At 42.9% G+C, this 66540-nt stretch overlaps 1 long non-coding RNA gene across 1 annotated transcript; it reads left to right on the top strand.

Annotated features, from left to right (window-relative positions):
* The first annotated feature begins 9819 nt into the window (after nt 1–9819).
* On the top strand, nt 9820–38208 carry LOC116092324. Its single transcript, XR_004119206.1, has 4 exons — nt 9820–9909; nt 24947–25043; nt 37538–37714; nt 38130–38208. It is a non-coding gene; the product is annotated as an uncharacterized LOC116092324 (long non-coding RNA).
* The last annotated feature ends 28332 nt before the right edge of the window (nt 38209–66540 follow it).

Here is a 66540-nt window from a genome sequence, read left to right as displayed (position 1 = left end):
CTCCTCCTCCTCCTCCTCCTTCTTCTTCTTCTTCTTCTTCTTCTTCTTCTTCTTCTTCTTCTTCTTCACACAAACAGCAAAAATGGACACAATATAAACAATATTAACATTGACAATCAAAGAAAAAAGTTACCGATTTGTGAAGGGGGCATGGGAGGGGTTAGAGGACTGGTGTCTGGAAAGGCTTGAAGGAGGAAAGGGAAGGGGAAAGTGACATAATTCTGTTTTAGCTAAAACAAATAAAAAAGAAAAACAAAACAAATAAAAAAAACCCAAACACAGTCTGGAGTTTGGTTCCTGGAGCACCAACACCAGCCCTTTCACTCCTCAGGTTTTGGTCTTGGGCAAGTGGCTTCATGCCCATTGGTTATAAAATACAAATCTATAGCATATGCTCATCTGAGGGCTGGTAGGGTTGAGCTGATCTATGTGAGGCCCTTACCACAGTTCCTAGAATAGCAAAGATGGTGCAAAATTCTCAGTAGAACCAAAATTACTTCCACTCATTTCCAATCAGAGTTGTTGTTGTTGTTTGTTTGTTTTTTGGACTGGCAGGGTAGACTGGAGCAAGGATTACCTAGTACTGACCATGCCTTTCCCTTACCAACCTGCTTTATGCATTGCCAGTGCTGACTATTAGGCTGTGTTCGGTGAAGTCTGTGGATCTCATGGCAGCTCTTGGATCTTGGGACCAGATGACACTAAGCAGGGTGTCCATCCAAACCAACTGTGGTGTTGGGGGAATGGATCCTGGCTTTCCAAGGCCAGGTGGAATCTACAGGGCTGGCTCCATCACCCAGACAGCTTTTGGTTATGAACAGGCATTCAAGAACTTAGAAAGTGAATTAATTTCATCTTTTAAGTCTAAGACTTCTTTAGCCTTAGTACAAATATAATGTCTAAGACAGAGATGTGAAAATGTGAGTAGATTTTAAACATTATTTTAGAAGTTACCTACATATTGTTGATATATAATAATATGTAATGATTATTAATTACTATTAATAATTAACAATAATACTTAGTAGTAGTAGCTGAAGAACTTTGGAGATTAGGAAAGAGGACTGTTAATTTGAATATTCAGGTTGACTTAATGACTATCTTGTATTTCTCCATACAGACAGAGCTTTGTCTCTGCTCCACTCTGTGAGAGCAGAGCCACACAGCCAGTCCTGGCTTTGGCCCTTGGTAGCACCGGCCAGAAATCAGAAAGTATAAGTGTTGGGATGGAAGGGAATGAATCTTTTTTTTCCTCTCCCTGCCCTCTCTTCCACTGAGGGGTTTAGGTCCCCTGGAGCTGTCTTTTCAGCTATGGCTCTCTTGGCTTAGCAACAACTCTGCTCCTTGACCTTCAGCTCCAAGGGAGCAGACACCTTTCTGCTGGAATTAGTTCTGGAGTGCTCAGTCATTCCTTGAGAGTTCCTTTCGTCATCCCTGCAAATGATTCCTTTGAAAAGATCTCCTCAACAGGGACTCACCATCTGCTTCCTGCTGGGACCTTGACTGATGCTTTGGTCAAAATAAGCCCCATCATGGGAGGCACTGAAAGAGGCAAAGAAGATAAGGAAGATAATTCTATCTGCACTCTGCAGCCTTCTGCTTGCCAAACACGGTGGGAAGCAGTTGGAAGGGATTCAGTGAGTGCTCTGTGTGTCAGTGGACTACACAAGCTCCATAAATAACTCTGCTCTCAACAAGGCAGCATGACAGGGTCCTTATAGCAACTTTGTTACTTTAGCATAAGTTCAAACAAGAGGAACTGAATTTCAGAAAGGTTTTGTTACTTTCCCAAGGTCTCCAGCATGCAGTTCCAGAACTGGGGTTGAACTCTGACTTCCTCTAAAGCCCATACCCTGTTCACCGTGACAACAGTTGCTTAGGACCCCTCTGCAATCAGAAGCTGTGTGAATTCCTGTGGTGGAAGGGTCTTATTTGTGTCAGTGGTGGGAAAGCACGGATAGGAAGCCTGACTGTTTCACGAGAGAAGGTGGTAGAGGCAAACTGCTTAATCACTGAGGGAGGGAGGAGGGCTTCATGGTCCTGGCACTGGCAGAGGAGACGGGCTCCCATAAGAAGGCTGAGCATGAGGAATTCGGATTCTTAGCTCTCCTCCTCCCCAGTTCTGCAACAAGTGGACTTGGACAGCTGCTAGAGACACCATTTTGTTTAGTCAGCTTCCTGCTGTGGAACTCAAGGTTTGCAGGCGCTGAGGTTTTTTTAAGGTACGTCTTTCTGAGGAGGCACACCAGTGTCCCTGACAGCTTGAGATGCCATCGAGAGATAGGTGGCTACCTCTGGACACAGAAAGAGCCTAACCTCAGAAATTCAAATGACAAAATTGTGAACAAGTGAAACTTGGGTTTCTGGAAACTTTGGACGAGTTTGATGAAACTCACTCATCTATGTCTAGTGTCTGTCTAGTGTACAGCCAAGTTAACTGTATCAGTCACTACAACAGCAAAACTCATTTTCTTTACTTTTTAAAAAGTAGACTTATTTGGCTACAACGATGCACTTTAGAAATACACGGTGGGGGAAAAAAGACACATTTCTTAGTGTTTATAAATTTTTGGCATGTTTATCTTTGACATTCACACACAATAAAACAGCATTCCTAGGAATTGTCAGAAATTCAAAAGTATGAATATTTTAAACATACTTTTCCTGGTCCTCATACTCAGTTATTTGGCTCTCTCAGAATCATGTCCAAAGGATGAATTATGCTAAGTTTAGCAATACGGATGAAGGAAGAATTGTCCTTTTCGATGGAATTAAAACACAGTGTGATTTTGTTTCTGTTCTATAGACCTCTCCCCTTCTTGCAGGGAACAAAGCAACTTATCTTTAACTGTCATTCCATCCTCATGTCTGACCCACAATGCAGGATTTTCCATAGCCCAGATTGAGAGTTGATGATAGAAGTGAGACGCTATTGCCGGGAAATCTTATTTGTAGAGAAATCTCTTGAGAAGCTCTTCTCCATCCCCGCCCTACCCTGGTATCTCTCCCATTATGATTGGCCCAACATCTCTAAAATTCAGTCCAAAAAAATGGGTGAGTCTGTCCCCCAAAGGCCTTATAACTTTAAATGAAGTTAGGTCTAGAGCCGAGTGTCTGTCTCCCATGCCGCCATCTGGTAGGGATGCATGGGGTCCCATGAATAAAGCACCTGCAGAGTGTCAGAAGTGCTGGGACACTCACTCTGACATCACCTGGCACACACAAAAAGCTGGACTCCCTAAAGCTGTGAGCGCAGTTTCCAGGGCGGAAAGAGGTAGACTGTTTGTGTGTGTTCTGTCCAAAAAATGGCTGATCCACGCCTGACCCTAGAGAGACTTCTTGGTGTTGGGGGAGGTGATGTCATTCTGCTTCCTGCAGCTGCTTGCTATAGCCCGCCAAGGAGTTGCTCTCCTCCAAAATCCCAGAGAGGAGCGGCAGCTGAAAGCCAGTGTGTGTGGGCTTCATGACCGCAGTAGCACTTGCACTTAATGGTAGCCAGAGAGAAGCCACGAGGAAAGCAGCAGATGAGTTAATATCAGTGGCCAGGACGTTGGACAACCCTGGAGCACAGTTCCATCTCTCCCCTCCACACTAGGCTAATGCTGAAGTGGCTCTTGAATCTGATTGGTCCATATATTTCTGTTGCGGATAGCCCTGGGGCTGCTTGTATTTTGATGCTAATTCCGCTGTGTGCTTATCAATTGAATTGTGCTGTCTTTGCCTGAGCTTATTTGGATTGGAGATTTACCGCAACATAGATTCTTTGAGTGTTCTCGGCAAATGTCAAAAGTTGGGAATACTACTATTGGGTTAGTTTTGAAAATAGTGTGTGTGTGTGTGTGTGTGTGTGTGTGTGTGTGTATGCGCATGCATGTTCACACATGAGTAGGAGCCTGTGTCTGTCTGCTTATGTGAGGAGGAGGCTGATGGCAGAGACTGGGTACCCTCCTGAAGCTCCACTTTATGCTTTGAGGCAGAGTCTTTCACTTGACCCCACATCTCCACCAAGTTAGATAGACAAACTAGCCAGCTTCCTCCAGGGACCCCCTTTCTCAGCCTCCAAAGTGCCCTGCCATGCCCACCTGACATTTGGTTCTGTGGTGGTATCCCTAGTTTTGGTCCTTGCAACTGAGATGTCTCCCTAACCCCAGTTTGGGAATTTCTGCTGTTTCTAGAATGACTTTGTTAGAAGCAGGGCTTTTTTCTCTCAACTGGCTGGTTACAGAAACCCAAACCCAAGCAAAAATGTGTTCAAACATGTGGAATAGCACCCGAAAAAAACAAAACAAAACAAAACAGAACACCAACACTTTCTGAGATATGAACCATGCATTAGCATACAAAGAGACTTAGAAGCCCAGTACTCTTCATTTCAATCTAGTGCTTAGTGAGTGAATTTGACCGAGTCTAACACTCTGCTGCATTTCTTAGAGTCCAGTGCTCTTGTGCTCATCACTAGCATGTTCTGTTGAAGCTGGGAGGACAAAGTCACACATCACCTTTCCTGTCGAAAGCCCTTTTCTCATTTTCCTTAATTTGCCATTCATTAAGCAGGTAGTAATTGAAGCTATAAATCCACCCACTTACTTATTTCTACCTTGTAATGAAACTGTGTAACTGTCTCCTGCAGTGGCCAGCTGTGGCAGAAGCCTGACAGTAGTGAAGTGTATTGTCATCTTTTAGAGACTCACAGTCCTGTTGACAGTTTGAGGCAAATGGTAGATAACTCAGTGCAAGGGGCAGAACCCGAGTCACATGATTGAGACACAGGAGTACAGGGATAGGGAAGGGAAATATAACGGATGTAAGGAGGATCGGGCCAAAGGCAGTGGTGGATTTCCAGGAACCAAATAACTTAAGGGTTGGACAGACAGGCAGGGTCTGGGAGGGGAAGGGAAGTAGAGTGTAGAGGAAAATCTCCTCGGCTCTAGAGCAGGCTCTTCTCTGACACTCACTGCGCTCAGGGTATTTTTCTCTTGGGCAGAGATGGTACAGGTGGCATCAGTGCTTTGTGTGTGTGTGTGTGTGCATGAATAAAGGATACTTTGGAGAAAAATTTAGCTTATTAACTGTAAAAAGAAGTGTCTTTTGTTTGAGAGGATGGCCTTGGGAGGCAAGTGGCCTGGTGCCTAGAGGGTGGGCTGTAAAACAGGCCCTGGTTAGATCCTGGCTGTTTTACACCAGGAACCTCACCACTGTGCCATTAAAGAAGACTCACTCTTTTATTTTCTCTCTTCTGCTTTTTTTTTCTTTAAAAAGTAAAATGTTTAAATAAAGTTGTCAGTGAATCAGAAGAGGCAGGATACGTTACAATGAACTGAATATGAAATTGGCACCAAATTTGGCCTTTGGGAACACATAAAAAAGCACACATTACTATCTGTGCTGGAGCACAGCATAGAAGCTGACCCATGGGCTGGCAGGAGAGGCTACCAAGGGGCAGTTGGTCTGTGGAGTTAAGGAGCTCTTGTTCCTTGTAGTAGAGACTTACTTGTTACAGAGAATACCTGACTCCAGCAACGAAAGGGAGGAAGGCCTTATTTTGGCTCATGGTTTGGGAGTGTTACTGTCCAGTCCAGGTCAGAGAAGGAATGGTGGCAGGTGGCTCCACAGTAGGGGTAGCACGTGGCTGAGACTCTCCATCTTTTTACATCACAACAGAACAGGGAGCAGAGGCAAGACATGAAGTGGGGTCAGGCGACTAACCTGGAGGCCAACCACACAGCAAACCATCACCACCTTCAGTTAAGACCCCAGCTCAGAGAGGTTTGAGGAATGGTGGGTTCTTACAGATGAAGCAGCAGACGTCTCTCCTGTACACAGAGAGGGCTCAGCTGCCCTCAGCTCCCTCTGGAGGAAGGTGGCTCAGCCCTGGACTATCTGCTCGATAACCTTTTAGTCTCAATCCCTTCTCAGGAGGAGTTTCCCAGAAGATAAGAGAATTCTTTCCTACTTTCTCCTCAACACATACTTCCCCTGTATCCTTGGCAACATCACAGGCATGTTGAGCACATTATTTCATTCATCGGCAGAAAAACCCAGCACAATTGGCATCATCACGTCCTGTACTTTGGGCTGAGGAAGCTGAATTCCGAGACGCTGGAAGTGGGATTGTCAGTCTCAACATCTAGGCCTGTCTGATACTAAATCTTGTCTTTTCACGGCACCTGAAATGTAGACTATCCTGATAAATCATGTGTTGAGCTCACTGTGAAGCTGGCTTTGAAAGCCAGATTGCCCATCCCTCCCATTTCAGACTCAAGCTCGTTGGTGTCAGTGACCTTCAAGGCCCCTATCTGGGAATGGACTGTCTCCATGACTCTGTGACTAGGGGTGGGAGGGAGAGCAAATCAGTTCCAAAATAATGCTCCAAAATCAGCCCATCATGTCCTTGAGAACAGTCCTCGGGCAAACTGCGTCCAACAGCGCTCACTATTACCCATCTCGTGATATAAAGAGTAGCCGGAACCACAGCGACTGCCTCAACTTCCCCAGCCTGTGTTTGCTGGTTGTTGTGAGTGCCCTAGTTGATGATGTCGCCTCTTGTTGTTGCTATCTGTCCTTTCACTTGGAAGCCTCACCTGAGGGGACACCCTGCGCTGCCCTAAACTCTCCACTTTGATTTTCAGCAGTCTGCTTTAAAGGGGCTTCCAATCTCTGCTGGTTGTTTTGGGTGCCAGGTTTAGGGGTGTTTACTACCTACCAGTCCATCTATCTGCTATGTGCTAGTCATCCTTTGACTTTGGTTTAACACTAAAACCCTTCAAAACCAAAAAGTATGGCCACTGTAGATCATTACCGGATTGCACAGAACGACGACGTACTTCTCTGATGTCTCATGTTTCTATCGCCAGGCTCTAAGTGAAGTGCTTAGAAGGAACAGAGGCACAGAGCGAGCTACCTACCAATACTCACGCTAGACACACATAAGCCAGGAAATACTGAGAAGAACACCTGGGCAGAATGTGGGCTTTCCTATTGGTGTGTGCGTGTTGCTCTCTTTAAGCAATTAATTCAGCAGCCAGCCCCCAATTTGTCTGCCTCGGGCAGGTAAAGTTTATATTGAAAACGTTTTAGGTCTTCTTTTGTTTTCTATATGTGTATCATATACTGATTTTGACCATTGTACTGTAGAGAACAAGATTCATCCCCTCACCCCACCTTGTAAAGGCAAAATTTGAATTTATAACTCAGGCCGGGCTAGAGTATCACCATGTAGCCCAGGTTGGCCTTGAAAGTGAAACTATCCTCTTTCCTCAGTCTCTCAAGGATTGTGCGTTCAGGTGCCAGCACTGTGCCTGCCTGAGAATAATAGCTCTTAAAATAAGTATTCTTAGGGCTATGCACAGACTTTATATGATCCTGATGAAAACTGTATGCCAGCTCTCCAGTCAAAAGCACGTATTCTGTATGGTTTTTAACCGTGTAGAACTTAAAGTAAGAGTACTCCAAGGCTGTTTGGGAAGGTTCAGAATTCTTTACTGCAGCCTTCTGAGGTACTGAGAAAGCTGATAAAGGAAACCAAGCTTGTCAGAGGAGCCCAGGCCAGGCTCTTAGTTCTTGATTCAAGCAGGAGAAGGGTGCTCGATCATCGGTTTAGGATTTCTGTGTGAAGTGCTAAGTAGCCCTTCCCTTTGCACACTACACATGCATGCATGCTTGTGTGTGACTGCCTCTGCCTCTATAGCTTTAACGGTTACTCAGTCTCTGGTCAGGATTCTGTTCTTAGTAAGAGGCTTCGGTCACCCTCGAGTTTGCAGCTTTTCCAGTTTTCTTACAGCTAGGATAAGACAGGCCACCTGTGTCCTTGGTCTGATTCGTGGCTGCAACATTTTTCAGTATTTCAAAGCAAGTTGTTCTGTGTTAACCAGAAGCTATGAAAACTAAGAAAATGTCTGGCGTTCACCTCTGAGCACGGATGCGTCAGGACTACTGTGAATCTTCCTGGCTCTGTGCAGTGTGTGGATGGCCTGTAAACTCCTTGGCTGAACTTCCTTGAACCATGGCATGAAACAAAGTTGCTGTTACCTTGCATGAAATTCCAGATAAATGCTATTTTTTTTTCCATTTAGTGTCTCCAATAATTTGGAAAGACACTGCTAGAATCTTTTACTAAATAAAGCATTGCAACACGAGGGATTAAGTAATTTAGCCAATCTCATACCATAGGGAGGGCCAGGCTTCAGGAGTTTCCAGCCCAAAGCTCCTGTGATGTCCCATGTGGCTCATGCTGTCACATGGCACATGGGAGCCACCGGGAAAGCTAGGCTACCAAGGCCCTTTGCACAGACTCCCATCATTTCCTCATCATGCCACTGACTGGCTGTGTGACCCTGAGGAGGCTCCACAGCTTTTCTGTGTGTTTCTCCTTCAAGTTGAGGCTGGAGTCAGTAATCATTTTCCAGTGCAATTGTGAGAACTGATAAATATATAGAAAATTCTCAGAATAGTAGCAGATGGATAATAAGCCCTGCAGAATACCAGCTGTCACTCAGGACCTGAAGCCCCTGCCCACTTCTTCTGACCTCTTCTTACCTTCCTGCTGCTTCTGCGTCTGCTCTGGTGTTTTGGGGATAAGAGAGTGAGGGGAATGTTATTCAACCAACTTGCCAGGGAGACTGTGACCTAAACAGAGTCAGAGCCTTGGACTTTTGCATGCAGGATTTAAACAAAACAAAAAACAACAACAATAAAAATACTTTTGTGGTAAAGGGTTTTTCCTGTTCATGCTTAATTCTGAAAAATTAAAGCAGTGTAATTGTCATACTCTTTTTCATTCTTGCCTGCTGATCACAGGGACTGATAACTGCCAGGTGCATTAAAGGCCAATCATTTATTCATTGTTTATTTATGTTGTGGTCCTGGGAATCGAACCCAGGACCTTGCTCACCCACCAGGCTATGTGGCTAGTCCCTGTTTATTCTTAGTATCTTTTGTTCTAAGAGGTTGCACCCAGGGCCTTCCCACTGCCCTAAGTCTTCAGTCCTCTTCTATTTTTGATTTTCAAGTTGCACGTGCTGGCCTCAAACTTACTCTGTAGCCCAGGTTAGAGTTGAACTTAGTATCCTCCTGCCTTAGTCACTCACATAGTCACAAGGTTGGGATTGTGGCCACCAGATCCACCCCCTTACTTATAAGACTCGATCTTGACAATCCCTGGCAAAATTTCTTCTTGTCTTTGTTGCTGAGCTGTCCGAGGATGAAGACACATTATCATATCTGCCTGGTCAGAGCCTGGCAAAGATGGATGTTATGGATGAATGAACTAAGCCCCATTCAGAGCCTCCCAGATGTGGCTGTCCTTATAAGATAAGCTGCTCAGGATAGGGTCATGGGGGGAGGCTCTGCGTTTTATTGGACCCCGGTTTTCTCAATAAAGTAAGAATTTTGACAATGACAGGAAATCAATAATATCTATTCTTAGTGATTTCTTAGCTTAGGGCTAACAAATTAAAAAACAAAGTCTGTTGGGTTAGTCTGGGGAAGGTGTCCAATTTACCTCTCACCCTGGTGCAGCAGCTTGCCAGATGGGCTCTGGAGCTCTTTGAGCCTAGAACCACAGTTTATCTGGCATGACTCTGTGACCTAACCCCCTGGCTGGATTCCACTCTATCCTGTTACATCATTGTGACTAATTTTTTCTTGAAAATATGTTTTTTGCTTCAAGCATGTGCTGACTGGCTTGGGCTTGCAAGCGCTGTCCTGGATTGAGGTAGTGATGTTGGGGTCCTATCTAAATAGCTAGGGAGATATTTAGTTGGGGCTTCTTTGAGGAAGGAATGGCTCAGTGTTCTAAACAGAACATTCTGTTCTTAAATAGAAATTCCACACAGAGCCGATCTCAGCAAGAACCATATGACGACAGGAGTCGGATTCTCATACCGTGTAATTTTGCTGGAATTCACCACGGTTCGTGTAGTAACTTAACGCTGACCTTATGTTTCTTTCCATGATGACAGCCTACAGTCTCCTGTTCAGATGCTGGCAGGAGAAGCAAGTTGGCTGAACAGTATAGGATGGAAGTTTGTAAATGGAAGGAAAGCCCAGCCAAGATCGGAGAAACCCAGAAAGTGCTTTCAGAGTGGAATGTCAAATGTTCCCAAATCAGGGTAGACTGAGCTCACAAAGGTTGTCTAGAGAGCACCAATTTGTACCAAAAATCAACAGCTGCCATCTAGCTGTGTGAGACAGAGAGAGGCCACACATGCTCTACCATTGTGTTCCATCCCTGTGCTGAGTGAGGTTGCTCACAATTACATCCCTAGGCCTATGCACTAGCTGATGCACCTTCACATCACTGAACGGAGATCCATGGACCACCACACAGCCTAGATCAGGTCTCCAACTCCCACCCCAGCAGCGCTGGGATGCTTCCTGGCTTCGCCAGCTTCACTCTGACAGCAGTGGCCATATCACCTAGGAGCTTGAGAAAGAAGCCGATTCTCAGTTCTAACAAAGATTTATCTGTCTTCTGAGAGAGAGGGACAACCATCTACTCTAACACAGCATTCTTTTTTTGTCCAAGATTCCCATGCAGGCTAATTATTCCAGAATCATGAATCTAGACCCGCAGCTATCCTGCAGATCAAATATTTATGTTACAACTTTTAACAGTAGCAAAATTACAGTTATGAAGTATTAGTGAAATATTTTATGGCTGGGGGTCACCACAACATGAGGGAACTGTATTGAAGGGTTGAAGCATTGGGAGGTTGAAAAACACAGCTCTAGATTGTCTCTTTCTAACTCAAAGCTGTCAATCAGCTCCCTAGTATATTCACCTGGTAGCACTTGACTTTCTAGGACAACTAAGCCAATTGATTCTAAGAAGGGCATTTTGAAAGTTTTCCAGGTGAGTCTGCAGCTTGAGCTGATTGCCATTGTGACCCCATCATCAGAGCTTCAGTGAGCTACTGTTCAGTCTAGACACACATTCTAACTTATGACTTTAGAATCTGCGATGGTTTCTACTTTTCCACAGCCTAAGACCAAACAATTCTCTAACGTGTCCTCAAGTGCAGATCAGGAGAGAAAACACCCGTATCTGGCATCTGCTTTATTCAGGAGCCCATCCCTTCAGTTCCACTCGGGATTCAGCTCAGCTTGACTGTAGGGAGCTTGTCATGATCTCTTCTTTTTCATTAGCAAGCCCCATTGACCTCTTTGGTTTTTCCAGGACCCCAATCTTTGGAGCCAGCTACGTGGATTTAGGTGGGCAGCCAGGTCCAGCTGGTGTCAGTGCTGATTATGAGCCCCAAGGCTTGAGCTAGGCAGGGGCAAGAGGAGAGTGGACAGGAGGAGGATTTGAACACAGTGTAGGTAGGGTATACTTCTTCCATTGGACACATACCAGTAAGTTTCAAAGAAGTTGACAGGCAGCTTTGCTAGGGACAAAAGAGGGCAGAAAAGTCTCCAGCCTGTTTCCTATGTTAGGTTGTTAGACTGTGAATTAGCTGTCCTCTGCCCAGTGGTCAGCCCTGAAAACATACATACAGGCAGCATCATACCCACCAAGTGGGTTATCTTTAGGTGTGTATGTATGTGTGTGTGCCTATGTATATAAGCGTACAATAACAATTAGTGAAAAAGGGGGCCATGGATTTGAAGGAAGCCAAGGAAGGGTGTTTGGCATATGGGAGGGTTTAGAGGGAGGAAAGGGAAAGGAGAAATATTGTAATTATTTCATAATCTCAAAAATAAAAAAAATGAAGAAATGACCTTGACTTAAAGAAATCAACAATAAGCCGGGCGTGGTGGCGCACGCCTTTAATCCCAGCACTTGGTGGGCAGAGGCAGGCGGATTTCTGAGTTTGAGGCCAGCCTGGTCTACAGGGTGAGCTCCAGGACAGCCAGGGCTATACAGAGAAACCCTGTCTCGAAAAACCAAAAAAAAAAAAAAAAAAAAAAAAAAAAAAAAAAAAAAAAGAAATCAGCAATGAAAACAAACTACCCCCACAACAAAGAAATCTTTGTGTTCTCTTTGTTTCAAAGTAAAATCTCATTCTTAAAAGCCACCTAGCTTAACATAACGTCCAGTTCAGCCATTTCCTTACAGAAGTCATTTAAGTTGGGGATTGGGGCTCAGGGGAGTGGAGGGAGAGGAGACAACTAAAAACTGAGTAAGTGTGGAAAACCATGGTAGACCTGTTACTTTGTATGCTAGGTGAAAAGCAAATGAAGAAAAGCCATGCAGATGCCTTCTGCATCATGATGAACCATATTCCATAAAACTATAATCAAAAATAAATCCCTCCTTAAAATAGTTCTTGTCACCAGGCATAGTGTCTCTTGCCTTCAACCCTAGTGTGCCAGACGCAGAGGCAGGCTGATCTCTGTGAGTCCCAGGACAGCTTAGTGTACATAGTTCCAGCCAGCTGAGCTATGCAGTGGCAATTTACTACAGAAAAAGAAAGAGAAATTAAACAAATAGAAATGTTGCAGCAGGTAAAAAGCCCACATAGCTTTAGTTCTTAATCAGTTACAAGTTACTGTGATGAAACACCCCAACAAGAGCTACTTAAGCAAGGGAGGCTTATGTTGGCTCACAGCTCTGGGGCACAGTCTATCAGGGTGTGGTAGTCATGAGCGCAGGATCCTGACGCAGCTGGTCATATTACATCTACTGCAAAGAAACAGGGGGAGATGGGTGTTAGTGTTTAATGCACCTTCTCCTTCTTATTCCATTCAAGGCCCCAGCCCAGACGATGGAGGGTGCTACTCAGTTAGGGTGTGTCTTCACAGTTTAGTTACTCCAATGTAGATGATTCCTCACAGGGGTGCCCAGAGAATTGTCCTATGTGATTCTAGGTCCCATCAAGTTGACAATCAATGCTGACACCCCATAAGTATGGACACTACAGAGGGACGAAGACACACATTTTTGTTTTAAAAACTGTCCATTCATTTTCTAATATGCTAACGTTGTCCCTCTTGTTAATATCCAAAGAATTGGGATAGACCAGATGAAATGGAGGCTGGGTGCATTTGGGGAAGAAACTCTTTGGTTTTGTGGGACTATGATCTTTGTATAAAGCTTGGCTCTTTTCCTAGCTCTGCCCTATCTTCTATCCATGGGAGACATTTTTTATGGCTTCTTGGCTGCAGAACACACACACACACACCCATACCCCCCCCCACACACACACTCCAAGCCTCCTAGGCATGAATATCTGCAGACTTTGCTAAGGTAGCTGCAGCCTAGGCCTGCTGAGGGGTGTGGGGAATGTCAGACCCACTTCTTAGCTGGTTCTCAGTTTATTTCCACAACCACAGTGAGCCCTGGAAACCTCGATTGAAGGATCAGATGGCTGAATTAGATATGCTCATGTTTACGTATAAGGTACAGACTCTGCAAAGTCACTCCTGCTTGCTGTAGAGCGTTGAGATTCTAGAACACTCCACCAAAGCTTGAAGACCAGCTCTTCTCGACCACCTGCTCACAAGTCTTGTCAACTACCTGATAGCATTACCCTGAACAAGGAAAGTATGTCCTCAGTTGAGGAGGGACAATTTTGAGGCAGAAGAGTTAGGATGTGTTCATTCAGAAGAAATCAGGAACACAAAAGCTGCTGATGGAAAAGGGGCTCTAGTGCAGCATCTCCAGAGCTCAGCTGTACATACTAGCTCAAGTATGCTCCCCTTTTCCTGCCCATCAGACAGCCAAATTGGAGGTCCCTTGTTTTCTTCCTCAAATGGAATTCCTGGACCAATACTCCATTGCTTTATTTCAGAATGTCATCATCTCTTGGTTATTCCGGTCTTTGGACTCCTTATCCAATAATGATGGGTTCTTGCTGGCTCCCACATGGTCGGTGGTGGCTTCCTACTAAGGACTCCTGAAGCTCTTGCCAGGACTATTCTCTGACACATTCTGAGACTGGAAATATTAGGCCCTCAGGGTCTTCAACATGTAACCCTCTGTCAGCTTTATCTCAAGTTTTGACACACACCCTCTTCCTGATGGGATCTGGGGACGGAAAAGTATCTCAAGGGGTTATCCCAGTCTACCTGCAGTATACAAGCTGGACAGTGCTGGAGATGTCTGACAGCATCAGATTTTAAAAAAGAAACATCTGCAGCTTGTCCCGGATGCTGTCAATCCATGGCTATTACCCAGTTTGAAGCATCTATCTGAGTCGAATCCCTCTAGGTGAAAGGTGAGTGTCTGTTTCTGTGTTTAGGGAGAGTGCTTGGAAGTTGCCTTTGTTTTATTTTTCCGTGTTATTTGAAGCAGACACAAGGACCACTCAGGGAAGGTGGGAGTCAGAGAATGGGTTTTATATTTAGTTGATTTTTGTGGGGGGAGTAATACCTTTCAGAATCTGTGATTGAAAACAGCATGGCACTCACAGCCTCTGCTTTGGAAGGACCCGCTGATTCACGGCAGAACATATTATGGATGCTTTCCTTGAGTACACATTAGCTTAGTAAGGGGGATCAGGTCTCAGCCTTCTGTGGGTACCTGTTACCACTTTCCGAACACTCTGTGCCCATCTACAGGTTTAGAAGATAGGGGAAAATTCAGGCTAGGTGGAGGTAGGGCACCAGGTCTTGGCTACACCGCCACGTTCCGCGTTGGTGTCAGGAGCCTGTAGCAACAGTGGCATGATGACAACAGCCATCTTCCCGAGTCACTTGCCAACTTATAAAAACTCTACTTCAAGTCCCCCCCAGTCATTCCCTTTCTTGTGTTACTGGAATCTTTATTCATTTAAATCATGCACAACAGACATTAGTAGCCCTGCATGGGTTTTGTCTCTTGCTTCTGAGCTGTGCTGTGACCAGTAGCTCATGGATACCTATGGGTGCCCATCAATCCAGGCAAGCCAGACAGTGGCCCCCTGGTATGGCATCCTGGCAGCAGTAGAGGAAAACCGTTCTTGCTCGGTGATGTTCTACTGTGGTGATGTTGCCTGGTGGTCAGCCCTGGGCAATTTTCCATCATCTTCAGCCACAGCCTCATCTTCTCCAGGGGAATCTCCACCATGGAGGAAGTCAGGCTTGTTCCTCAAGTTCTCTTTAGACCTAGACGACTCTTCATAGTTGTCTTTTATTCCCATGTAGCAATAATTCCTTGCGGATATTTAAGAAGTGCTTGCAGTAAACCTTTGCTCATACTGTTGTATCATTTCTGTCTCCTGATGGCACTCTGATTTCTGCTTCCTTTTATGCATATCATCTTTTTATATCTTAACAGTGTAGGTGTTACCACTAGCGCCACTTAACAGATGAATAAACTGAGGCTGAAGTTGTAGACAGCTCTGGGATTTAAATCTGAGTTCTGATTTCTTGGTGAAATTAGCAAATATCTTTGAGTTGGGCTGGCTGTTTTCTTAGCTACCTTGGTTTCTTTTCTTTCTGTTTTAATATTTTTGTTTTGTTTTGTGGAAAATATCTAAAATTAAAATATCAGCTTCATAGACAAAAATATCCTAAAAGCAAGATGGTTAACGTTACTATTTAAGGTGTGTGGTAGGGAGGGCAAAGTTAGTCCTGGTGAAGGCTACTGCCTTCATGCGAACTGCCTGTTGTCTGCTGTCTTCCTGCTGATGCATTATAGATCTTAGGATCCCCACTTTCTTTTTTTCCTGGTAGTAGAATCCACTGCCAACCCTTTACTTTTTATGTTTAAATTTAAAAATTTCCCACAAAAGATATGCTTCAGGGAGCGGGATCACATGAGTGTATATAAGATGTGTATGACTCCTGGGCTGACTTAAGAGAAAGTAGTTCTTTTAAGTCAGCTTTCCCAGCTGAAACCAAATGTCAGAACATTTTGACATGAAAAAGTCAAACTGATTCAGTGGAACCTTGTATTTCTTCTGATAAAGAAGGAAATTCAGGTTGTCAGGGAGCAGGATGAGCAACTTGAACCCTCTTTCATTCAGTCCCCTGGTCATTCTGTCCACATGCTGAATGAGCGTCTTAGGGCCATTAAGAGGGTAGAGCCAAACACTCCAGTCCCCTTCGGGGATGTCCAGACCCCTGGCTACCGCATCTGTGGTCAACAAACGATATCCCTGAATCCGTGCTGCAGAAGTGAAAGATCATGGCGGCTCATCTACTTTGCCTTTGCCTTCCATGGATGACCAACATTCTCTTTATGTATAAAATGGGAGGTTTTGTTTCCAGATAGTTCCAGAACCTCTGAGGAAGGAGCTGCAAATGGTATATATATAAGGATGTTCAAGAATTTGAATGAAGACATTTATGTGGGCATGGTGGCATGTGCCTCAGATACTCAGTAGGCTGAGGCAACAGGAATGTTTGAACCATCGCCACCCAACAGTCCGCCTGGCTTATATATCTTCATTCGCTTTCCCTAGTCCTAATGAGTGTGAAGTTTCTGGACTCTCTCTGACAACCACCAAATGTTGCTCAGTTTACAGTCAAGTCTGTGGATCTCAGAATCTGAAAGTGCTGGGTGTGTCTTTCTATGGCGATGGTAGAAATAGGCTTTCCCTCTTGTTATGTGTTCTCCATCACACAGGATCCTGGGTAACAATCTCTGGAGATTGGCACCTTTTCAATTACACCTCAGCCTGACATTGGCCTTCATGATGTTGACCTAGAGCAGCCAGGAGCCCCAGCCTCACATTACCCTGTAATATCCTGACTGTGGGAGGCATGAGGCTTTCTGGTTTTACAACTTGGCTTCCTCATGGTTAACAGTTACGGTGATAAGTCCTGTCTTTGAAAGTTGTTTCGAGCAGCGAGAAGACCAGAGCAAGCCTACCCAGCACAATTTCCCATTCTTGGGACCCTCCCCCCCTTTTTGGGTTATATGAGATTTCCCTTGAAGAATGAATGCCAGTATAGGGCCTTGAAAACATTATTTTCCATTGAAAAGAATCTGGCTTGCTGCTTGTGAAAACCTGTATCTGTACTTGGGTGATGAAGGGCCCCCTGTGTAGAGAACAGCAACTTAACCTGGGTTGGAAAGAGATTAAAATCTAATTGAAGAATATACCCTAGTAAACAAGCAACCAAGGCTTGGCCAACCACAGCAGCTGCACTGCTAACCAACTTCAGGCTTAAAGATGCCCAAATAAGGCAAGTGCCAACTGTACCAACTGGGTAAACCTCTGTATGTCTTAGTTTATTTCTTATTTTTTGGCCGTAAATTCAGCCCACAGTCATTATAGGAAGGGACATTCTGAACCACCATCTGTCTAGAGTGCTGCCTGGGCTTGGGATTCTAGAACATTTCTTATTCCGCAGATGAACTTTGTTAAATTTAACGTGTGTTTTTACAGCATTATTAAAACTGCAGTATCGGAGTAGCCATCACCATGAGGCAAAAGCACAGAGTGTAGTCATAATTCCAGTAGAGAATTGATACTTTTAAAAAAAAATTCAAGGAGCTGGGAGAGGTGATATTTGTCAAAGCATTTGCTGTACAAGTGTGAGGATATGAATTTGATCCCCTAAGAGCCACATTAAAAAAAAAGCTATAACTTAGATGTATCTGCTGTCTCAGCACTGGGAAGGCAGAGACAAGAAGATCCTGAGGGATTCCTGGTCAGTCAGTCCAGCCAGACTGGCAAGACTGGCAAGCCTGGCAAGCCTCACGTTCACTAGCAGACTCTGCCTTAAAGAACAAGACGGTGTGTGATTGAAGAACACAGTTGATGCCAACTTCTGGTGAGTGCACAACACACACACACACACACACACACACACACAATCTTTTTGTTGGTACAGAATGACTCAGTAATTAGAGGTAGTCAAAATGATATCCAAATTTTCTATAGGTAACTATATTGTGTATTTGGTAATTCATTAAAAATGTGCAAATTCTATTAGGTGTCTGCCATCACCATCACCTCATTTTGTGACAGGGTATCTCCCTGGATGGAGCTTGCCAAGTAAGCTAGGGTGGCTACCAGAGAACCTTGGGGGATCTGCCTGTTTCTGCTTCCCCAGTGCTGGGATTGCAACCACGTGACATGATGCTTGGCTTTGTTTTAGATAGGTTCTGGAGATTGAACTCAGGCCATTGTGTTTGCAAGGCAAGTGTTTCACTCAGCTGTTTCTCCTGCCCTACCTTTTTTTTCTGTTGGTTTTTTGTTGTTGTTCCAATTTACTCTTCTAGGTCAGCTGTTCATTTGACTCCTTGGAGATCACCTGAGCCTTGACCATGGGACTTCCATATCCAAAATATGGCTGATCTTGACCCTCTCATTGCCCAAGTTTAAATCCAAACAAAATTCCCTTCTGTCTGATCTCAGATTTACGATTGTTCTGGGAAATGTCACAGAAGCAGAGGCGGTGTTATTACACTAAAAATAGTCGTCAGAAACAGAGTCATGCAGAAAGCTTCTGGGGATTTGGCTCTAAAAGCTCTCATGATGTCTGGTGACAGGTTCATTTGAGGTCCAAATGATGAAACATTACTTAGAGGTAGAAATGAATGACTCTATCTAATGGAGTTCACATGTGAGTTAACACTCCTCTTCTGCTTCGTGTTGTCCACCCCTCTTTTGACCATGGGCACAACATACTGGGAAGATGGCTGTCAAGGGTCACGTTTTCTTCCAGTTGCGAATGGATATTGAGCTTAAGCCTGCTTGGATTACAGGGGGCTTAAAGTATACAGACATTTGTGAGTGTGAACATTTGAGTCTGGGCACCCTTTTATCTGTTCTGGCACACGTGGGACGCTTAGCTGCTGCTCACTGTTGCAAGGCCCACAGAAGAAACCCAAAGCAAAGCTGTGTGTTTCTAGAGTCTGACTGTTTGGAGGGCAGAAACAATCACATGCAAAAATAAGAGAGCATAGCAAGGGAAACACCAAGGGTCTCGTGCTGTGAGGCATGGGAATCTGAGACGGATAGTTTATAAAGACTCCTAGAAGGCAGTGGTGCGACTTTGGGATTTGAAATTCTCTCTTTGATGCTATTTTACATTTGGAAATCTATTTCTAAAGCAATTAGAAGAATATTCATTCAACTTACAAACCTTAAAAAGGAATGGTGCTGTGTGTATGTGTGTGTGTGTGTGTGTGTGTGTGTGTGTGTTTGTATGACAAGCTCTCACTCTGTTACCTTGGCTGGCCTTGAACTCACTATGTAGCTCATGTTGACCTTGACCATGAAGGGGGTCCTTCTGTCTCTGCCCCTGGAGTGCTAGGACTATGAGTATACTCCACAGCACCAGCTAAGGTTTATTTTAAATAAATATTCTCTCTATTTGGGATTTTAAAATTATAAGGTCTGAGAGAAGGAACCTATCTTTTCTCAGGAGGTTAGCTAACTGTTGTAACACTAGACCAGTAAATCCACAAGGGAAAAAAAAAACCCAAAAACAAAACAAAAAAAAAAAACAAAACAAAACAAAAAAAAAACAAAACAAAACCCAAAAACCAAAAACCAAAAACCATAGGCCTGTCTGGTTCTTGTGATTTTACCGTGTGTAGCATGGTCCTTACAAAGCAGTGACTATCTGCCTCCGATTTGGTCAAAGGAATCATGTCATGAATGAGACCTGTGTTTGCTGAGATGGAGGACAGTTTGAACAGGGACACTGACATGAGAAGTAGATTGACTAGAATAGGGGTCCCTGGCTAGGATGTGGTACAAGGAATATAGCATAGGCATAGAAAGGCCAGGCTGCAGATGAATAAGGGCCTATTAGACAAGATGGAATTTCACGAGTGGGAAAATAATAGTGATTTCAGAAAAAAAAATACCTTATGAGGTTAGTAAAAAGTGAGTTGGCATGGTGGAGAGGCTACTTACATTTTTTGTTGTTTGTTTGTTTGTTTGTTTTTTGAAATTAATGGGGCATAGAGCCAGATGATAAAAATTGACCTTCAAAAAAAATCTTCAAAGCCATTCAAAGAGACAGATGCTAAAACCCAGTGGCAGGATAGGAAGACAGTGGAGAAGGGGACGCGGGAAGTCTAGATGGGAAGACTGAAAGAGATGAGCTGGTACTGATGCTAAGGGGTCTTTGAGAAGGAAGCTGGTTTTGATGGAAAGGAAGGTGCCTGGCTCAGCTCCTGCTTAGAGCAGTGAACAGACAAAAATCTGAGTTTATATAAGGTGGGAGAGGAGAAAGGTTATGTCAGACACATCCAAGAGGCTCTCATCAGGTGGCAACAGCAGCTCAAGACCCAGAAATGTGGAGAGAGAGAGAGGGACAGAGTTCCTTGAGGTAAAAACATGGGCAGTAGCTGGTCAGTCTGGATGCAAGCCATCCCATGAGCACCCTGGCCATTTCCTATTTGGTGTTGCACCTTCAGCCTGAAGTATTGTAACTAATTGGAACATTTTAGAACCACTGTAAGAAGTATTGGTTTCTGGTCTGCTTTGCAATTAGTCTGTGGCAATACAAGAACATCAAAAGCAGGCATCGGAAGTCCTCACCTGAAAATGATGGTTCTAGTGCAGGATTAGCTCTTTCTCCTTAGCAACATTGACCCTGCTTTATCAAAACCTTGAAGAAGTTTTAAACTTCTTGGTTGGACTTATGGAAGCCCTTTTTTTTTATGATCTCTCTAGACGTTCTATCAAGGAGATGTTGGCAGTCTTTACTCATTGGGTTCTTAAAGACTAGAGGCTGCCAGAATATTTCCTTTTCTTTACCAGGCTTAGAAAGGCCACCGACATAGAAAGGCCAGGCTGTAGATGGTTTTGAATGAGTGCCTGTTTGACAAGATGGACAGAAGAGAGATACAGAGTTTCAGAGTGGGAAAATAGTGAATGGTAAATGCTTTCAGAAAAAAAAAAAAACCTTACGAGGTTATTAAGAAGTGAGTTGGCATGGCAGAGAGGCTGCTTATGGTTTTTTTTTTTTTTTAAATTAATAAGGCATAGACCCAGATGGTAAAAGTTGAAAACTTCAAAGCCATTCAAAGAGACAGATTCTAAGACACAGTGGCAGGATAGGAATACAGGGAGGGAGGAAGTCTTCATCTTTTCCTTTTCCTTCCAGACTTTGAGAAGAGCTTGTGAGAGTGTTTTGTGTGCCAGTCATCCGCATAGATATGGGTAGATACGGTGGTCCCTTTTTAGCAGGTAGGTTGGTACACAGAATGATGTTGACAAAATGGGTAACTTCAAATGCTCAGCCCAGAGAAGGAAAGTCCGTTTGTTCTTCTTCTAGGGCTGGTGTCTCAGCCTTCTGCCTGGCACCCAGCAAGTTGGGAGGGCTTTGCTGGCTCATTTTTTGAAGGGTTTCTTTGTGAAAAGACAAAACCAAGTTTATTTTCTCTCTCCACCCTTTCTCTTTTTAATCTCTTAGCCTTTTATTTTCTTTGCCAGAGAGTAGATTCAGAACTCAAAGTCCTTAGACAGTCTTGAATGTGGCATCTAGCCCTAGGGCCTGCTTGTCCCGTCTGCTTCTGGATTTATACTACTGTGGATACCCTGGCTTCCCGCTGCTGAATACCATGTGATGTTTGCAGCCTGCTTTTGGCTCTAGGCCCTGGGAAGACTTTGGTACTATGCTGAGAGCTGTGCTAGGTAGTTGCTTCTCTGGTCCAGCCTTCTTCCTGGCCATTGTACTTTGTTCTTTTTTTTTCAACTTCTCTCTACCGTGAATACCATTGGAAGGTCTACATGGTTGCACTATACATAGTTGCTATAGCATTAATTAGAAAGCAGGATTGCATGATACTATGTACTCTTTAAGTTAGAGAGACCCCCCAAGAATGGAGTGGGAAGAAGAGGGCAGTAGAAAGCATTGAGGGCAGGGGCTGGAGAGAGCTTAGGATCCAGTCGGGGATCTCCACTTGGGTAAAGCTGGAACCTGGCTAGGCTGCAGAAGAGGACTCAGGACACTTCCAAGTAAAGCAAAGTTGGCCTGGTTTTTAAGAAGACACAGGGAGAGTGACTGCTTCAGATTTAAATACTGGCATTGTTAGAGAGGGAGCAAGAGAGTAAGTGACTGAGAGATTGGAAGAGAGACTTATGAAAATGTAAACACTCATCCAAGGTAGGATGTGACCTTCTTGAGAGAAAATTGTATCTAAGTGTCCTAGCAATCGCTCTATCTAGAGAGCACCTACTTGTCAATCATCTAGCTATTGTCTTTGAAGGCTTCTATCTTTTGTCTTGATTTTGCTAGTGCTGCTGAAGTAGCTTCCAACTCTCAGTCAGCAGAAACTTAACCAGATTCTAGACTGTGTTAGTTACTTTACTGTTTAACCAGATTCTAGACTGTGTCAGTTACTTTACTGTTGCGGTGGTATGACATCATTCCAAGGCAACTTATGAAACCCAGAGTTTATTTTGGCTTAGTTTCAAAAGGTTAAATGATGATGGGAGAAACATAACAGCAAGCAGCAGGCAGCAGAAAGGAGGCAGGATCAGAAAGCTAAGCACTCATGTCTTGAAGCAGGAAGCCAGATCACTGGGAATGGTGAGATGCTTTGAAACCTCAAACCCAACCCTAGTGATGTCCTTCCTCCAGAAAGACCACCCTTCCCAGACCTTCCCAAACAGCACCACCAACTGGGTAACAGGGGCCTGTGGGGGACATTCTCATTCAATTAGTAAAATGCTTCTTTCCAACTTCTGCTCCCTTAATTTCCACCTCTTTATATCCTGCCTCAGTATCTTCCTTCTTAAATTAATTCAGAGTTCCCTAACTGAGTATTTCCTGTAATGCTCTTGGGTGAATTATAAGGCCTGGGCCCAAAAGAGGGAGAATGATAGGGTGTTTTCTAGTTCAGGTAAAAGGTGAGACATGATTGTTTTCTCTGTCTGTCTTCATGGAGTACTGATCTTTCTTCTTGGAGGCAGGTGTAGGGAGCCTGCATGGATGTGTGTGTGTATGAGAGAGAGAGAGAGAGAGAGAGAGAGAGAGAGAATCCCAGACAATGGAAACAACTCTTTGGCTGGCTGTCTATATCACAGTGACTAAGAGGTTACAAGGACCTAGGCTGGAGAAGAACCCTCAGATGTTGCTGGTTCCAGGTTTGAAAGTTTTGAATGGTGAAGACTTAGCCATCTTTCCAAGGACAGCAGGCTGGGTCTGTGTGGGTAGGTTCTTGTCATAGAGAGCATGATAGAGCATTCTGTTTTCTGTGTGAGTCTTTGATAATTTTTCAAAGTCAAGATTTCCCATGCAACTCTGACAGGAGATTAGTTCTTGAGTACTCAATGTTTGCTGGCTTTATTTCATCACACAGGGAGTCATTCTTGCTAAAAGTTATAGATATCCTTTGCTGGAAGCTGCTCTTGTTACCTTTCTTTGTTGGACACTGCCAACACTCCAGAAAGCCTATAGATTCTATGGTACAGAATAAGAGTAGTGATCTCAATGCTGATCAGGGGTGGTAGATAGACTAATGATACCAGTCTATGCAAAGTTAAAGGCTCTTTGTCTGGTCACCATAATTTGGTAATCTCAGGATGAATGGTGGGCTCCAGCCCCAGGGGAATGAAGTATTCTATTGTTGACTAGAAGGGAGAAAGAACAAAGAAAATGTGGTTCCCTGTGAGTTTGCGTCTTTTTGATGCAAGGAAAATGCCGAATGGAAGCAATACCGGATCAACTGTTAGGAAATGTTTTTGTCCTGTGTCTGTTATTGACTTACTGAATGAGTCATACAATCTCCTGTGCTTGAGAGCTTCTGTCTGCCACAAAAGGAGAACGGTGTGTAATCCTTCTCTGTGGACGGAATACAAGAAGTGTTATTCCAGAGTTTTCTATGGTAAAGATTAGAGGTACAATTAAAGATAGAGGTCCATATCAGTCCAGCCAATGGGAGCATTACTGTCAGGAAGCTGGACGTGGTCCCTGGGAGGGAGGTTAGAGGAAGGAGAATTAGCAGTTCAAGCTCAGCTTCTGCTGGACCACAGGAGATCCTTTCTCAAAAAAAATCTTGATTGGTGGAGTGGGATTGATGACTCATTTGCTAGGTTGTCATGAAGCTAATGTGTCATGAGATGTGGGAACTGACCAGCATGGTACCTGGTCATATACCTGATGTATGTGTATGTTACATGTATATGTATGTGATATGTGTATACATGTATAGACTTGTATGTGTGTATATATGTGTATGTATCTTTATGTGCATTTATATATACTATACATAATATATGTGTAGTGTGTGTGTGTATGAAGCTTTTTTTTTTTCATTTTTCTCATGTGTCCTCCCCAGAGAACCCAGTTTGAATCTGTATGTAGGTAGTTGTCAGTTTCATGATTACAGACTTTAATATTGACTTGACTGACCTCTTTGACTGGCAAGCAGCCAAAGCAAGAAGAACCAACCAGGACTCAGTAGAAAGCTCTGACACACAGATCTGCTTGAAGCTCACACGTTCAAGTATACTGTGTCTCCCAGTGGGATTCTTGTGTCTTCCTGTATCAACCACTGCGAAGATTCTTAGACTATCTTGGATTCCTCTTGGATTACTGTTAGACTATCTCTGGAATCAAAGGAAGAACTCTTTGGGTTGGTTCTACAGACTAGCTTCACATTCCAGGGCCCAGATGGTGTTTGCACATGACTTGCACTTACTGGCTTCCACTGTCTACAGGTTAAAGCCCCAACTTCATTTCTATGAAGATTCCAGCCTCATGGTCCTCAACTACTGTCGGCTTCATCTTCCCATCCACTACTCCAGCCTAACTAGACCATGCAGAGCTCATCAATCAGCCCATGCAGAGGCCCAGAATGCTCTGCCACCTCACATACCACCACCTCCGAACTTCCCTGACTCCACCCACCACACCCTGTGTCTCCGGTGTATGAGCTCCTAGAGGCTAGAGACATTGTCTGAAGAAATAGTCTGTGTCCTTTCATAATCAAATGTCATCAACACAAACAAGTTCCTTATTATAATCTCCACTCTTGGCTGTTTTCTTTCTGGGACCAGAAAACTCACTGCAAAAAGAAGTTGTAGTGTATACACAGGAATGGTGTCACATGTTTCCATATTTAATTTTCTCCTGGCATTAATTTCCATTTTTTCCTTTATTTTGCCAGAACTTTTCATCTGTATTTCCCAGGATATATGGATACTTCCATCTATGAATGTGCACACATGAATAGATGCAGCACATGTTCACTTGAGGAATGACTGGTAGGTTACCTTTGTCGAAGTCATCCCATCATTTCCTTTAATTATGAAAATCAAAAGGTGTTTCTGAAGGTGCAAGGTAGCTACTACCCCACCCTTGTTAGCCCTGAAAGAGTTATTATCCATTTTACATACACTTTTAGCCACGCACCTGGCCTCAGGTATGTAAAATGTACTGGATCAAGAGACAGAATGATAACACTCCTTTGCTTATCTCCATCACTGTCTAGTTAAATGTTTCTTATCTGTCCCCACTGAGCAGTAAGGAATTCATCTCCACTATCTCTGGGGTGCTTTTTGTCTCAGAGATATTATCCAGTTCTTAACAAGTATCATCTAAGTACGAATTCACTCACAAAAACATGTCAACACTGGTTAAAAAGCAGTTTTAACCTTGTTCTTTTGTGATGTCAACCACTCCATGGGGAAAAGTAAAGAAAAGGGCTTTTCTATGACAAAGTAACTTTGTCCTCTCTGAATCACACAGTGTACTTGGATTCCCTTATTAAGGAAACCAGTTTGTTTCCAAACACTTCCTCTCTAAGAAGTACAGTCTGCCAAAATTTGATAAAAGAAGATTTGAATTGCTGTCATGCCTTGTAGGATTGGAAGTTACAAAGTAACTTTGGGAATTTCAGACTTAAGTAGAAATGGAAAGGGTTTGGGAATAGACACCTGTGCTAGCAGCTTTGAACCTCACGGAGGTTCTATGAGAAGGACATTCTCTCTGAGAACGAAGAGAAGGACTTTGTTTAGTCAGCAGGAGTGGTTTCTGAGCTAAGGACCACCTGTTCTAATGAAGATTCTGGGCTCTCTATCCCTATGCCTCCTAGGCAATGCTGCAGTGGCTTTACCATGGCCCCTTGCTGTACCCACTCCCCCATGGGAAGAATAGCATGATTCTCACAGAAACATGTGCCAAACACCCATTCCTGGTTCAGACTCAGCTGATGGTCTGGAGTTTGCATTTTCTCCTTTATCTATTTATTTAACATCCCAATCACAGCCTCCTCCCTCCTCTCCTTCCAGTCCCACCCTTGAAAACCTCTTCCTCCATTACCTTCTCCCCTTCTCTGATGAGAAGGGGAACCGCAACCCTTTCCCCCCAACTCCCAGACACCAACCCTGCCTGGAACATCAAGTTGAAGAAGAACTAAGCGCATCCCATCCCACTGAGACAAGACAAGACATCCCAGCCAGGGTAAAGGATCCAAGGGCAGGCAACAGAGTCAGAGACAACTTTTGCTCTAATTATTAGGGGACACACATGAAGCTGTGCATTGACTACAAATGTGTAGGGGGTCTAGGTTCAGCTCATACATGCTCTTCGGTTGGTGGTTTAGTCTTTGTAAGTCTAAACTAACCCATGGACCCAGGTTAGTTGGCCCCGTAGGTCTTCCTGTAGAGTTCTTGACCCTGCCCCCCTCAGGCTCACTCACTTCTATCCCGCACTCTTCCACAAGACTCCCTAAGCTCCACCTGAAGTTTTGCTGTGGGTCTCTGCATCTATTTCTATCAGCTGCTGGGTGAAACCTCTCAGAAGACAGTTATGCTAGGCTTCTGTCTGCAAGCATAGCAGAGTATCATTAATAGTGTCAGGGGTTGACTCTCATTTGTGGGATGGATATCAAGTTGGGCTAGTCATTGGCTGGCCATTCCCTTGGTCTCTGCTCCGTCTTTATCCTTGCACATCTTGTAGGCAGGACAAATTTTGGGTTACAGGTTTTGTGGTTGGGTTGGTGTCCCCCTCTCTCCACTGGAAGTCCCACTTGGCTACAGCCTCTTCAATCTCAATATATCTAGCTGCTAGGAGTCTCACTTAGGGTCACCCCATAGACTGGAGCCCTAGTTTACAAATTAGAAAGCAAATAACTAATGTTCAGAATCATTCATCAATTAGCCTTGAGTCTCACAACTAATTACGGTTAGGGCTGAGGTCAGAAGCCAGGTGCCCTGGTTTTGTGGGCGATGACTCCCTGGCTGTTCCTCTCCTCCCTGCTTTCACTTTTACCTTCCTCAGCATGGCCAAGAAATATACCTGGAAGTGGGGGAAAAGAGACACAAAGCTAAAGCCCCGCTTTGCTTGGAAAGCCCCCAAGAACATCCATTTATATGACTGCAGAGTTAAATTGATGAACAGATGCAGTGAACTTCCTTATTAGAGACTCTTGCAAAAATACTTTCAATTGTTTCTGCTGAAAGACACATTATTTTCTTGGAAGGGTAAGCCACGAAAAACTACCTGTCAGTTGGTGTCAACACATGGCAGGTGAGGGGTTTGCTTGATAGAAATTTTAGTGAAGGAAAACAGTGAGATGGGTAAAGGTGCTTGCCACCAAACTCAATAACCTGAATTTGAGTCTCAAGATCCACATGGTAGATTGCGAACTGATTCCTGCAGGTTGATCTCTGACTCTCATTCCTGAAATACAGCAAGGGACACCCAACACATGGACAGCCTCATCCCCTTTCGTTTGATAGAAATTAAAAAATCATAGAGAAAAAAAAAACCAGGATAATCAAGTACCATTGTACCAAAACCTGTTGAGCCCCCAATTCTTATTATTTCTAATAACTGTTGGTGCCCATGAATGTCTACCATAGTAAGATTTGCACAGGGGAAACTTGACCAGAGAGAGACCCTGCCTTGCCGGGTGGAGATTTGAACTGCATCACCTGTATTGCCCCTTCCTGTCATGAGAGATTCTGACCTTAACTGAGGTCAAAGACTGAATAGAAATTTCTAAGCTAAAGCCAGAGACACTGTGGTTTGGGTTAATAGAATGGTGGGACACCAACAAGGGAAGGGCTCTAAAGATCTCAGTGACTTGAGTTCTTTGTGTGAATCTATTCTCCTGTCCCTGGCTTATAGCTTGATTTCTGCATATGTAGGAGAGAAAATGTAATTGCTTCCATTCTGAAAACAGCTTCTCCAGCTAGTCTGACATGTCACCAGACTAACTGCTCATCAACTGTGTTCTTTCTTTTCATTCTGACCAGTATCTGGCCAACTTTGAGACCTAACCTGGAACATAGTATACACCTAAGAAGTCAGCAAACACTCACCAAAGGGGAAACAGACATGTGGGTGCATTTGTTGTGGTAGCTGGCGGTGGTGGTGGTGTGTGTTTGTGTATGAGGTGGGGTGAGTGGGTGCTGGAGAACAACATCAGAGTCTCATCCTCAAGAATACCACCTTTTTTTGAGATAAGGTCTCTCACTGGCATGGGTCTTAGTAAATTCAGCTAATTGCTTTTCTAGTGAACCCCAGGAGTCCCTCTGACTCTGTCTCCTCAGCAGAGGGTTGTAAATGTGTACCATCATACACAGCATTTTTACATGCGTTCTGAAGGTCAATTAGGTCCTTGCATTTTCAAGGTAACTGCTTTATTGACAAAGAAATTCCCTCAAACCCTATTTTTACATTTCAATCAAATGAAGTATTCACAGTCCTGTGATAATGTACCTTTTCTCAGAGGTTGAACTTGATTGTTTAGTTGGGGAATCATCCAAAAAAAAAAAGTGGGGATGAAGTAAACAAAGCTTTATCAAATCTCTATCAGATGTAAATTTCAATTTATATGTGAAAGATTGAATGAAAGAGATGTGATGGTTAATACCAGGTCACCAACTTGATGGGATCCAGAATTGTCTAGGAAAGGAACCTCTGGGAGTATCTATAGGAATTCTGTGGGTTAGATTAACCTCGGGGTATGCCCGTGGAACATTGTCTAGTTTAAGTTGGGGTAGAAATACTTGCCCTTAGGTGGGTGGTACTACCACATGGCTGTTTCCTGGACTGCACAAAAAGAAGCTTGGGAATCAGGCATTCAAATTCACTATTCTTTGCTTCCTGACATGGAAGCAATTTGACCAGCTCCCTCAGGATCCTGCTCCTGTGACTCCCACCACCCTGCCATGATGTCATGTACCCTCAAAGACTAAGCCAAAATAAACCCTAATGTAAGTGGGGAGAAATATTACTCCGGAACCATGTAAGACTAGTCATTATTGCAAAGAGTCACAATAACCATTTGGGAATATGAAGAGTGGTTGGACTTCTATGTGGACTGACTTAATCAGGGGCATCCCTACCCTTGGTGTAAGTCAGATCTTAGCTTGAAAGACGGTTACCCAGAAAGTTTACCCCCTAGTAGACACCTAAGGGGCAGTTATTAAAGAGAACAGTGAAACACGTATTTTAATCACACACAAGAGATGAAGACAGTACAATCCAAGTACCTGCTGAGGTAACAAACTATAAAACAAAACTGCCTCGAACTTGATATTGATAATGAGGAGCAACCTTGTCATCCAGGGCCCAGTAAACCATGGGTATGTGGGCTTGGGGTTTTGACTATGGTGTCAGCTTTTGGACTAAATGAAGATTTCAAATAAAGCAGAATGGAGAAGAAAAGTTGACTGTAAACCACCCAGCAGAGCTTGCAGGTCCTAATAGCTTAAGTTCTAGAGGTTTATTTTTGGTGAGCTGGTAGATGTTTAGACTCTATTTATGGGTTTCAGTTATTACCCCAGTGAGAAGAATGTTCTGTATCAGGAGAGGAGCAGCATAAATATGTATGGGTTGAATGACTAACAATTTCTCTTACTGAAGGTCGGTTCTGTATCCCCACTGCACAGTCTGGCTAGCTACAACAGGGAAATGGACTTGTATGAGGCAGTAACAGGGTCCTTCCAGAGTGGGGAGTAGAAAAGGAGTCATTGTGAGTTATCAGTGACTGCAGCAGTAAGGACTTCTTGTTGAGGACATACAGTGTGTCAAGAACTATTTAGGTCAATGGATTTGTAAATCCGAGAAGACTTGGTACTTGTTTTCTTAGCTCATGTCTTATAGCTATGGCATCTGTTGTGGCTCCTTTTACTCAATGCCAACTTTAATGAGATTGCTATCTATATGAAGATTCCATTAGTTTCCATGTTCAAGCTGGAGTAAGCCTCTGCTTTTTTTGCTTTGCCTTTCTCTAAGCATGTGGTCATGCCTTTGAGGAAATAGGACCTGGCCAATTTCTTCACGGCCTTGGCCTTCAACATATGATGCTTAAGAACTGTGTTATCTGGTCAGTGTCTGCTTGGGGAAGAGGAGAGGCGACAGAAGATCTGGCCAGGACCAGAGAAGTCCAAAGCAAGTCCGGGAAGCACGGCCCCTGCACAGCCGTGCGAAGGTGGCTATTCAGTACTCCAACAATTCCATTGGGAAGATTACACAAAATGTCCATAAAAATAAATTATAAAGAAGCCTGATCTCACTGGCTTTAGGAAGTAAATTGGATAGTTCTAGAATCCATTTTGATGGGAAAATTATAATATTTAACAACATGGGTTTTTTTGTTTGTTTTGTTTTTTAGTTCTAAGTAGGTTTGGGACTTCTTTCTTCCTCAGCTTTTTCTTCTCTTCCAGGGAGAGAGTGTAGTGTGATTTATTTCTTTATACTGTTTATCAGGGATCAAAATCTATGTCTACATGTGCTGTCTTTAAAGAAAACCTCCCTTTCTCTTCAGCTTCATGGAGGATGGAACACTTTAACATTGCTCTCTGTTGGATTCTTGGAAAATGATGACTTGTAAATAATACACATGTTAAATGTCTAAGTGGATTGATGAAGCAGATGAATGGAAATTATTCTATGTAATGAACACTTGATAAAATAAAATTTCTGCTCTCAGTTAAATGTAGACAGGATGACAAGCTATTGAATACTCCTAAGAGCATCTCTTTTCTTCCAAAAAGTCTATCTCATTCTAATCCTGGTAGGGCAAGGCAGAATATGCAAGGCCCAAGGGCTAGTAGTCAATGCCCTATCATCTAGAGAACTCTACCAGGCCTCTGGGAATGTAGGGTCCAGCCATCCAGATTTAGAGGAACTCTCTTTCTCCATATTAGCAGGGAACAGCTCAAGCGATATGCTTCAAAAGTACAATATTGGGGCCCTGGGTTATTTCCACACCGTGTAAAAGGAGGATTGTGAGACACAGTCTCATGTCTACACACTTCACTGAGCTAGAATATGTCACAACTTAGAAGCTGATTTATGCAGCTCTTGGCTGCCAAGTGAGAGAGCTATTGTCAAACCTCTAATACAGGATAATGTAAATTAGACGGGTGATCTGGCAGTAGAATAGAAGAAGTGGCCAAGCCCCTTCTCCTCCCAGATACCCCTGACGCAGTGGGTTGCCAGTGGGATCATCTCCTTTCATGTATAGACCTGCCCACTGCCCACTGCCCACTGCCCACTGCGTTTTTTCCCCATGATGCTTTCATTTATAGTAGCTGATAGCTCATTCTTACCTGGATTCTTTCACTTGGGTCACCAAAGAGAACTCCTTTAGTGAGTTTCCACAAGGAGTTTACATTCTCCATTGTCTCAGAATCATTGGGATTCTTGTGGAAATTGGCATGCCCCTCCTGAGGATCTTAATGCCCATCAGGTGACTTACTTCAAGGGAAAGTTGGGATGAGCTCCTTGTGGCAGCTCCATTACTCTTGTAGCTGAAAATGAAACCCATCGAAATAACAATAACTGAGACAAACATTTTCCATAATCTGCAGGGAGTAATCAATATTTGTAAGGGAAGTAACTTGGCAAGAGTGTGAACATTCCCTTTCTGAAGTGTGTTCAACCTTGCGGGACCTTCTCCTAGATTCTTAACCATGGCTTAATGCAAATTCTCGGGATCAGTCTTCTTGGAGGTATCTAAGTCCCTTTTTATCCTCCTAGAGTTTTGGTGTAATGACAGGAGGCCTGATGAAACAAGGCAAAGAAATGGTGGATTCCGCTCCCTGGAGCCTTCACCATTGTGAGCATTTACTGTCTTATTAGCTCACTGGAGGCGCAGCTGGGAGCAGGCTGTCTGCATGCCCCAAAGCAGAGGAGAAGGCTTCCTGTGAACTTCAGGACACATGTTGGGGTGGAAGGGACTTTTCATTCATTTAGAGTTCTTTTGCTCCCAAATGAATGGCTGTAAATGGAGAGGAAGGGATGTGATGTGTGACTAATTTCCCAGGAGGGCCTAAATATCTCTACTCTTGACCCCAGTGTCTAGCCTCCCCCACGTCCCCACTGAAAAGCTCATAGCAGCTTTAATTACAAGGTGGGTGTTTGTGAGCCAGCTCAGGATGGGGACTAAGCACGCGGCCCAGCAGGGGCATTCTTTCCATGATGCTCAGTCAGTAGGATCTCAGTGATCTAAGGGAACAGGCAGTATGTACTGACTTGATTCGGCCTAGGAAGTAACTTAGCGTGGCCTTATAAGGCTGTGGTTCCGGCGGAAGCACCGTCTCTCCTCCATCTGAAAGCAGGCCTCTGAGCATTCCCAGATGACATCTGTGCTTTCTCCAACACACAGTTGGCCTCCTTGGCTCCTTGCACTGCTTTGGTTGTGCAATTGCGACTTGGCAGGTTCTTCGTGCCGTGGAATCTGTACATTTTCAGCTCTGACATCTCAAAAATAGTCCTTGAATCATCTTTATCAGGGTGGTTTATCGTAAGGCAGAAACTTTCTCCTCCACATCTTTCTTTTTACTAACTAGAACCAGAAGCATGATGATTTATGATGTAAGGAGGTTGTGGGGAAAGAGGGCTGTCTTCAGGATTGGCATAGCCCAGGTTCTGCTCTAGGCTTTGCTCTTTCCCGTTACAGGAACTTGAGCTTTTTTAGGGCCTCGGTTTAATCTTCTGTAAGGTGTAGAACATGGTGAGCAAATGTGAAGATACAATGTAAGCTAAGTGCTAGATAAATGGCTGGGCTCAGTACATTTTGTGGGAAAGAATGCGTTGAGCATGGAGTAGTGATGTTCACACTGCGGAAGTGAGGCTGATGATGTAAATGGTGTATATAAACCTTATAAGCAATCACGTTAGCCCTCAACAAATCATACATGCGCACAAACACACTCCTTTTGTACATGTACATATGCACATAGGCTTTGGAAACCTAGACTTTACTTTTGATGAGTAATTTGCTTCTGAGGCCAAGATTACATGTCTGTGAGTTAGTCCTCAGACCTCTATTTGTAGCTGTCTGGGAATGTATGTGCTGTGTTCTCCTGATAACTGTAGAGAGCGTCCCGGGGCTTTCTCTTTGTAGCCATCAGGGCTTAGCAGGTACAATCAGAAGGCATTGCTTCTAACTTTCACGGATGTCTGAGGTCTGAAGATAGGAGTCGGTCTGAGTTCTAGCTTTTGACGTATGAGAGGGATTTTTCTCTAAGTCTTAGAATATTATCTTATCACCGCAGCATCTGTGTTGTTTCCAACAGGGTTTATGACTGAATTCCTTTGGCACAGTGAGAAAAGCCAGGATCCTTTCCTTCCCAAAGTCTTCCTGACATGATATTGGCCCCTAGCTTCCTAACACACTTAGTCAAAGATGTATTATCTAATAATTATAAAGCACAAACAAATCAACACAATGAAACAAAACAAAAGGCTGCTGGAGACAAACTCGTAAACTTGCCTTTTAAATTCTGTAGTCAGTAGATGTTTGAAGCCCCTATATTGTAGCAGTGGGTGGGAAAGACGTGGAGGTTTCCAAGTGTGCATGTATAGGAAAGTCAGCACTTCACTTCAGAAACATCAGCTGGTGGTAATGTAGAGAATGGGTGTGTTGGAGGGGCGTGTGTCTGGAAGCTGAGCTGGTAGAAATGTGCTGTGAAAGAGAGGACATGGTGCCAATGTTGGCAGAGAAAATAAGAGGCGGTGATATACTGAAAATATTGTTTCAGATAGAATAATTAGACCTTGGTATTCTGAACAGAAAGAAGAAAGAAAGATGGGAGACAGAATGATGCTTACTTTTCTAACTTGAGAAGACAATTAAATGGTAGTCATATTCACTGAGGCAGAATATCAAAGAGAGTCAGGCTGGAGGAAAGAGGCATTCCATGTTGAAACCTGAGACATCTATATATATTGGCGATGTTGTATACGTGGTTGGATATCCAGACCTGAAGCTCTGGAGAATTCGTTTTCTATGTTTTGAATTTATCAGCACAAGGGTGTCATTTAATTCATGGGGATTCATCTACTGAAAGGGCTTGATTGAGTCAGTGTATTAAAGTGTATTAAAGCTGGTCAAGGGGTGAGAAATCACAAAATGAGAGGGAAGAAAAACAGACGGAGAGGAGGAAGATGGGGAGATGAAGTAAGGGTGGAAAAGTCAGGGTTTCAACACAAGATGCCGGTCATCTAAGATGGCGAGTGAGAGTTTCTTGTGGGTTTTCCATGAGAATTTGCCGTTTATCTTGCAAGAACGGTTTAAGTGGATTAGTGCTGATGAATGGCAGAGATAAGTGGGCTGTTGAGGATATGGGAGGTGAACAGATGGACAAATGTGTGGGGTGAAGACCCAGGGCACTAGAAAAGCACGTGGGACAGAGCTGACTTGGAATGTTTTGCTTTCATTTTGTTGTTTTAAGTCAGAGAAGCTTGTGGGTGATGATTCTACTGAGACGCAGGTGTTTGGGAGAAGTTAAGCTGTGAGAGAGGATCCCTAGAAGAGAGAAAGGATCTAGAGATCCATGCTCCAGGAAGTAGCCTCATAAGATAGACGCCTCTTCCACTGTGAGACAAGATGAAGGACACACAGAAGCTGGTGGCTTGAGTGGCCAGATGCATCATGTTTTCCTGTCATCAGTTTTTCACCTCATGACCTCCCTCAGCTTTATGTTACTACTTAGATTATTGTTTTTTTAAAACATGAGGATTTTTTTTAATGTTTGGAGTTATATATTCAATAAATCAATAAACAGATAAGCAGTGATATACCAAATACAGGCATTATAAAGATTTTTTTAAAGTAAATGTCTGTTTAGAGCAAAATGTTGCTATAAAAGCCAGAATTGGACTCTAGTAAAACAATTTAATAAAACAAGGGGCAATGTTTTAAGGAAAAATTTATAAAGAAAGTATATAAAGTTAGTATAAGATAATATTTTTAAATATCCTTTGGGGGAAGAGGCACAAGAATTTAAATAGCTTAAAAATTCTTTTTAGTATATTAGCCATAATCAAGTAAAATAAATTTGACTCAATAGGACTATATCTTTTCCAGAAAACAAACTCCATTTTTGAATCATATTTCTGAGTTCCATTTTGATTATGTATATACTTATATAGATATGTATAATACACAGACTTTATGTACAGAAAATTAAGATGTCAGAGCACAGATAATAATGTGACCAAAGTGAAAGGTGACATCTTTTCAGCATCTTTGGTTGGTATTTGAAAGTCTTAACTTTAAAAAGCGAACGCTTGTTATTTAAAAAGCTTTTCCCATTGTATTTTTGTTTCTCACAAACACAAAGTGGGCTCAAAATGTAACGTACCACATGAGGATTTTTTGACCTGGGAATTTCTGCTTTAGTTGGAGCTGTCTGCTAGTGATGACGTTCATGACTTAACTGTAAGTGCCAAGAGCTGTCTGTCTGTCTTGGTGTTCTGGGTAAGGTAAGTTTCTTTGGATAAACAGATGGCTTCCTGGACATGGCCAGGAATGATCATTTGGGCTGCTTTGCTTATCTTGAATGGGTAATAAACTGCTAGGGAGCATTTGTGACCTAAGGACAAAGTGAACTGAGATTAGAGCTTGAGTCTCCCCCATCCAGCTCCACCTGGCTGTGTGGAGCAGCCACAGACACTGCCAACACTATGTAAGTTGGAGTTTCATCTTCCATGTTTGGAAAACACTTTGAAAGTTGTTTTCTGACGAATAAGGCAAAGATGTCTGACTATCCATGATTACTTTTATGCAATTTGAAAGCTTAGCAGAGACAAGATTTGTCTTCTTAGAGTATCTTTCTTTAATAGCCCGGCACTGGCTCTATGTCCTGGGATAGGGATCTTCTAGTAATAGGTTGATTATTTCCACCCTTTATGAAGATATTGTATGTATGTCTGAAGCTGGAGTGTGGATAGTAGTGAAGGTAACTTTGTGGAAGGACAAGCCGAATATTTGGCTGTTGAAGCCTTGTGCTTCAAGTGTCTATTTAATCACCACCTAGATTCACGTCCACTGTAGATTGTTTAGTATAAAATCAAACTACATGGCTTAGGGGGAAACCAGATTATTTAAATCTTGGGGCATCCTGGTCTATAGACTCTACGAATGGGGGGGCGGGGGAAGATATGTTTGTCTACAGGAGGCAGACTGTCCATGAGGCAAGTCTCAGAGGAACTCACAGGCTTTTGGGTCCGGTTCACAAAATTGGAGATTTGTTCTAATCACCCAGAAAGGTATAAAGAATTGCTTCTATCTGGGATCATATACTCTGATTTAACTATAGGCTGTACACAGTGGAGATTAAAAGAAATCTCCCTAGGTTAGCTATTGCGTGTGTATATGTAAGCATGTCTGTGTGAGTGTGGGTGTCTGCATGCCAGGGCCCCCGTGAGGTGGTCTTGATCCCTGTTTGCTGCTGAGCATGCCAGAATAGGCGGCCAGAAGCTTCAGAAGTGTGACTTCATCACCATGTGCCTTTGTTTCGTTTTTTCTTGCTGTGACAAAAATACCCTGACAAGAGCAACTTAGAGGAGAATGGGGTTTATTTTAGAATACAGTTCTAGGCAACAGTCTGTCCTAGTTTTTTTTTCTGTTCCTAGGATGATAATACACTGACCAAAACCAACTTGGGGATGAAAGGGTTTGTTTAGCTTACAGGTTTCGGGCTATCATTGAGGGAAGTCAAAGCAGGAACTCAAGCAGGATCCTGGAGGCAGGGCCATGGAAGAATGCTGCTTACTGGCTTGCTTCCCATGGCTTGCTCAGCTTTGTTTCTTAGACAACTCTGGACCACTTGACCAGGGGTGGCACCACCCACATCAATTGTTAATCAAGAAAAGATTTGCCAATAGGCCAGTGTGGTGGAAGCAACTCCTCAACTGAGGTTTTCTCTTCCCAGGTGACTGTAGTGTCTAGTTGACAAAAACTAACAGCACATATCCATCATAGCAGGGAAGTCAAAGTTGCAGCTTGAAGGAACTGGTTATACATATCACACCTATCATCGGGAGCAAGGTGCAATGAATGCATGCTTGCTAATGCTCAGCTTATGCTCTCCTTTATGCCGAGTTCAGGGTCCAGCCTAAATTTGCCATCCAATTTCAGGGTGAGTCTTCCCATCTCAATCAACCCACCTAAGAAAATCCTCACAGATAAGGCCACAGGCCAGACCCACCTAGATAATTCTTCACCAAGGCTCCCATTCCTTACACTGTATCAGGGTGATGATAAAAACTCACACCATGACTCACTCCATTTTGACTGCACACTGTAAGTATTTTCATCAGGCTGGCCCATGAACAAAGGAACAGAGACTATCTCTATGGGAAACATCTTGGTTTTTCAAGTAGACTTTATGAAGCTAGAGACCAAGGAAATTGTTCTACTTGGAACTTTAATCTCTATAGTACTTGACACCATATTGCTTAAGGTGGATTTGGGAAGAAATCTTTTTGTTTGTTTGGTTTGGTTTTATAGGAGCATAGAGACAGAAGGAGGAGGAACTAAAGCAGGACTCCATAAAGCTCAGCATCCGGCACTGTAGGCTCTCACCACTGCATGCCAAGAAACCAGACCAAGCGTCTCTAGAGCTCTGGATCCACAGGGAAGAATTCAGCAGTCATGTCTCTTGGAGCCAAATATGAAATGTTCAAGGTAAGAGAAGTCAAATCAACTCACATCTTCTTATTTCTTTCTCCAGAACTCAAAGAAGTTAATCTGACAATCACGTCATTTCCAAGAGACTAAGAGAGAACTTGTAATAAAGTCTGAGATGCTCCTCTGGGATTTGAACTAGTGTTGTTAAAAGCATGTACTTAAGTTCTCTTTTTGGCTTTGTTTAGTCTCCCAGGGATCTCCAGAGTTTAGTAAGATACTACTTAGAAGGAGGGGATCTTTACAGAGATCATAAGATTCTTTCCAAACCCGCGGTTCCTCTGGAGACAAATCTTTGCATGTAGAAAGAATTATATTAGAGTTTATATTTTTTTCAGTTTTGGTTATCTAGGACCGCATTATCATTTAACAATTAAAATGCAACTTTATAGCTTGTTTTGATCTTTTTCTCTAGATATTCTAATAATGCTTAAATATCTCAGAGGAAGACACACCAGTTCATTAGATTTTTGTACTTTGCATGAGACCCTGGCCATCCAATCCTTTGGGACCCTTGGGCAGAAAAGGTAAATAAGGTAACTGTGCACATATGAAGCAAAAGACTGGAATTTTATTCAGGAAGAGACTGCTGTCATTTCATGATTCAACAAGAAATGTCTCTTGAATGGTCTCTTGGCAGCAACTCAGCATCAGGAATTTCTGTGGAAATAAACAAAGTCGACATATCAACCCTCCCAACATATTGGGTAAGAGTCCTTGGCTGTTAACACTTCCAGGAGACATTTAAAGTTTCTCATAGCAACAGCCCCATAGCAAGGTAAGGTCTGAGTCACAGAGGAACTATAGAGCAGGCAGCAATCCACTTACAGGAAATTCATAGTCCAAGTCCGAAGCAGAACTTGTTAACAAGAGTGACATGGTGAACCATTGAACTCTTGAACTTCTTGTCTTCTCTGTAAAATGTATTTAAACAGAGTTGGCCCTAGCTGTAGGGATTAAAGAGCCCAGCAAGGACTGACAGATAGAAATTCATATATTATTCTAACCAAAGAGTTCTTAGCATTATTTTTTATTGTGAACCTTTTGACATCTGCAGATGTTTAGTTTTTTTTTTTTAAATTTAAAAACAAGAAATACAGGACTGCCAAGGAGAATATGTTATTGAGGCAGTCACTGATTTAGAAATGGAGTATAGTGATAGATCTACCTATTAAACAACGCATCAGATCAACTTTACCAGGGGGTCTGATAACTCTTGTCCTGTCAATACAGTGCTGCATAAAGATGACATTCTGGAATTTCTGTGGTGGCAACTACAATGAGTTGCTAAAATGCCTATAGTTTTTTTTTTTGTTGTTGTTGTTGTTTTGTTTTTGTTTTTTTTTTGTTTTTTGTTTTTTGTTTTGTAATAAGGCCACAGATCCTAATAACAACACTAAGGGATACTGTTGATATTTATCCTTTGAGGGAGAATTGGAAACTTTATGGAAACTAACAACCTCCTTCATTCTATCCATGATCCCTTGAGATCTGCAATGGTAGGTTAGACATCCCTGGTCTGGTTTATGCTATTTTTGTTCACTGATTTTGTGGCCAGTTGGCTCTCTGGCTTGCTCTGTGTCTATTGCATGGGGCCCTGCCTGGGGTTGGGTGGGGACAGGTATGCCCTGGGTCACTTCTCCAGCAGGGAGGCATTGGGAGGTGATGGAGCATCAGGAGAAGTTAGGCATCAAAGTGGTCTTCCTGGACCAAAGATATGGCCTGATGCTTGTTTAGTCTGAGAATGATACTTTTTGCCATTTCTTCCTGTAGTACTTGAAGGTTTCTCAGCCTGTAAAGATTCCCAAGTCAGTACTGTGGACCACCCTAATCATTCCTGAGTGGGGGTGGGGTGGGATGGAGGAGAAGTGAACCCTATGCAAGGACCTGGGGGGAGGGATCAGGACACAGAGAGGTCCAAGGCTAGGGAACGAGGTGAGTAGACTTCAGTGAAGAGTAGCAGCTGAACTTAGAGTTCTATAAAAACGAGATCACCTTCTATTGTGCAGTAACTGACTTAAACATGTCCAGTGTCATCCATGTTCCTGGGGTGGGCTTCTTTCTCCTAGATTCGTGCTCTTAGGTTTTCCTCAGAGGATATTTCAGTTTTTTGTTTAACAAAATCCAGTGTAGAAATGAGAGCCATCACATTAAAGGCCAATTTTGGAGGAAAGATATATATATATATATATATATATATATATATATATATATATAGAGAGAGAGAGAGAGAGAGAGAGAGAGAGAGAGAGAGAGAGAGAGAAGGAGGGAGAGGGAGAGAGTGAGGGAGAGGGATAGAGCAGAAGAGGGAGAGGACCTGTAGTCCTAAAGGCAGGACAGGCTGCTGAGTCCTTCAGCTGCTGTTAAAGTACTCTCCTGAGGATGGATGTTTGACTGTGTAGCTTCCAGCTGTGAGATCACCAGGATGTGATGGCCCAAGACAGAGGGCTACTCAGTAACAGCTGCCAAAGGACAGTTGTAGGGTCATAGTTGGGATAATCTAAGGACTTGTTCTGTGTATGTGTCTAAAAATTTTTGAAGGTTTCAATACATTTGCGTCTGTCATTTTGTTTTGGATCCAAGGAGGGATGTTTTAGGTTTTTAATTTAATTTGGGAAAGTTACATGCAAAGCTAAGTCCTAGGCATTGACAGTTAAGGGAGGGTGACTTCTTTGCTCAAGAAATGCAGCTGGTGAGATGCACTAGCAAGGCTCCAGCTCCTCTAGCAACAGGATGAAACCTCAGGGAATCACAAGATTCAGTGTGGTCCACGAGCCCAGTGTTGTGGAGGGAGAATTTCTCTGGATGTTGCTCATCAAAAGTAGGGCAGGCATACAAGACATGAAGTAAATAGCTCCGTCCCTTGTAGTCTTCCTGCAGCTCTTAGGGAGATTCATTGTACATATCCTATCCAATGAGCCAATCGAGGCAAGTTAGTTTACCATTAACAAACAGGGATTTTGTTTGCTACAAGTTCCTACAATCAGACCTGAGTTGATGGAGATTTTTATGAGGAAAAAGATGAATAGGAGAACTTGTTGGAATATGCTGCCTTAAGCCACAGCTGGAAAGAAATGTAGGTTCATCCAAAGAGGGGATACCAAAGTAACTAATGCTCTGCCCCACTTGGATAAAATCATGGATCTCAGGATCCAAAAAGGAAAGAGTCCCACAGACTCCAGATCCAAATTCTTAACAGGGTGTGGTGGTGATGCTCTAATCCCAGCATGGGAGGCTGAAGCAGATTAAACATCAGATCTGTCAGAAACAAAACCAAACACATCCAAACTCTCACCCTGTAGGTCAGATAGACAAAACATTCCCAAAGCCACATGGTGGAGTATCATTCCTGAGCTCAGTGCTCAATTACATGGCAACGAGGTTTTGTTTCTGTGTATGTTGAGATAACTGTGCAAAGTTAGATGGTATGACTTAGAAAAAAATTGCTCATAAACTCTTCAATACTCCTCTCTTTGAAGAGACCTGAGTTCTCTTCTGCTTGGACAAGAGCTAGGGTAATGACTATCAGCTAGTGAATGGAATGGGTCTTACCCAGGGTTTAAGGATAGACTTAAAATGGTTGTTTCTGTTGTTGGTTTTTTTTTGTTGTTTGTTTGTTTTTGTTTGTTTTTGTCCTTATTTCTTTACTTTTCCCTGTAAGAGTCTAAAACATCTTCATGATTCTTAGAGTTGGAAGGCTGGAGAAATGACAGGCAGTTAGAAATGCTTGCTGCTCTTGCAGAGGATTGGGGTTCAGTTTTCAGCACGAACATCAGGTGGCTCACAACCACAGGTAACTCCAGCTCCAGGCAGTTAGTGTTTTCCTCAAAGACTGGAACAGCCATTTTAGAATTTGTTCTGCAATTTATCTTTGATCTGTTGGCTCTTTCTGGACACAGAGTGGTCCTGGGTTCATTAACAATCTCTGTGGTTGCTACCATCCATTATGTGACACTTATGTGGGAACTTCTTCCACGGCTCTGAGAAATATATGAAGGTCTAGAGGGCAAAATGAAGGCATTTATCTAGGCAACAGCCCAGTTTATTACATGCTGTAGAAAAGCACTACTAATTTCCTATGTCAGGAGAGCTCTCAAGACAGGTATTTGCTGAATTTGTAAGACATGGTAGACTTTGACTCTTTTTGGCTGAGGCTGAATGGGCATCTCTGATGCTCCTTGCTGCCAATAACTTGTCAAGCCTTCAGGTTCCTTGTGGATCTGAGCATACTGCACCTGTGCCCTCTGCCTTTTACCATGCAGTTCTTTAGATAAGCAGCTTCCTAACTGATTACTTTTAGGGAAAGACTGACTGAGAAGAGAGAAGCCTTGACTACTTCTGGTGTCAGTGAGGCATGGGGCAGTGCGGACTACCACATATTGCTGGTAGAAATGCAAAATATTGCAGTCTCGTTGAAAAGCACTTTTGGAAGTTTCTTAATTAAACATGCACTTACCACAGGATCCATCAATCCTAACCAAACAGAAACAAAAATGTTTGTAGCAAACTTACATGCAAATATTTATGGATATTATTCATAATCATGTTATAATGCATAGCCAAATGGTTTTCAGCAATGAATTGTTCATGCATTGCAGTATGTTATGGGGCAGGGTCCAGACTGGAAAGACTAGTTACATACATGTGTATCTATATGACACTGGAGTCCAGGCCAAGTTACAGAGAACCATCAGCAGCTGGTAGACATGTTGAGAGTGAACAAGAGGAACAATTTAGAAGCAAGGAGTTATCTGTATTCAGCTAATGGTGGTTGTTTCATGAGTGGGTATCTGTTAAAACTTAGAAACACCCACCAAAAAAGAGTTAATTTTACTGTAAGTTTAAAAATCAACTCTAAGAAATACCAAACTAAACCAAAACAAACTACCGCAAAAATGAAAGAGCGAAAAAGAAAAGTAGAGAAAAGGCAGGTCACTCTGGACTGTAACTCAGCTTATGACAGAGCCCAAAAAGGAGCTGAGGGCCACGGGGGACATTCCACTTGCTACTGCACATCCAGCCAACGTTAGCCAAGCTCTTGGTGCAGTCTGGCAGTGGAAAGAGTCTGGTTGTTCTCTTTAGGGTGCAGGGGCCCACAGATTTGACTCAGGACTGGAAAGGCCTGCGTCCTGGGGAAGAGCAGCTGCGTTGAAGTGGACAAATCAGTGTCGTAATGAAGCCAGAGACAAGTGTTCTGGTGTGACCTCTCTTGGGAGGCATAGTACAAACCAGAGCCCAGAGTGCCTGGCCAGAAGGACTGAAAAGCTTCTGGAAGCCCTCCAAGGCTTGGGTGGCTCACCACAGTTTTATTCTCTGCTAGCAGTTCAGTGAGGAGAAGCTGTGTCTCTCGAGAGAAGCCAATGTTGGGCCTTGTAACAGCAGATTTTGAGCATTTTGTAAGAGCCAGTGGGTTCTTCTTTTTCTTTCCAATAACAGGCAAGAAGTAAACATAGGGCCGAGAGAGAAGAGGGTTCAGTGTCAGAAGGTTATGTGACCCCGTTGGAGTTATTTACTTTCTCTACACCTCCCTCCCCTACTCTGGGACAAAGTTGCGGTATTATGGCCAGCAAGAGAGTATTAGAACCATAACCTCACTTAGAAAAGACAATAAAAACTGCCTAAGCCAAACCATAGCCACCATTCCCATCATGACCACCATGACTATAGTTACTACCATCACCACCACCTCCATGACAGTCATCACCACTGTTACTATGACAATGACCACCATTACCACAACTGGCTACCACTATAAACACCATTACCACCTTGTCTACCATAACCACTGTCATCACCACCTCCATGAAGACTATAACTACTAGCACCATGACCAGTACAACTACTACTACCATCACAACTACCACTACCACACTTACTACTGTCATCACTACAATGCCAACAATCACAGCCCTAACCACTACACTAACCAGCACAAGCATGATTGCCATCATGACAACTACTGCCACTGCCACCACTACTATGACCATGACCACCCCAGCCACAATCATGACCACAGCCACAATGAGCATGGTCATGACCACCACCACTATCATGACCTCTGCCATGACCTCCAACCAGCACAAACATCACCACAACTACAACTATCAACATCACAACCATTCTCACCACTACCACAGACTCTACCATGACCACAAAAACCACCATCAAAATAGCTCCAAATGCATGCTCTACTGCTCTAGGGCGATGCTTTTAAAATAAGAAGTAGGCCTTTAATGGAACTTAACATTCAAACTCTACTGACATGGACTCATTACCTATATACCCTCAACCTAGAATCTATTCTCTCTCTCTCCCTCTCTGTCTTCCTTTCTCTCTCCCTTTGCCTCTCCTTCTCTTTCTAAAAAGAGAGCAACAGATAAAGGTTGGTTTTGTTTTAATGACTGATCCACTTGAGGCCACACCAGGACATTGTATATAGATATGAAGGAAGTTTTATTCTTTGTCTCTTCCTCCTTGGACAGAGTCTTGATGGTGTCCCCCTTCTTTGCCTGGAGGTGGGTGCTCCTCTGGGCACATTTGTGCTTCTTTGGTTTTAGACCTGTGAGCCTTGGCCTGGTTAACCATGTGCTTCTTGTAGGTCTCTTCGGCCTTCAGCTTGTGGATATGTTCCATTGGAATCTGCTTGTTTTTTAATATATTCCCTTTGACCCTCATGCAGGCATAGGTTGTGACACATATGGAAGCCACTCTTCTCAGATTCACAGTATCTCCTGAAAAACTGGCCCAGGATCCACATCTTTGTCATCCAGGTCATATTCTTGGGCATTTGAGCATTGCTTCCCTATGCCTATATTCCTGTCCTTCCATTAAGCAAGGCAGTTTTCTGGTATCGAGCCTGGATGATCAGCCCATCTTTGATCTGTTGACAGGAATTGACATTGGCAATTTCTTGGTCTCATTTCAGTCTAACCAGACCTTTTTATCACAGTGGAGGACACTAGAAGCAAACCTCTTCTGAAGCCTGAACATACTCCTGGCTGCAGATGTAGCAGTGAAAGGAAAGACTAGAATCTATTCTTGAGGTCAGATATTTACTATGCCTCTGCCCCAGGTGTAAGTCCTACCACTGCCTCATTGTTCTTCTTGTGACTCCCTCTCCCTGAAACAAATGCACCCCCATCTCCACACCCTCGTTGACTCTACAGTCCCTATGGGAGCATCTCTGTATCTCCACACATGTGCCTGTGCAAACATATGCACACGTACCATACAGTCTGATGAGGTGACTATCTGAGGACAGCACACGCTTAAGAAGTGAGTGTTGCTTTTATGGTCTCTTGTACAGATTTTATATTACAGTTTTGTCTTATGTCCCATTGTGCCACTAGATCACCTTTGTTTTCTGTAAAATTATAATAATAATCTCTTTTGTCAGATGAAATCTGTTTTGTGTTTCTAAGAACATGCAGATAAAGGATTTCATTTAATCAAATGCATTGTGTGCAACTTGACCAATGAGCCAAATCTTCTCTTCCTTTTGCTTCAGATTTGTACAAGTGTATGGGAGTGTCTGAGAAAGGCATAATGTGTAATGTGTACACGTGCTTCATGCTGTTTCATGCTCTGAGTCAAATGTATTCTGTGAGACTTCCATTCTATTCTAAGCAGTATAGAGAACAGTCACAGATGAGTTTCCAATAAGTGACAGCTCTGGGAGGGACATGCTGTTAGGAAATGACAAGGTCACAGCAGGGTTATGAAGTTTGATTAGTTTGCACAGTACATTCTGTACTTTTCAGCTGGGAGCCAGACAGATGTTTAGTTCAATTTCACTTAAAAGGTATTTTCCTCAGATCTATACACTAAAGCACGAGAATGGTATGCTTTTTCATAATGCCTGAGCTCCATGTGTTATCCATTATGGATTAAGAGTTCTGCAGATGCCAAAGCCAGTGTCGGCCAGCATAGTTAAAGTGTAGATGATAAATAGCTTTTAACTACTCCATCCTGAGGGCTTCTCCTCCACTCCCCATGGCCACTATATACACAAGATACTATCTAGCATCCACAATTAGTTTCTAGCACAACTGGGTAAAAAAGGCTAGAACACCAGACTGGACCTCTGGCTATCCCCTTCAGTCCTTTCTATTAGTTACAGTCCTTGTGGAGAAGCAGCCTTTCACTTACTGGAAAAGGAAAGAGAATTTTAGGTTTGAGGTAAATGATTTACTGCTACTGACCTGAGTGGGAGTCACAACCTGCCCTTTGAGACACCCCCAAAAGTCAACTGGTGGAAATGGACTCATCATGTAAAGGGAGGGAAATGGGCATGACAGAGATGCTGACAGAGTCCAGGGGAAGTAACAGCAGCGCGCGTGCGCACGCGCACACACACACACACACACACACACACACACAAACACACACACACACGTACACACTTACACATTCACACACGCCTTGATGTTAAAGGAACTTTGGAGATATTTCACAACAATGAATGTACAGAGGATAAGATTCTAGAAGCTGACTCAACTTGGAATGACAATTTGTCAAAGCTTAGAAGAGACACTCACTTCATATTTACAGTGTAAGAAAAAGGGAGGCCAGTTCAAGATGTTTTTAAATTTTTGCAAAGAAAGAAAATATTTTAATTTTCAATGCTTTTAAGTTTTAAATGACATAGGACTAAACAAATATTGTTCTGAATTAGTTTTCTTCAATGACCTACACATTTAAAACCAATGGTTAGAGAATTTTTAGTGTTTCAATAAAAATTTTTAAGGCAATGGAATCATTGTGGTTTCTCCAGTGGATTGTTCAGGCTTCTCTGCAAGGTAAGCTTGCACATTGACTTTCTGGTTCCATGCTGTCATGCAAAGAAGGGACTTCTACTATTGTTAAATGGCCAAAGACATCAAGTGCCAGGAAAAGGTCAGAGACTGACACGATGAATCTGCTTCTGTTGACAAACCTATTCTGTAGATGACAGCTCTGGATGTCTACCCAGGGGCATTTTGCTTTCTCAGTCCCCAGTCTTGCATTGAAAGTGTAGGAGACATGGAACACTAATTCTGAGAGGTTGCACATAAACTTTGATTGACAGACTCTTTTGCATACTATCCCTGGTCCTAAAGCCCAATCCTAAACCCTAAGCCTAAACCTAAGCCTAACCATAAACCCTAAGCCTAAACCTAAGCCTAACCATAAAACCTAAGCCTAAGCCTAAGCCTAAGCCTAAGCATAACCCTAACCCTAAACATAAACCCTAAGCCTAAACCTAAGCCTAACCATAAACCCTAAGCCTAAACCTAAGTTAAGCCTAAGCCTAAGCCTAAGCCTAACCCTAACCCTAACCCTAACCTTACCCCTAATGAGGCCTTTCCTGTTTACCCTCTGACCTGTTAGCTCATTACATTACATTGCATGCTCACCTTCATAGGATGGACTCACACGTTGTCTTTTGAGTAGAGACTGCTTTTTCAGGATTTACTTTTCTACCTGTAGATTATATCCTTGTGGCTTGCTGGGCTGCCGAAGGGTCTTGTAAGGAGCATAGATGATCAGTGTCTATCCTCAGTATGCTGGAATACGCATTCCTTAATGAGTTATGGTATTGCTGGGATTCTGCCAGGGCACCTCAAACTTCTATCACCCTTCTGTTATAGTCCAGTGTTGAGCAGAGTGATCACCTTAACCAATTTTCCCCATTGATTTTGCTCTCTGTATCCCTAGACCTATTACTTTGCAGGTGCATTTACAATCATTTCTTTGATCATTTAAGGAATTTAATCTGTGACATGCCTTGTTCTTATACTAGACTCAGAAAGGAGAAGGCAAAGCCTACAGGTTTCATATAAAAGAGTAACTATGAGATATGTATCAGAATCTTAACAAATAAATGGCTAAGAAAGTATCAGAGGTAGGATGGGAAGATGGCTCAGTGGGTAAGAACATTTGCTCTATAAATATGAGGACCAGAGTTCAGATCCCCAACAGCCATACAGAAAAATGAGCATGGTTCCACATGGTACCAAGAGAGGGTAGACGTTTATAGATCCTGGTAGCCTGCTGACCAGTCAACCTAGCCAAAGATGTGAGAGACTCTGAGTTGCCGGAATAAGGTACAGAGTGACAGAGGAAAACACTCTGGTCTCCTCATGAATACTCACCAAGTGCACATGGGCATGTACACTTGCATATTCACATGCATGCAGCATACAACATACCACAGTCACAGATCCATGAGCAACATATGCACACCAAACATAGAAAAACCAAGAGTGTTTTAAAAATGGAGGCATTTGGCACACTTCACTGGATGTCTCTCATAATGGAGAAGTCTATTGGGGACTAGTTCTCCAAAAGTAACTGGATCTATGAATGTCAGCACACAAGATAAACTTCTGTTTACCTAGAGTCTCAGTGAAATCAGAAAGAAGGATTGGGCCACCAGTTTTTTTGATATCTTAAGTCATTTGTTGAGCAGGATATGAGGCACTTGGGGGTAAAGTAGTGAGAAAACCTGACAAATGGCTTCTTTGGGGTTCCATTTTAGTGAGTAGAAACCATCAAGGATACTTTCTTGGTTACTGCTATTTTTGAACTTGGAACTATTGGACTCAGCTCAAGTGAAATATAGATGACCAGATCAAGCATGATTTTACTTGAGTTTTTGTGTTACCGCCTTAAGTAGAAATCAAATCCAAAGCTTTTAGAGGTGTTAAATTCTTTTCACAGTTCTGGCTTTCCCACTTGTGTTCCCTTTTATCAGTTATGGCCAAAACTAGAAGACAAGTATTGTCTAGCCTGGATAGATTTTGAATCCTACCAAGAGATTCAATCACGCCTGGTGCCTGGGGCTTGGCAAGGAGGCTTCCACATGCTTCTAGCTGGTAGGTATCAGATGATGATGTCTGTTTCTGAAGCTGGGCTTCAGCAGAAGATGAGATGATCCTGTCCTGGGAGTATCTCTCTTTTCCTTCCCCCAGCTCAGGGATGAAGGGGAAATGACCATGGAAATTAATACCCAGAACTCACTCCCTGGAGCAAATTCATATATTAAAGGAAAACGGTTGGGCTCTTTGGCACTTGATACAAATTCTAGCGTCTCTTACTGCATTTGGCTAGTTAGCCATTGCAGTTTAGTGGAAAGTTGGACACAAACAACTTGGTTTTTTTTTTTTTAACTGCCAAACTCCATTATGAATCTCCAGAAAGATACAGACTTTGTAAACAAGTCATTGCCTTACCCTTCAAATCCACACCATTTATACACTGTTCAGTAGAAACCATGAAGTCTGACCATTAGGTGGGCTCTTAGAACTTAGCTGTAGTTAGTCTAGTCATTGGATTTTAGACATTAGATCTGTTCTTTATCTAATCTATCTTTAATGTACATAAAGAAAACTCCACTGTCTTCATAATGTTCTTATGATTGTATTAAACTATATCTAAGAAAATGCTTCAGAAAGCCCCTCAAAAGCAACACGTTATTTTTACTGTAGCTTACTACTGCTTTACCATCTTTTTTTTTTTAAAGATAAAGAAAACAGCATCCTCTCCCTTTCTTTTTCTGTTATTTTTGAGAGTCTTGTGTAGCTGGGGATGACCTTAAGCTCACGATCCTTCATTTCTCAAGTGTTAGGGTTCCAGGCACTCCTTCTTAGAGGCATAATTTTAAAAGGAAGCAAGTTAAACCAACACCAGAATTTTATAAAGTTGGGGTACCCAGGCCAAAGGCTATTGGAGAAATAAATGAGTTAGAATTCAATCTGAATGTAGTTTTCTATAGAGAATTCCAAAGATCTCAGATTCTCTGGGGTAAGCAGAAAACTGAGATTTTCTTTCTTTCCTTTTTTTTTTTTTTAAATCATGTGAATTGAAGCTACAGAAATAAGGGCATAACAGGTAACTTTCAGTTCATTTGGTGGGACTTTGGAACATTTGTCTCTCACTGTAAAGCATCAAGTCTACTCGAATGTATGCCCTCTTTCCTGTGCAGTTCTCATTTGATTTTTCTTTAGGAGCTTGGCCACTGTAGACATGGTTATCTGTAGATCAGACTCTGGCTTCGAGGCTCTTTAGTCTCCCACCCAGTTTACCTTACTTATTTGTAAGTGCTCCTTAGAGCCTACTACTGTTTTAATTTGTTTATGTGATCTTTAATTTGTTTTACCTGATGCAAATATTGTCTATGTTTTCTGTGTGTTATATTACATTTTCATGTACACTTACGTCTTTTCCCAAGAAGGTATTTTAGTCAAACCCAATTAAAAAAAATCTTTAGTGAATTTGGATCTGTGTCACACTTAGAAAAGCTATTGTCTTTATAGAATAGGCAGAACATTTTTTCTCCCACCTTTTCATGGCCATCTTTTAAAAAAAAAACACTGATACATTTAATCTTCCTAGCATTCGATTGTGCATATAATGTACACCCGCATATTGATTCCAAATCCCAGGATTCCTGAGTTCACTCGGCTCTGCCTTCCTTAGAACCTACCACTTCCTTAACTTGGCCGGCTGTCATGCTGGCATTCATGATGTCTGCCAGACTCACGTTGGAAGCCAAAGTCTCTGGGCCTGCCTTCATCTCCAGAATAGGAAAGAATGTGGCTGGCATCTCTAGCAGTTGTAGGCTTGGCAAGAGAATGCAACCTGGAAGCAAGGACAGGTAACCCTTGTGGTGTAGCTGATGGTTAGGTGAGAAGAGGAGATAAAAGGCGGGCAGCATCCCAGCTGTCTTTCTGTGAGCTCTTCCAAAGTGTTCAGAGACAGGGCTTTCATTGTGTGTGTGCGCACTCGAGAGTGTGTGTATGTGTGAGAGAATGTGTATGTGTACATGTGTGTGTGCACAAGTGCATCAGTGTGTGCGTGTGTGTGCTTGCAAGTATGCGTGTGTGCGTGTTTGTATGTGTGTGTGTCTGCCTAGTCTCGACTACCTGTGTCTCCTCATGAGTCCTAGCCAGTCCCCATCACCTCATGTAGCCTTGCATTGTCCTTACCTAATTTCTTTTTCCTTCCACCTGCATTCCTCTGAAATCAAAGCTCCTGATGGACCTGAACACATAAGCCTTGCTTCAGGGTCTATTTCTAAAGTTCTTAAGCTAGGATAAGAAGCTACATTCAATCTGTATTACCTTACGCCCCTGACAGAATAACTCTTTGTTATCTCAGTATTGGATAATCATCCTTCTGCAAATATGTGTCTGATACTGCTTTGTTTATTTTGAACGGTTGACTATCTCTTTCTGTATTGTTACTATCCTTTCAATTCCTATAGATTTAGGGTTCAATATCTAGAAGGTTCTAAATAAATTTTTCTATGTGTGTGTAGGAAGGTGTTTATACAAGGACTCGCTCTGTAGCTATGGCTAGTCTGAAATTCACTGCAGAGCAAAATGGCTGTGACCTTGCAGCATTCCTTCAGTGGAGCTGCAAGTTCAGGGATGATAGGCAAAAGTCCCCATATTGGGATAAATGATTCTGAGTTCCCTGGCAGCTTCCCCCCTTCCTTGTGCTCTCTTCTGAAATTGCCTCTGACGTTGACTTTTTTTTCAGTCTCTCACATTTTCAGCATCCATATTTCAAAGCATCCATGATGGTCTCCGATCTTCCGTCAGCATTTGGTCATTCTGGGCTTGTATTCTACTGTTCTTTGTGATGTGAAAATACAATAATAGGAGCCTGGTAGTAATCCTCTAATATCCACTCTCTTCTTCCTTTCTGGGGAGACCACAGCTGTAACTGGAGTTATACTCCCTTGCATGACAAGCCAATTTTCTGGACTCCCTAGTGCCAAGTTTTGGTCCCTGGCTATCAGCAGAAACACCATGTGGAAGGTCTAACGAAATTCTTAAGAGACAGTGGGAAGTGTCCTCTGCTTCTAGTTCTCCATCATTCTTTCCTCTGGCTTCCTGCTTGGAGTCTGTTAGACATTTTGGATTGTGAGTTTGAGGCCATGCACAGTTGAGAAGTACATAGATTTCTGGTTTCCTGGAGAACCAGACCCTGACCTTTTATAATGATAGTAGATATCTCATGTGTTCTTTGAGATAATTCTGTCTAGGGCACATGGAATCAAGTGAATACACTGAAGAAATAAAACAAAAAATGACGGGCAAAAGGACCCATGAATTAAGGTCCCCATTATTTACCATAATCAAGAGTCCAGGCACCTTTTAGGAACTTTCACATGGATCTCACATGATCCCTGTGGGTTTCATGTGAATCCTTAGATAAATGAAGTGTTTAGTATTCCCAGAAAGAGCCACCCAGCCCCTTCCTAAGCCCAAGGGCTTGGGAATCTTTACCCTGGAACTAAGTCTCGTTAGTGCCTTATGGGACTCAAATGCCCTTTCAGATGGACTCTTGCTATGGAGACAGAACAGAAAGGAGAACATTACCAAAAAGGGGCCTGCAAGAAGTGTTGTCACATGACCTAGTGTCAGAGTAAACATGCCTTTGCCAGATGATGGAAAGAGTACACACTGAATGGGCTTTGTCTCTTAAAGGCAAATGAGTACCAGATCTGGAGTCGGGGCAGGTGAGCTTAGGGCATCTCTTTGGAGCAAGTGTGCCATGTGGACTCACCCAAGGGACCTTTTGTCACATGTGCCTAGATATCTGGTGTTGCAGGAAACCAGAAATGAGTGCTTTCCTTTACATAATGAAATCCAAGTGAAGGTCCTGGGGACAGGAGAGAAAGAAGAGCTGAAGCTCCCAGCTCTGGGCTTCTGGAGAGTTCATTACTTGTTTAGAGTTGTTTGTGTTAGCATGGCTGGCATCAAAAAGAAGAGAGGCCAAAGTTAGACACTGGATCACTTAGAGTGCCACTTGAACCCTCTCTCACCCCCAACCCCAAGCAAGTGGGGTCTAGAAGCTCAGATTTGTAATTTCAGATTCTAGGGAAACTGAAGTTCCCTAGCATCTACTAGGTCCACTGTGGAGAGTTGATAATCCTTTTGTTTTTGTTTTTTTGTTTTTTTTTTCCATCTGGTATGTACATGTGTACAAGGCTTAGGTTGGATTCCTGATGCCCAGTACTGAAATACAAACCAAGCCAAAACCCACTAAAAACTAAACAAAAATGATTGTCTAATGGTTGTTTTGTTCAATTTTTTTTGAAAGAATCCTGGAGCTGAGAAGAATAAAACCACAAGACAAGTAGGACGGGGGATTCCATCCCTATTGTTGTGGTGTGTGTGTATGTGTGTGCATGTGTGTGTGTGTGCGTGCAAAATAGAAGTCAACCTTGGATCCCTGAATGCCATTCTTTAGGTTAATTTTTAACATAACTTGTTAACAGTTGGTAGTGCTGCTTGAAGAAGGTTAGGAGATGTGGCCTTGGGGGAGGTATGCCACTTGGGATAGGCTTTGAGTGTAAAGCCTTGCACTTCTTTTGGTTCACTTTTTGTGTTTCATGGTTGTGTTTGAGGATGTGGACTCTCGTCCTCCTGCTTTGGCTGTCATGCCTGTTTTTTGCTGCCCTGCATCATTACCATGATAGACTCTTACCCTTGGGAGCCATAATCCAAAACTCTCTTCCACAAGTCTCTTTAGGCTGTGGTGTTTTATCAAGGCATCAGAAAAGCAACTAATACAAAAGTATTTGTACAGGAAACAGAACTCATGAGAAGGGTTTTCACAGTACTCTACAGACAGCCTGGACCATGTGATACTATAATTCTAAAGGAAGGATCCTGAACCCCTGTTCTTTCCTGAAGAGCCATAGTGTTTAGATGTGAGTTGGGGAATCTGCACCTCATTAAGCTTGAGGTCAGCGGTTCTCTATCTTCCTAATGCTGTGACCCTTTAATACAGTTCCTTGTGTTGTGGGGACTCCCAATCATAAAATTATTTCATTGCTACCTCACAACTGTAATTTTGCTATTTTTGTGAACTGTAATGTAAGTATCTGATATACAGGCTATCTGATATGTGACTCCAAATGGGTCACAAGCCACGGGTTGAGTACCTCCACTCTAGATGACTTTTGTAGCCATTAGAATTTAAACCTGTTAATGTAAATTCACAGTACTCACAGTTTCTCAGATAATTTAGATGCCAGACACTACATGCCTCATATTCTATGTGCAATGTGTACTCTCATTGTATAAGTGAGAAATAAAGCCGCATAAGAGCCACATATGTTATTTTAGAGTCTATATAGGTGAGGTCACACATGGACACCATAGGAGGTTTTATTTTTTCTCATTTATATAACATTACATCATTAAGAAGCCACATTGAGGAGCATGCAGATGATATAAGGGAGTGTCAAACTGAGTCTAGATATGAGAGAGAGTGAAAAATTTGCAGTGTGACAAGTGTTCTGCCTCATAAATTGGTTTAAAAAAATATAATGAACATTATTCAATTGTCCCCATTTGTATAAGGTGTTCTAGAATTCAGTATGGCTTCCACACACACACAGCAGGCCATCTACAAAAAAAGTGTCAATTTCAGACCTTGGAGAACACTAAGGAAGAAAATTGGTGAAACAAGACCCTCTCTAGAGTGTAGGAGGGTAGCTGAGCCTTGGTTGATCCTGTCTTATACTTACAATGATGCTGTTATTGGCTGAGCCTTCCACAAATTCAGAAACCTCCCCCACCCTGTGCTTTTGAGCTATATAGTTCCTATGGACCTACTAGACTATGATATTATAGGTCTAGACTCTCGGTCCTAGGGATTAAAGGATTGTTTGAAGTGTCTGTCATTTTCCCCAGACCTACGTGAACACTAACCACATAACTTCATGGTAGGGATTTAACCATCACTCTGAGATGAGAGTCTTAGTTTGAGGATCAAGTTTGCTCCCAGATCTGGGATCATATGGCGTGCTTTTTTGCTTCATTTGTTGCCATTGCTATCATTTGGGGGAAATTCTTAATTCTTAAGTATCGGATGATAGAGGGGAGGTATCAAAAGAGGTGGTGTGTCCTTTCACTTTTTTCTTCTCTGTGCTTCCTTCTACTCCTTTTTCTCCTGCCAATCTTCCAAAAATAAGGCTTCAACTGCTATTTTCCTAGTTAGTGACAAGCCCTAGATTTAGGCAAGGAAAGTGATGTCAAGGCTATGAGCATGAAATTGTTTCTTTTTAGGCAAATATTCCAGACTCGTTTGTTAGAAATTTAAAACAGAGTAGAAATATTGGGAAACCTCCCTTGGGTATTGCTCATTATATCTGAGGTAAATACAATAGAAATTACTGGTCCAAAGTCTTTACCATCTGTAGGCATGGAATGGAGATATGGAGTAACTCTTCTGTCGGGTTGTTAAAGTACTTCCTAATCACATAAGGAATCCCAATGGCACATAGCATGAACACACACACACACATGCACACACACACACACTACACATACACACACATACACACATGTATGCGTACACATACATGTAGGCACATACACAATACACATACACATGCAACACATACACACACACACACACACACACACACACACACACACACACACACACACACACACACTGATAGAATGACCCAGACTTCAGGCTTCTTGGAGAGGGAACAAAAACCAACAATCTAGGTTTAGAAATTCAAACCAATGTTGCCCTTTCATTCTATGAAAGCGGATAGGAGATCCTGAGTTAACAGCACCAAGAAGAAACCTTGTTTCTTTCACCGAACTGTGTAGATTTTGGGATGTAGGTCTGTCATACTAAATCCCTTGTAGTCATTATTTGTCCTTATAAAAAGTTCTCAGGCAGCTCAAGCATTCCTCACTATCTGCAGTGCGAGATGAACAGAGTCCACCAATGGGGAGAGTGGACAGTTGATCATCTTGGGAGATGATATAATGTACTTTAGAAGCTGTCTTTTGGCTTTTAGAATTTCCATCTTCTAGGGAAAAGGGTACTGGGCTGGGGTGAGGAGTTCCATATGCCAGGGATACTCTGCCATTAGTTTTTGATGTTACCTTTGGTACATTCTTTCTGAGGCTCAGTTTATTCCATCATTTCAAGTACATGTCCACACAGCTGCCACAACAGCTTTTCCAAAACAAAGCCAGCGTTACATAAGCTCTTTGCTTCAGCAGCAACCCGCAGCTTACAAATAGTGGCTTTCAGTCCCGCTTGTGACCTCACATCACTTGCAAAGCAAACCACTTACAAAGCAAAGTATAGATAGATTCAGGGAACCCCTGCTTCCCCAGGGAAAAATACCTGAACTCTTGCATCCCCAAAACATTGACACCCCTCATAATCTGGTGACACCCCTAATCACAGATCAAGCTCCTTCAGGGTCCCCATAGGGACTTTAGCGTTTTCTACCAGGATGCATGCTCTCTAACCAGCTTGGTGAGTCACAGCATGCCTCACCACCACTGGGGCCTCTCCAGAGCTACCAACCAGCTTGTTATGATCCTACAGCAGTGTATATTCACATTTTTTTAATTACAACTAGTATGGCACTTAAATCAAGGATTCCCATTGTTAAATTTATTTGAAGACCTCTTTGAGAACCAAGACAGTAATGCAACAGTTCTGTACAGCTTGCCTGCTATGCCAGCATCACATTGCCTTAATAGTCCAATTACAGGCAACACATGAGTCCTTGCTCATTATGACTCCTTTTACATATTTTCCATAATTATCTCATCCTTAAAATTTACTTTAGGATGCATCTACCTATGTATGTATATGATGTATATGTATATGTACATATGTTTGTATATATGTTATGTATCTGTATGCACACATGTACAGTTCCCACAAAGGACAGAAGACAGTATGGGATTCTCGGAGCTGGAGTTACAGGGGGTTATGAACCACCATGTGGGTGCTAAGAACTGCCCTTAGGTCCTCTACAAGAACAGCAAACTTCTGCTGCCATGAAAGCTGGTTCTCAGAGGAAGCTTTCTGGTCATTTCCTGCTCAGGGCTTCTGGGCCCTGTGTCTGATGTGTGTGGTGTCTTTAGCAATAGGGACTCAACTTCCACTCTGGGCAGGGAACAACCAAGGGCAAGAGCCACAGCCTGTGGAGTTGGAGAGTTTCTTGGGCAACCCTGACCAACAACTCTGAAGAGGGCTTCTCAAGCCTAGTGTTGGGGTTTTTGTTAGTTAGTCTTCAGCTCTCAAAGGGACGTTTATCAGCCCTGATGCAAAATTTTCATTTACATTTTATATGTGCATTTAAATACAAACTTATGTGTACTATAGGTTTTTTAGGTCAGTTAGACAGTTTAATAGTATGATTCCTTATGAATTTTCTGAGGTAACCATAGTTATTGTTTAATATTTCAGACATATAAAAGATGGTAATTGTTCTTTAAAGTTTGATATAAACTTTTTTTTTCAAAAGTCATATTTTTTTTTCTTTAAAAACCCTGAACCTGCAAAATTGGCTTCCTCTTTTGTCCAAGAACTATTCAGTGAAGTGTTTCATCAGCTCCTTTGAACACTGACCATTTTCCTGTGGTAACTCGAAGTACACAGGGCATACATTTTTGTAGTGGGTAATGCTGAAGGAAGTCTAGATCCAGACAGTAGTGATAGGGGTGTTGGCCTGGGTGCAGAGCTTGATCAGCAGTCTGGAGATTAAAAGGGCTAAGTGCAGGGCCACAGATGTAGAGAGGAAGCAAGCAGTCCTGAAAGCAATGTTGTGATTTAATCAAGGATTGGCCTTGGCCCTCTCTTTAGCATAGATAGTGATGGATAGGTGCATTCTATCCCCAGTGGATGACATTCTTTAGTCTCAATGCTGCTGAGCACCCTGGGGACATGAAGATCCTTCACTGGCATCTTCCTGGTTAGTCTGCTCATTATCACAGCCAGGGGTGCAAAGTAAGGTATATATGCCACCTTGGAAGAAGAGACTATGGCCTTCTCTTTACTATTCTCCTTCCTGTAGGTGAGGATCTCTTCCTAAGAAACATGGAAAGAGCCTGCCGGTGAGTGACAGAATGTGGAAGAGTTGGAGAACATATTTCTTTCCCCATCATAAGGATTGTACCAGCCACACTGGTGGCTTTACCAAAAAGTCCCCTTGGCAAAGTTGATCTTCATATTCAGATTCTGTATTTGTTTTTCTTCACTCTCTCTTTTTGGCACAGACAAGGCATTGCTCGTGTACAGTTTTATGCGTGAACCTTCAGAGTGATCAACAGTAGCTTGAAGAAAACCTAGGATGAAAGGAATGTAGGGTAGCCTGTACTTTCTTTATCCTCCATGTCTGAATTCATTTTTCCTCTCTTTCATCTGGAGTAGGTATTTTGGGTCCAGGTTGAGGGGAACACGCTTGCCCACTTTTTTTCCTGTTGTTTTCACTTCAGATTGGATAAGGCTCTGAAGGAATTTTGGATGAGGTAGTTGTGTGCTTTTGCCCTGGAATGAGGGCTTTAGAAGTGTACTTCCTGGTTGGTCTGATCTGTCCTGGCATTTTTGTGTCACAGAATCACTGTAGAACATCACATGATGGCTGGCAGACCATACTAGACAGACTGAAGTTTGGTAGAAAGGTCATGCCCTTTGATCTGGAACGTTCCAGGAACTATATGAATTTTTGAGAAACAGGAGACATTTAAGGAAAAACAAAAGTGTCTTCTGTGTTCCTCACATAATTTATTTCTACTCCCAGTTCATATATTTTTCTAGAAGTGATTGGCTAGACTTATTCACCCTGAAGCAATCTCTCTCCACTGTTGCATATAATGTCAGTTGTTTCCTGATACCAGTCCTCCAAGCACCAGAGGACCCTTGAATCCCACCTAGATCTATGCTGCTCAGTATAGCGATCTGATCACCAAGTTTTAGCCTCTGTTGTGTCACCCATTCCCTTACCCCTCCACCTGACTGAGCTGAATGCAGATGTTCTGACGCCATTTCATCAAATAAAGAATGGCAAGCTCCAGATGCAGAGCCACAAGATGGAAAGTGCTTGGGTCTCAGGCACTGGTGATCTTCTTATGAACTGAGATTGTTCTGCATCTCAGGGCTTGGGGTCCTCCCTCAGAAGTTGAGCTTGGTTCTAGTGAAAGTGTGCATCAAGTGTGGCCTAAGGGAACCTGAGAGAAGAGACCCAGTTCTTCCAATGGGAATCTGATGAAGCATCTGACATCACCTTGTTACCTCAATGGGGTGCTATGTGCTGCCCTCAGCTGGACCCAGTGGTCAGTTTCACAGTTGACACTGACAAACTTGCCATGTGAAATTCTGCTCTTTTTATTTCAGAGCTCTGTTCACAGCTCACCAACACAGTACACGCCAGCAAGGGAAAGGTCACACAAAGTGTGTGTGTGTATGTGTTTGTGAAAATGGCCAAACTTTAAATTTGTGCCTTGTATATTTGCTTTAGAATAGGCAAGATTATTATCCCTAAGTGGAGAGATCAAATGTTCTACTACACACACACACACACACACACACATATTCTAATTTTAAAAACTTCCATGGCACGAGGTATACCAAGTATTTGCAAAGAACCAGAAATCACCTATTTGCGACATAAGTTATGAGACAGTGTACTCCAGGGCTTGGTCTATTTGCCATAAATGCACAGATTGTGGGGGTTTTAGGATTTTGGTGGCTAGCACTTCTGTGTTGGAGTCTCAGCTCTGTCACTATAGTGAAAGTGGTCATAGGCAGTTCATAAGCAAATGGTGGTGGCTGTTCTCCTAGGAAATTTATTTATGAAATAGTGTGTGGAAGGCTGAATTTTGTCTGTAGACCGTAGCTTGCCAACGGCTGACTTAGTTTCTATTCTAGCTTGGTTTCTGTTTCTGTGATAAAGACCATGACCAAAAGCAGCCTGGGGAGGAAAGGCTTTGCTTCATCTCAGAGCTTATCCTGTCATGAAGCGAAGTCAGAACAGGAACCAGAGGCAGGAACTAGAGCAAGGTGACGGAGAAGCTCTGCTTACCGGCTTGCTTCTCCGGGCTGGCTCATCTTGCTTTCATCAGGGCCTCTTGCTCACAGATGATTCCATCTGCAGTGGGATGGGCCTTCCCATATCACTCATTAAGGAAACGCTCTGGACTTGCCTACAGGCCATTCTGATGGAGGCATTTTATCAGGTGAGGTTCCCTCTTTCCAGATGGCTCCTGCTTATATCAAGTTCATAAAAAAACTACCTCATGGAGGCCCCTGGTTTATTTGAATATCATATCATTTGAAAAGAAATTACTTTGGTTTTGCATTCTTCTGGCCTTGAATCACAAATGCTTTGGTATTTGTAGCTAATAATAATAATAATCTTATTTGAAATATGTGAGCATTTTAGTGAGCTGTTTGCTTAGACAGAAGCTATCTCACCAGTTGACAAATAGAAGCACTTTCTACTGCTAAGGGAGTCTCAGAGTGACCCCTTCATGCCAACACCTGCTGATAGACTGGCTGGGAAGGGCAGCAGCTTGGCTTACAGGTAGTTGGGAAATATTTTGTGGGAAAAGTAGGTGTGTTAAGAAAACAAAGTCAAATTAGAGTGACCTTTCTTCCTTTCTTTCCCTCCCTTCTTCTTTCCCTCCCTCCCTCTTTCCTTTTCTTCCCTTCTGATCTGGCTTTTTATTTTTAATATTCTAGTAGCTGTGTGAAAGATATAGAGGGTAGGAAAGGCTTCAACGGTTGGTGTGTTTCCACAGTAGAGATTTTAGTACACTTTCCAAGGTGGTGCTTCTCCCTGCCCATTTTAAAGAAGTATTTCCCCTACAGGCCAGAGGGGATTGGGCATTCATCTTTGCTTTTCCTCATAGTTGGAAAATCCTGATAGAAAAGGGGTACACCCATTGAGTATTTAGCAAAACCAGAGAAACTGTGTCCTAATATTGGAGGATTCATGGACTTTTGACTGACTCTCCCTCTCCCTCCCCCTGCCGCCCCCCCACCCCCCCCAGGGTCTGAAGTTTCTTCAGAGTACTGTCACCGAGGTCCTAAAGGAACCAGGCTCACTTCAGACCTGTGGCAAACAGCCTGTGTGGACACAAGATAACCCCTCTGCAAACAGGGCAGGCTTTGAAAGGCAGCACAGCAAATACTGGGGCGCTATCCCGCCATCCCTTCTTAAGCCATATATGGCAGAGGGACAGGAGTGGCTTCCACTCTTTAAACAAAAGGCATTCTTTGATGTAGGAGGCTGCACCAGCTCTTTGCAGCCTGTGGTGGGAGGGAGCTGAGAAAAGGGGAAGAAAGGTTCATAGCGGAAGCTGCAGTCTTTAGGGCGAGCTGACATGTGACCTTCAGAGCTTGCCAAATCCACGCGGGGCACAAATTGCCTTTGGGCGGCTTCTCAATGACCCCTCTGTGGCCCAGAGTCTCAGGCTCTGGTGGGAATGCTCTCTGATGTGACCTGGAGGATGAATCTACCCAGCAGGGTCCTGCATTCTGCATGTGGGAGGGTGACCAGTGGTGTGGATCCTGTGGGGACCTGGGAAATGGATGCGTACATACATATATCCTCTTTGTTGTCTCAGTCATACCTACTTTCCCTAAAATCATTTACCCATCCCAAGTGGCTTTTTAACCACAAAGCTGGAGGGTAGCTTTTATAAGTTTCGGCTCCTTCTGATACTTCTCAACACGTGACTGTGTTTTGTGGACCCCTCAGCCCTGAAACGGCTGTTGTTTTCTCTGACCCAAACTCATGTTTATTTAGCCCTCTCTCATGCTGGAAATGTTGCCAAACTTTGGTTTTGGTTTGATTTTTATGTTTTCATTCTCCCACGGACACAAGTAAGATGAGTTTTAAAAGAATCTGTGTTTATGGTTATTGTCTAGTCAGAGTGTCTACTGCTTGGGCTCTAACCTAAGACTGTTATGTTTGGGTTCCCAGCAAGAATGAGAGTGTTGACACTTTGGGGAATTTAAGATTTATTTATTTGTTTGTTTTTGATAGAAGGTATTATTCTGTAGCCCAGGCTGGCTTGGAACTCACTGAATAGCTTGGTATGTCCCTAATCTCGTAAACTCCACCTGCGTCAGTTTCTTGAGTACTAGGATTATAGGTGTGAGCCAGGATCAGGGTTCGGACATTTTAAGGTCACTCTCATCTTTCTTTGAGTTTGGCATACAGTTTAGGAGACTTTCCAGCCCTTCTTGCTTTCTCCCCTTGCCCCCAGAAAATTTCAGGGTTAAAACCAGAGCCTTAGAAATTGAAAAGGCACAAAATAAAATCCTCACTTGTATAATAGGTGTGAACTTGGAAACTCAACTTGGTTTGTTTAAATCTTAGTTTCTTCATTTAGAGATGCAGATGAAACTTGCTTTTGGCTTTTTTTGAAGAGTGGATGTGTTCATTTCTACTAAATGGCTGAGTTTGTGTCTAGTGATAGTGTGGAAGGAATTCTTCCTTATTCTTCCCCAACATCATCCCTCCCCATGCTTGTCCTTCACCTTCCAGTCGTATTGATATTAGTCACGGTTCTCTAGTGGAACAGACCCAAAAGAAATACATGCAGTTAAAGGGGGGGTAGTAAGTTGGTGTACATGGTCAGGCTGCTTAGACCTGCAAAGGCTATCTGTGGGCTGGTGAGCCAGGAAAACTGGTCATCTAAGAAGCTGTAACAAGAAAGACCAACGATGTAGCCTCAGGCCAAGAGTAAGAGCCTGAGAACACCTGGGAAATTCCTGAGTAGTGAAAATCTGCATTCGAAGGCTCAAGACTCTGAATCTGTTATCCACTGGTGACAGCTGTGGTAATAGTGTGCTCACTTTTGTGTTCTATACTAGAGCGGCAGTTCGCAACCTGCCTATTGGTACAGTTGCCTTTAATACAGTTCCTCACGTTTTGGTAATCTCTAACCATAAAATTATTTCTGTTGCTACTTTAAAACTGAAATTTTGCTACTGTTATGGATTGTAATGTAAATGTCTGTGTTTTCTGATGGTATTAGGTGACTCCTGTGACTGGACTGTTTGACCACCAAAGGGGTCGTGACCCACACCGCAGGCTCAGAACCACTGCACTAGAGCTTTCCTTTCTTTCATTCCACTTATTCCATCTGGGTCCTCTAACTCTTAGATGGCTCTATCTGCATTTTTTTCTTCCACTCATTTTATGACCCACACCCCAATCCTCAGATATCCAAACAGACACACCTACAATTAAATGTTTCCTATTTTCTAGGTATCTCTCAATGTAGTTTAACTGTCAACCAAAATTAATCATTGCTATGCTCATGAAGGATTCAGTGAAGCTAGCCTGGTAGCGGCTTGTATAAGGCAAAAGGGAAGGCTGAGATGTGCTCCCTGAGGTTGCATGCTCAACAGAGGCATGGCAGAGACAACAACTCAAGGAGGTCCCGAGGGAGGGGAAGGCAGACTCAGCTCTCCTGAGATTCTTGTGCAACAGGCAACTTAAGGCTTCTTACATACTACTTCTCTTTAAGAAGACTGAGATGAGAGGGTCAGGGGTAACGTGGCTTCCTGTGTACATAGAAGAAGACTGGAGGTCAAGGTCTGCTCAGGTGGCATGGTAACCACTACAGAAAATACACAGATCATCTTACTGAAGGTTATCTACACTGTCTCTCCCTCCACCTTCCATTACTAAAAGATTTGGGATCTGATACCATTTATAGGTATCAGATAGGCAGGAGTCCTAGTTCTAGGAGCTTTGCCTGTTCTATGAACAGTGGATGGGATTGTACTGGAGGATAGTCCCTGTTAGAACAGAATTTGGTGGTTTTACATAGCACAGTATGGATAAAAAGATGAGTTCTATTGAATAAGAAAAGGACCCTCTCATTATGGATGGGTCCTCCTACAACCCTGCTATAAAGATGGCCTTCCTTATTTGTCTTTTGGTGCATGAGGATATTTGCTAGCAAGCTCTTGGTCATGTGCCCATAGGTATTCTAGGAATGCATTCAGAAGAACTGACTCTTTTTTTTAAATCCATTTGGACCGACTTTCCAGACAATCCTTTGCTTACAATATGAACTTTATGCTATACCTGCAAATGGTTGCAGGCCCTGTCCTAAACTGGCGTAACTTCCTTTTTCATACAGAGAAGGCTAGATCCTAGGGTAAGCATCACAGACTCCGGTATTCAAAGAAGTAAAGCTGTTGAAAAGAAATCAAGCTGTAAGGAAAGGAAGACAAAGGTGTAAGGAAAGGAAGACAAAGGTGACGCTAAGTCACCCAGCATCCGCTGCACAGCGGCCGAAGCTGTCCATGCGCAAGGCTTTTGAGCAGCTCACTGCTTTGACATTGATGTATGGGCTAAGAATGTGGATTGAACTAACAGGCTTTGAAAAGTATTTCATGATGAAGGATGTCATTAAATACTTCCACTGAGCTTATACAAGATCCCCAGAGAACTGACCCTGCCAGTCTGTTAATGGAAATATGTACATGAAATGCCTGTATATTTGGCCTTGAAAAGGCCTGTAGAGGATACTGTATGGAGGAGGAGGTACTTATGTAACTCTTTGGAAAATGAAGAAGGGGGGAGGATGGCTGAAGAAGGGATATATGAGGGGCAGTCAGGCCTAGGGCACTTACCAAGTTGGAGTACATTAGAGGATGAAGGCTGGGATACTCACAGATTGCCAAGACTGGAGCCCTTGAGTGAGCTTCTGCAAAGTAAACTAGAGATGGACACTTCTGCGTCATGGGAGAGCGCTTTCAAGCATGATGTACTAGTCATTTTTGTATAACTGTGATGAAAAACATTTGACGTGAACAACCCTAAGGAGGACAGGTCTTGGCTCATGGTTTTAGTGGGTTAGTCCATGACAGTAGAGAAAGGATGGCTGAACTCATCATAGCAGGGGAGGCATGTATCAAAGACTACTCACATCATAAAGGACCAAGAAGCAAAACCCATGGAGCAGGAAGCAGGCCTAGGTATTCTTTAAAGCCCCACTCCAAATGACCAACTTCTCTCAGTCAAGCCCTACCTCCCAAAGTTCCACAGTCTTCAAAACTATCACTACCAGCTGTGGACCAGGCACTCAACATATGAGCCTGTGGGGAAACTTGAAACTTCAGCCATACTAGACCTCTTGGCACACGATACGTGTCCATCTCATCAGTATTTTGTGGCACAGCTGGGCACTGGGCTTGTTAAAGAATGTGTGGGTCATATCTATCATCATTGAGCCTATACTATCTCTTGGGACTCAAATCTACCCAGCAACCTGTACAGTCTAGTTTGCTCAATGGTGGGATATCCTGGGGAAATGGCAGCTGTAACATTGCTCATCACAGAGAGGATGACTCATAGACCATACTCTGATTCACTACCCAACAATAGTTCTGTTTTCTTAGTGAGTTCACATTAAAATATGAAGCTCAAAAATTTTTGAAATAACCAAAGGCTATTTTTGCTTTCAAACTAGAAATGCATAGGACCAGGGAGTCGAGATCAGGCTATGTCCTGCCTTAAGTCACTCCATATTGTACCTAGTGACTTTTTTTTTTTTATTGTACCTTGTCTTTAGATACTTTATTTTACAAGCTGCATTTGACTCCATTTTTAGACTATAGGATGACCCTGAACCTGGGCAGACATATAAAAGACAACTGTTAGGCACCACCTCTGCACACAGACTGAGCCATAACTTAATCTGAAGAGTAGAAGAGGCATCACCCTATGGGTTGACCAGTGTAAACTGGTGCTGTAGGGGCACATGGACTACTAGAACCATGTGAGGAAACCAGACCTGAGTACTTCCTGGATACTCCAAAATAGAGGCAAGGAAGAAACTCACTCCTGTGAACTCCATGAAGAGAAAGACACCCATGTGATAGAGATGACCCCACTGACCTGTTACCTGACCACCTGACATGTGTGTAAAGGTACCAATAGTCACAGAACTCCAGGTGATTCTAGGAACTTCAGCTCAGCTTGGTCCACACTGATAAAATGGCTTTATTAGAACTTCCATTTACCAGTCCATTCGTTCCTCTGAACCTGGTTCTGCCCTTTGCCTCTACAGCCTTTACCACTTCTTTTTTTTTTTTTTGGATGGGGGTGTTCTTACTTTGTTTGTTTACATCCCAAATGCTGCCCCCATCCCAGTCCCCCCCCACAGTGTCCCTCCTCCCATTCTCTCAATTGTTGATCTTAGAGCCTTAGCCATTGGTGTTCTGTTCAGGAAATTGTCTCCTGTGATAGTGTGTTCAGGGCTATTTCTCACCTTCTCTTCTATTAGATTTATTATATCTACTTTTAGCTTCTGCAATTTATTTATGACCCTGAAACCTGACTTTATTTCATTATCACCATCATTATCCTCCTCATCCTCATCCTCATCCTCATCCCAGCCTAGGTTTGTTACCTTATTCTCAAAGATATTTATTCTCTTTAAAGCTCAATTAGTCCCCGGCTTCAGCCCCTCTGGTTTCTTTGAAACTTCTTAAAGTCGGCTGTAGCCTCTTCACCCTATATATAGGATTCTACACATATGCATATATGGATATACTAACTGTGTGATGTGTAATGAATGTGCAGTCTTAAATTTAATATTAGTAATTAAGGTTGGAATAAAAGAACCTGGGCTTATCTTGGTCAGTTATCAAAGAAAGTGTCATGATTTGGAAAATTGCTGTCAAGGAAATCATCCTATCTTGTGAATTTGTTGTTATTAAAAACATTCTAACATTGTAGAAAAACACAAAAGCATTTATGTGTTTCTAACAGGGGGTACTTGAAGCAGACTACTAAGGTTTTTTTCTTTGCCCATCAAAGCAACAATAGAATAAGAATAGGTCAAATCTGTGTTGAGGATGTTAAATGGCATTGACAACAGGCTTCTGATTAGCCTTTGGAGCAACTGTGATGCTGGAGCCACACGTCCATCCTACACAGGCATAATCTTTCTTTGGGGCAATTTTGTCACTGTCTTCGTGCCCTCGTTACTGGGAGCCCTATGGATCACTCTCACGTAATATGTAGC

Source organism: Mastomys coucha, unplaced genomic scaffold, assembly GCF_008632895.1.
Source record: "Mastomys coucha isolate ucsf_1 unplaced genomic scaffold, UCSF_Mcou_1 pScaffold15, whole genome shotgun sequence".
NCBI lineage: Eukaryota > Metazoa > Chordata > Mammalia > Rodentia > Muridae > Mastomys > Mastomys coucha.
The sequence above is the reverse complement of the archived record's forward strand: the minus strand, read 5'-3'. Positions and strand labels throughout refer to the sequence as shown.